Here is a 71872-nt window from a genome sequence, read left to right as displayed (position 1 = left end):
CTGTGTGAGCATTAGACAGATTACATACAGATAGCAAATATGACCACAAGAATGAAACGACACCTAATGTATAAAGTTCTACACCCAGGTCTCTACTTATGTCACAACCATATCACCCAGTTAAAGTATGATTTTACAATAATTACTACCATGGATGTTGAGTATTTCATTCAGATACAAGGTAATTGAACGAGTTCAAAAGAACTGAAAAACTGTATTGGTAAATACTACTTATGTGTACGGAAACTGAAAATCAGATCTAGATTACAATGAAAAAGATAATAATAAAGCTAACCAACTAATGATAATGATTTAAAGGAACTTTGTGTTGATAGAATAATATTGTTACGTATACTAAATAATTGAAAATCAGATCTGGATTAATATGAAAAAGATAATTTAAAAGCTAACAAACTAATGATGATGATCAAACGTTAATAATTACTAGACTGTGTGTTGTGGTGATGCAGATGTGGGGAGCGCCAATCCGGCAATCCCTTCCACATCACCACCATTTCCATAGGCAAACCACAACACTCCCCGGGCGCCAAACTCTCCCACCCCCTGCTCGTCATCCCAGTAACGCCCAAGAGGGCAAATAAGGTGGGGGTCCATCCCATTTCAGCCAATCATAACCTTTTTTTTTTTTTTTAATATCTGGTTAAACCACAACACCCTTGTTAAAAGGGCGGGCCAGTTAAAGCCCACCGCCTACGTGGCAGTGACGTGGCGCTTTAACTAAGTAACTAATCAAACCACAACACTCGGTCTCAAAATATTCAAACCAAAGATAGAAAAATGGCTAAATTAAAGATAATAATAATAATAATAATAACTATAACAGAAAATAAAAAGTGAGCTAATGCTTAATGAACAAAACAGAGCAGTAGTTTCATATCTCAAGTCGCAAACCCTAAGAAACACAGTAAGCAATAACTAAACCAAAACAAATGCAATTCAGCAACAAAATTGTAGGTTTGTATCACTAAACCACACATTCAACCACACTCACCATTATTAATCAGCCTGTTTTCCCCTAAAATCCATCACAAACTATTACTAATAACATAATCAGCCACAAACACAATGATGATTCAAACAATAAGACGAATAGAATACTTACAAAGCGTTGGCTTGTGATCCGGCATACAGAAAAACCCTAGCCGGAAACAAGTCTTGGGAATCACGCAATCAGCATAAACCACGGAAACGTCGTCGTTTGCATTCAGATATATTAGATATGTATGTATGTATGTATGTATGTATAGCTTCCTTTGCGTTTTAGCTATAATAATAATATGTTTCGAAAAAGAAGCCAGATTCGTTATGTGGGCGCGAGAACACGAGATTAGTCCCCGGGGTAATACGTGGCGGTCCCGTGGCAGATCCGTGGCATGGGCTATTTGTGACAATTAATTGTGAAGCATGGGATGATGGATATTATGAGTCGATTGTGTCTCAAAAACCCCCTCAAGAAAATGATATGTGTGCCTAGTCATTGGATTTTAGTAATACCAACAAATCCACATTACACGTTATCACCTTATGCTTTTTGTTGGATGGCTACATTTATGCGAGATAAAGTCATAGGAGACCTATGTTTAGGCAAACCCTGGATTGTTCGACCTTAGTGACTGCCCTCATTCAGGCTATTAGTGTATGGCTGCTTATCAGAGAGATAAATGCGTCTGAGGATTCGATACAAGTGTTAATCGAAGCTGGTACCAAACGTCCTCGTGGCCTTATAAATAACTCGGTGGAGGGTTTGACGATTTGCTGACTGAACTAGCCATCGCTGGCATATTTTTGACACTTGATAATAATAATAATATATAGATATAACATTCTACGGTCGATTTTGTCTTATATTATTATCACTGAACTAGAAGTTTTTTTTTCTTTTTTCCTTTTTACTGATATTAAGATTTCAAGGTGCCGATTATCCTGAGTTGCTTCCTCGAAATTTTTACCTAATTAATCAGGTTAATAAAAAACTAACTTAAGGCATTTTTACTTTTGAACTGTGTTCAGGGCCGCTTAATCTTTGTGGAGGTCTAAAACGAAGTAGGAAATTAAGACCCATTTTCTAAATTTCATTGTATCAAATTTACCAAATAAATTACTAAACAGAAACATTCAACATAAATCAATTTAAAACTTAAAATACAATCTCGTCAAACAAAATGAAGATAATTACATAAAAAATGTTAAGTGTAAAGAAGTGTTAGAACCTAATAAAAAATGGTCAACAATATATTCTTTAATTCCACTAGAATCAAGATTCCTAATCCCAAACTGTGTTTGAGAACAATGGATGAATAATGATTGTCGAAATAGTAATTAAAGCCTAATCAAAATAAAGAACACATTTTGGGACGTTTCATTGTTCAAGGTCGACTAGGCCTCAATAGTCTAAGCGATGTAATGGTTCTTGAACTTCTAGTTTTTCAGACCTACAATATTTTTTTCTTAAAAAAAAAGATTGGGGGCCTTAGAAGGATGGAAGCTTAAAGGCATTGTCTCATTTGGATCACCCTAGAGTCAGACCTGGATGTGTTTTTCATTATCCAATGTTTAAAACATTGCATGGTAGAATAGTGGGGATGCTCACAAAAACAATGTTCCAAGTAAGATTTGAACTTCTGCGATTGGCATTATAGTCCAATTGCACTGGTTAAGGCTTAAGATCTTGTAGTTTTCTGAACATGGCTTAGTTGGGTTTTCTTATATTGTTAGTTTCATTTTCTTTAGTGAGTCAGACATAAAATGTCAAAATTGGTTTAAAATAAACAGATGGCATTTTGTTTTAGAGGGGCTACTCAAATAATAAAGGCATTTTCAAAGGTCGTTAAAAAAAAAAAATAACTAACCCGTCGACCTTTAATCGACACCATTTTATTATGTGACCATTTTATTTATTATGTGGTTGTACACTCGTACCCGATACCTATATACATTCACGAATTATTTCCAATTAATTCCTCATACAGTTCGTACTTGTATGTAACTACTGCCATTGTTCATCAATGGCGTCGTTGGCTGTCCCGTCGCCCAAATCAGCGGCTTTGTGCGCGTTTCAGCGAAGCCGGCGGAACACTAAGCACGGCCAGAACTCGGTTGCTCATTTCCGCTGGGGTTTGAAGTCCAACACTCCTTTTATTGCTGGAACCACCCCTTCTCTAGGGTTTAAGGTACTTATACATATTATATATAGCAGCTAGGGTTTGATTGCACATCACAACCTGTTAGGTTAAATTACTGTTATTTCGTTATCTGTATGTGTAGGTATCAAAGAAGTATGAGAACAATAATAATATTGGTACGGCAATGTCTGCTCACCTTAAAAAGGTTATTATTATTATTATTATTATTATTATGTTCATACAGCTATAACTTATAATCCTCACTTAGGGCTGTAAACAAACCGAACATTTATGTTTGTTATGACCGAATTACGTTCAAATGAACAAACACGATTATAAGCCATGTTCGTGCAATTGTCTTCATCAATGTTCGATAAGGTGTTTGTTAGCGTTCGTTTACATCCGTCTATGCTCACTAATGTTTGTTTGTTTGCTTGCTTATGTTTGTTCATTAAAGATTTTTTATATTTTTTAATGACTTTTGTAATCTTATCATATAGATTTAAGCAAAGTTAAATAAAATATTAAAATAAATATATTTATATAAGTATTATGTCACTAATAATTTCTATGAAAATTAACATATGAATATGAATGTCATAAAAATACCAACACAAACTTAGTATCAGGACCAAGCCGTTGACACTGACCATTTTCGGTTAGCAAAATAAAATAAAACAGTGTTTATAATTATGTTCGTCTGTGTTCGTGACCCGTTCATGAACAAGTTCATTTCATTAATGAACATGGACAAGAAATTTCGGCTGGTTAGGTGTTCTTGAACCATTCGTTTGTCCGATAAAAGCTTAACGGACGAACATGAACATGGCTTTGTCCGGTTTGGTTTGGTTCGGTTCGGTTCAGTTCGTTTACAGCCCTATGCTAACTTGTTGCACACCGGATGTGCTCTAAGTCTCATACTTATTTTAATGTTGCTTTTAGAAGTCAAATTCTTCACCGTCTCCTGAGAAGCCAGTGGAATCAACTTCACCAGAAACCCTAGTTCCTGATGATGCATCAGTTTCTGCATTGATGAATCAAGTTTCAGAGCTTGTTCGGTATTATGAGTCAAGTCTTTTACATACAAGACCATTAACTTCATCAGAAACGATTAATAGTTTGTATTTCAGGCTAGTGGATTCAACTGATATTGTGGAGCTGGAACTAAAGCAACAGAGCTGTGAAGTTGTTATAAGGAAGAAGGATGCTTTACCATTACCACCACCAGCAGCGTCTCCTATGGTTATGATGCAATCTCCGCAGCCCCAGACTGTGATTCAATCACAACCACTACCGCCGCCACCAGCAGCGGCTCCTTCTGCACCAGCAACTCCTGCGAAGCTAAAGTCGCCTCATCCTCCATTAAAAAGCCCCATGGCTGGAACCTTCTATCACTCTCCTGCACCAGCAGCACCCCCCTTTGTGAAGGTTGTCGTTTTAATGTGTATTATATGTGCTATGTTGTCATTTTAATGTAATGTATGTTTTCCAGGTTGGAGACAAGGTTAAGAAAGGTCAGGTTGTGTGCATTATTGAGGCGATGAAGTTGATGAATGAGATTGAGGTAATTCTTTTCACATTTCTGGTTCGATATTCATTTACATTACACTCTGTAACATGTTGGAGTTTGTTTGGAACTTATAACAACGTAGATAACTCTTGACCTCTGTTTTTGTTAGGCTGATCAATCTGGAACGATTGTTGACATTCTTGCTGAGGATGGAAAACCTGTGAGTCTCGATATGGTATGTCTCTCTCACTCACTCACACACGCAAAGTCGAGAAAAATTCGTACACGTTTGGGGTTCAAAGTGGCAAGATGGTGGGTTGGGTAACAGACTAACAGGTCAAAGTAAGCATTTTATGCGATTTTTTATGAATAATCAATGCACTACTTATGATTACAAAACAATGTATATGAATGATTTAGGAGGTTTAATGCATCAATAATGACCTTTAGGTAAGTTTTAACTTGTTTGAGTTGTTCTCCTTTCAACCACACTTTTTGATTTGATTTGGTTGAGATGATACACAAGTAGCACAACCAAATTCAATCCATTCATAAGCAAACAATTTAAAACTGTACTTTTTGTTGTTGTTAATGTGACTAAGAAGTAAGAACATCATTATTGGTTGCAGCCTCTACTTGTTATCGAGCCATGACGTAAGGACCAACAAGCTAGCTGTTACTTTTGTTTCGTGTCAAGTGACACGTTTTTGTATGCCTCATGTAAGAAAGCACAACTAACCATTATTAGTGAGGACAATCTATCAACCATTGATCTTGTAACTAGTTTTTAGGTTATAAATAGGTAGTAGAAATTAGAAAAGATTGTAGTATCTTGGTTATGATGGGTAAACTTGGTATCCTCTGTTAACTCAGTTGTATTCCTTATAACAGAATGGAAACCAATTATCTTTTGGTTGATTATTATGGTATCAAAGCAATTCATGTGGCCCAAACGAGTCAAGTCAGAGTGTCAGACTGAGCCTGAGTTCGGCTCGCAAGAAAATTTTAAAGCTTGAGCTCGCCTCCTTTAATATTTCATAGATATTTAATTGTTTTATTTATATTAAAATATAATCTTTTGTATAAATTTATTATGCAAAATACATATTTATAAAATACATATTCAAGTCAAGGAAATTGTATTTATAAAAATAAAAGACTCGCGAGTCTAAATGAGTTTGGTATTTGAAGGTTGGGTTCAAGCTCATTTATTAAACAGTCCTCGATTTAGGCACGAGTTTGTTTAAGCGTGACTTGAATTGAGCTTTTAACAAACCGATTCTAACTAGCTCACAAGTGGCTTGTTTACGTTACTCTGTCACACCTAAACTATAAACTGCAACCATCTTTACCCCTTATTGACTTAAACTGTGATGGCTAAAGACTACCATCGGGTCTATCCTAACAACCGCCATGCCCTTTAAACTCAGTTCCATTCTCTTTTGATTTCAAGTGCCTCAGCACACATGCCAAATATAAAATGGGTGTGTTAAGTGAAATCTGTTTAAACAACTTAACTAGCTAAAACTGTAACACGTGTGTACCTATTGTGCATTAATAATATAACTTAACGGGTAAACCAAAACTAAACTACATTTCATAAAAAACATGTATATGTAAAACTAACTTGTCGGGCAATGTCACATGCCTACACGTACCTACACTCACTGCTCGTAGGGGAGCGTATGGTATGTGGATCTTTTAAAAGATATGGCTTTGAAATCGAAATTTGTCAAAGTATATGAAATGCGAACGAATTGGAATCTACTAAAAGAAGTGAAGTTTTTACGTATATGATTGTCAAGCGAATCATGAAGGAATTACCTCTACCAATGTTGCCACCGCCATGGCACCTCACCTACCAATTGTCGTCTCAACCACTACCACTTATAAGTTGCCTCTACCCTCACATCACAGCATACAGGTTCCCTTTGTCTACATCGGTAGTTGTATCATAATGTAGCTTCCAATTCTTAGAAATTATACACAGACTGCACATCAACGCGTGACCGGCAACGTTTGATTTTACTTTTCCGGCGACGGCCTTAGTGGTGGTTTAATTGTAGATTTTCGGGGGTCATTGGACGGCATGTGCGTTTTTTCTTCTGAATAATCCTATGTACCTTTCCGGCGACGGACTTATTGTTTATTTGTAGGCTTCCGGTCAGTCACCAACGCCAGCTGTTGCTTGGAGACCCTAAAATAGACGACGCTTACGCTAACATAATGATGGTTTAGGAGGAAGTGAAATATGTTAATGGGTTGGTCAAAAAAAAAAAAAGAAAAAAAGGAAATAGGTTAATCCGCTATCCCTAATAGCGGTTTAGGAGGAAGTGAAATATGTAATCCGTCATTGCAAAAAGCGGCTTACCTGACAAGCTCTAATCCGCCATTCCCAATAGCAGGTTTGGAGGAAACCCATTTCATCCCGTTAACCGGCGTTAGTTTTAACAAGCCAAGTTAACCCACTTAGTTTTTTAACAAACCAAACTAACCCCTTATCCTAATGGTTTTAACTTACATTGAATGTTGAATAATTTTATAAAAGTAGATGTTTTATAAATTGAAATGTAAATAACATGTTTTATAAAAGTAGTAATTATATTAAAATATGAAAGTACATGTTTTTAAGTTACATAGAACTTTGGATTCCCCTTTTACTTTGGATTTATACACGCTTCCAAACCAAGGTTGCAAAGTTATTATTTTGGCACTCACATGGAGATTCTTTCAAATGCAAATTTGACATGCAGAGTAGGAGTGCATGTTTTTAACTTACATTGAACTTTGGACTCCCCTTTTACTTTGGATTTATACATGGTGCCAAACCAATGCTGCATGTGTACAGGCTGTGTTTATTATCACATGGTAGGGTTTTATTTTCTATATGTGTGTAGTGATTATTATGACACAGTAGGCTTTTATTTTCTGCATGTGTACAGACATTTAATTATTTTCATGGTATGCTTTTATTTTCTGCATGTGTGCAGGCTTTTAATTATCACATGGTAACATGGTACGCTTTTATTTTCTGCATGATCACATGCTTTAAATTATCACATGTTAGGTTTTTATTTTCTGCATGATCAATCACATCATATTTGTTTGAATCAATAAATTTGAGAGGGTTAATGGTTGGTATTTTGTGGTTTGTTTGATTCAATCAACTGGTTCAACATCACGTTATGAACAAGACGGTGACAATTAATAAAAAAAAGTTGTTTTTGTGTAATAAAAAAAAATTCTTAAGCCGCCATTAACAATAGCGGCTTAGTTAATAAAAAAAAATTGTAAGTGTAATCCGCTATTCACAATAGCGGCTTAGTGTAATTTTTTTTTGTGTAATCCGCTATTCATAAGAGGTGTGTAGCCAAAAAAAAATTAGTTGTAATCCGCTATTCAGAATGGCGGCATAGGTGGGTCATAACATAACATAATGTTGAAGGGATATATTATATATTAGCAAATATGTATAAGTGTAATAACATAATTAACATATTTAAATAGTATTTAATAAATTATTTGTTTATAAAAGCCAATGAGGTGAATCCCAGTTCATCACCCACTATGATAGTATTTTCTCCTACTTGCTAATTCACCACCCACTATAATAGATTCATCATCCTCTCGGTCGACCAAAAGTGAGTGGAATCCTAGTTCATCCCAAGTTACTACCGTTGTATATGCTAGCAGTCCAACAAACGACATATCCAAGGTGTTATGTCGTGCTCCTACTTACTACCGTTGGATTTGCACGACGTGGATCCTACATTGTGCAAGTGTTTATATATCTAGTTTCATAATACAATATTTCTTTTGTTTGAGTAACTACTTATATGTTTTTGAGGTTGTGTAGGCATCATGTGATCTTCCTCAGCCTGAAGTAAAGCAACAACCGTAACCGGAGTTAACTTTTGACCAATTGAACCCTGATTTGTTAGAAGACCCGGATGCACTGAAGAGTATTTATGAAAACAAAGGGAAAGAAGTTGAACCAGATTACTACCATGACCCGTATTCTGAAGAGCACTCATCGGATGCCGAATGGTCAAACAACGACGGTCATTGGAAGTAAAATAGAATTAAGTTTGTACTCTAATTTTTAGTAAGTAGTTTGTTAAATTATATTTAATAAAGTTTGTAATGTGTTTGTTTGTTTTTTTTTTGTGTTATATTGGCTTGTGTAATGTAATGTATTTTTTTAATCTAAAATTAAAAGTTTACACAAAAAACACACAAAAAAAAAACAAGAGACTGTCATCCCTTGGAACCGGGTTGAGATTCAAGTTCATATTCATTTTTTTGGTTGACTTAGGGTGTGGGTGGAATGAGATATTTTGTTTAAAGTGCTTGAAGTAGTACGGGATGAGAAAATATGATTTTGCTATTTATAAAGGAAATATGTTTTTTTTTTGTGTGTTTTTTGTGTAAACTAATAATTTTAGATTAAAAAAATACATTACATTACACACGCCAAAAAAAAACAAACAAACACATTACAAACTTTATTAAATATAATTTAACAAACTACTTACTAAAAATTAGAGTACAAACTTAATTCTATTTTACTTCCAATGACCGTCGTTGTTTGACCATTCGGCATCCGATGAGTGCTCTTCAGGATACGGGTCATGGTAGTAATCTGGTTCAACTTCTTTCCCTTCGTTTTCATAAATACTCTTCAGTGCATCCGGGTCTTCTAACAAATCAGGGTTCAATTGGTCAAAAGTTAACTCCGGTGACGGTTGTTGCTTTACTTCAGGCTGAGGAAGATCACATGATGCCTACACAACCTCAAAAACATATAAGTAGTTACTCAAACAAAAGAAATATTGTATTATGAAACTAGATATATAAACACTTGCACAATGTAGGATTCACGTCGTGCAAATCCAACGGTAGTAAGTATGAGCACGACATAGGTAACATTACACCTTTGATATGTCGTTTGTTGGACTGCTAGCATATACAACGGTAGTAACTTGGGATGAACTAGGATTCCCCTCACTTTTGGTCGACCGAGAGGATGATGAATCTATTATAGTGGGTGGTGAATTAGCAAGTAGGAGAAAATACTATCATAGTGGGTGATGAACTGGGATTCACCTCATTGGCTTTTATAAACAAATAATTTATTAAATACTATTTAAATATGTTAATTATGTTATTACACTTAAACATAGTTGCTAATATATGATATATCCCTTCAACATTATGTTATGTTATGACCCACCTATGCCGCCATTCTGAATAGCGGATTACAGCTAATTTTTTTTTTTGGTTTACACACCTAAGCCGCTATTATGAATAGCGGATTACACAAAAAAAAATTACACTAAGCCGCTATTGTGAATAGCGGATTACACTTACAATTTTTTTTATTAACTAAGCCGCTATTGTTAATGGTGGCTTAAGAATTTTTTTTATTACACAAAAACAACTCTTTTTTTATTAATTGTCACCGTCTTGTTCATCACGTGATGTTGAACCAGTTGATTGAATCAAACAAACCACAAAATTAGGACTGTTCAAAGGGTAAGAACCTATCCTTTTACCTAATACCCTACCCGGACTTTTTACCCTTTTAGGAAGAAATGTGGACCCGAGACCCTACCCTCTAAACAATAAAAGGATCTGGTATAAATAAGGGTTTCAAGGGTCCAACCCTTTAAAGCAGTAACCGCAGCTCATCTTCTGCATTTACTAGTTGCATATATCATATACGACTTTAATATATAAATCCTAGAACTATTATACTTTCATTTAATAACACAGTAAATTCTAACTTCGAAAGTTTATCAACCATTTGAACCGATGCAAATAATATTTACATTCACAAATTTCATGTAGAGAACAATTCAATGATTTTCATATATACATTATATGTTTCCAATCAGTAGTATGGCCTTTTATTTTTATTTTTCTTAGTAGTTGGAAAATTTATGATGAATCATAAATAAAATACAAACCTCTCATACATTTCAGATTAATCACGAATCAGATGTATATAGAAACTAGTAAACGGGTAAAGGGTCTGAAAAAGGGTCGGACCCTTGAAACCCTTTTACCCTTTAAGGAGAAATTTAAATACCCTTTACCCGACCCTTATTATATATTCGGGTCTAATTAAAGGTTTTACGAGTCGGGTAAAAGGGTTTCAAGGGTCTGACATTTATCTTGCTCACCCCTACACAAAATACCAGCCATTAACCCTCTGAAATTTATTGATTCAAACAAATATGATGTGATTGATCATGTAGAAAATAAAAACCTACCATGTGATAATTTAAAGCCTGTGATCATGCAAAAATAAAAGCCTACCATGTTACCATGTGATAATTAAAAGCCTGCACACATGCAGAAAATAAAAGCATACCATGTGATAATTAAATGCCTGTACACATGCAGAAAATAAAAGCATACCATGTGATAATTAAATGCATGTACACATGCAGAAAATAAAAGCCTACTATGTCATAATAATCACTGCACACATATAGAAAATAAAACCCTACCATGTGATAATAAACACAGCCTGTACACATGCAGCATTGGTTTGGCACCATGTATAAATCCAAAGTAAAAGGGGAGTCCAAAGTTCAATGTAAATTAAAAACATGCACTCCTACTCTTCATGTCAAATTTGCATTTGAAAGAATCTCCATGTGAGTGCCAAAATAATAACTTTGCAACCTTGGTTTGGAAGCGTGTATAAATCCAAAGTAAAAGGGGAATCCAAAGTTCTATGTAACTTAAAAACATGTACTTTCATATTTTTAATATAATTACTACTTTTATAAAACATGTTATTTACATTTCAATTTATAAAACATCTACTTTTATAAAATTATTCAACATTCAATGTAAGTTAAAAAACATTAGGATAAGGGGTTAGTTTGGTTTGTTAAAAAACTAATTGGGTTAACTTGGTTTGTTAAAACTAACGCCGGTTAACGGGATGAAATGGGTTTTCTCCTAACCTGCTATTGGGACTGGCGGATTAGAGCTTGTCAGGTAAGCCGCTTTTTGCAATGACGGATTACATATTTCACTTCCTCCTAAACCGCTATTAGGGATAGCGGATTAACCTATTTCCTTTTTTTTACCAACCCAGTAACCTAATTTTATTTCTAAAATACCGGCTAAGGTAAACTTCCAACCTTTAATCGATGTTTCGGCCTTTAGTGCTTGATAACAACCGATCTGTGGTTGTGTGATCTTTTTCAGGCAACGACAACCATCGGGTTTAAACTACAGCACAATCGGTGGCGTTGCAGGGTTCGTGGCGGTAGAATAATAAGGCTCTGATAGGTTGTGGAGTCGGAGAGTCAAGAGTGTTGGAAGGCATAAAGATATTGTAATAATTAAGACTTGAAAACATATTGTTTTCTGTTAAATTTGGTTTGCGATGCATAAAGAAATAATGCAGATTGGTAATTATATAAGTTCAACATTTACTTATATTAACAATGATGAACATCTATGTCTTTACAAGTTAAAACAGACCGATTGGTAATTACAACTTCATTTGTGCTTATATGTTTCATGTGATCGTTGTTTTGCTTTTTTCTTTGAATTTTAGGGGTTGCTCATTCAGTTTTGGGATCGTGACCTTGGATTAAAGGCCTAGGGCAATTAAGGTGATTTTAGTGACTTTACAACCTCTTCAATATCAGTGTCTTCCACTATTTAGGACCGACCCTCAGTTGTCTAAAATTATAAATTTCATATCCTATGCGACCTCAGGTGCTGGTATGTTTTTTTAAAACACATAAAAAGTGAAATTTTATGCTTAAATTGCAATAAGTACGGAACTGATAATTCAAAAAAACAACTCAAATAACCAGAGGTCTAGAACCAACATTTTTACAAGTGGCATTTTTTGACACTTAGTTTAACAGGAAACAATGTTTGCTTCATAGTTGCTACTTCATGATACAAAATGCTGTAAGTTAACCCACAAAAGTTTTTACTAAATTTCATATGAAAGTTGGCTATAATATTTTGGGGTTATAATTCAATGTTCAAATATGCGGAAGATACATTTATTCGGGTCGATTAACTTACAAGTAAGCAAAATGGGTACGGGTCAAAAGAGAGTTTGAGCAAAAATGGGTAGTGTCAGAACATTCACTTTATAAACGTTCTGTGTTGTCGATTCAGTTTGTTTGTAATGGCAATAGGCATACAAGTTATTAAACTTATTTCATGCATCCTTTACCTCTATGTGACTCACTCCAGGTAGAGTGAAAAGTACTTTTGAAAACAGGAAAAAGTGTACATTTGTTTGGATATAATGGTTACTATTAGGCCATGAGTCTGCGAAATGTGAATCAACTAAAATTTTCATTTAACCTTATGATTATGGCGAAACTCTTACTTAGACAGGTTTAGCTGATGGTGACAAGAATGAAACGACCAATGACTTCCGACTAGGATGGGCAAGAAACTCTGTTGGTGTTCGAATAGAAGGCAATAACAACCACCTACTTAGGCAATGACCGCGGCAACGATCTATTGTAAATTGCTAAAAGAGGCAGCTCTAGACAACAACTGACTTTTGTACCTGCTTATCAACCAACTTTTAATTTTTTTGTAACAACTGGCATTATAACTTACAATGTATTATGTTTGTGCCTATACATTACACCATTCAATACGTTGCGCTGGGTTTTAAAATCTAGTTCTTCTAATAACACACACACCTATTTATTCCCGTGAGCTTTTCGCCGGTCTCTATCTAAACGTAGCAACGAGGCGGGCTTGAAACAATTATTGACAATCTCACTCTAATACTTGATTATAAAACTTATCCCGCCTAATACTCGTCGGGTATCTATTAAAAGTTGCATGTTGATATTCCATGTTCTATCATTCAAAATTTTGTTGATAAAACTAAAATAAAAATATATATTTACCTGTATCTGTGTAGCAGATGCGATGATTTTAAAACCAAACAGGGGCTTGAATTAGGGGTGCAAACGAAACGAGCCGAGTCCGAGCTCGACTAGGCTCGTTTAACTTACACAGAGCTCGAGCTTAAGCTCGACTCGTTTTGAGCTCTATTTTCAACGCTCGAGCTCAGCTCGTGTGTAGATTTTTAAGCTCGAGCTCGACTCGTTTACTATTTATCAATTATTTTTTATATTTTTTTTCTATTATAATTTTATGTCTAAAAATATTATATAGTATTTAATTATTTTTATTTATTTTTTTATAACATTATATATATTAATTAATAATTATTAAATATATATTTTAAAAAATATTTATATAAATAATCCCACACTTATAAGAATAAGAATATATTATTCTGACCGTCTTCTCAGCGTAAATCCCTTAGTTCCAGTCACGTAATGGAGTCGAGAGCTTCTTTGCATCCTTTAATTGAACCAACCCACCAAACCCTTGCACCAAAACCTTCACCACCAACAGTTAACCGGCTATGGAGGCCTGCAGCACAAAGAAACATGAAGAACCAATGGTCCAAACTCAACTCCCTTAGACAAGAATGGGCCTCTTCATCTTCAACCGCCAGATCAGACGCCACTTCACTCGTCAACGCGTTTCTTTCTCAGAGGCATTTTATCAAACACCTTGTCTGCATCTTCTGTTGATATAATATTATGACACCGTAGTCGATTTTTATATCTTTATCATGCAAATTCATAAACTTTAACCCTAATTGGGCTTTTGTTACTGGCTACTTCACTTGTCAATGCGAGTCTTTCTCAGAGGCATTTTATCAAACACCTTGTGGGCAACTTCTGTTAATACACGTTTATGACACCAAAGTGAATAGGGGTGTGAGTTAATGACACGATGCGAATCTGACACGGAATTCGTGGGTTGGGGTTTGGTATAAACGGGGTTGGGTCAGTTTTGGGATGAACCCGTCAACCTGTTTAGCTAAACGGGTCAGGTTCGGGCCAGCTCGATGGGTTCACGGGTTGATCTGCTTAACCCTTTTATTTATTATAATGTATTTTCCGTAATATGTTAATGGAAAGAAAATCGGTATAAGATTTTATAATTGAAATGTAATCGTCTCATATTTGTATTTTTGTTGTAAAAATGTCTATATAAATTATTAATATTTGAATTTAAAAAAAAAAAAGTTTTGGGGCCAACCAGGTTGTGTTTGTGTCAACCTGTGAGTATGCAGGATTGCGAGTCGTGTTTCTAGGTTTGGGTCGTCTTCGGGTTGGACCTGCCAACCAGTGAACACGACTCGTTTAACACTCATAAACGTGAATTCTTATAGTTTTATGTGCAAATTCAAAAACTGTACATCTTTTTATGATATTGATTACCCTAATTGGGCTTTTGCCTTTCCATTACGGTTTTTATGTATCTGAACTTAGGCTGGTTTTATGCTTCAGGTTCATGAAAGATATGGAATTGGGTGTTTTGAGTGACATGCCTGATATTCAGAAGAAAGCTTGCGGGAAGTTATTAAAGCAACAGGTGATTGATTGAATTTTAACCTGTTAGTTTCAGCTATGTTTATTGTTATGTGTGTGTAGGCCAATTATTAAAGATTGCTGCTTTGGTTTTGATTCCAAATTATCAAGTTTCATAATTTACGAGTATTAGTAACATATAGTTTGTGTTTAATATTGTAGGTTGTTCATCGTGATAATCTTTTGTCTTCATACAAGGAAATGGTACGCCTACTTTCATAAACAGTGGCTATATTAGAGTACAGTTTTGCTTCTGTAAGGAAGATTAAAGAGTATTATGCTGTTATAATTTGCAGGTGGCTATAGTAGTCAACATGGTCAATACGAGTACATCCCTAAGATGTTTTCTTAACCGGGAAACCAATAGCCCACTCGTACAATTCTCTAACAGTTCCAGTGACACAAATGACAACGGCGATGGTGGAGGGATACCCGTCTTTATTTTTTCGTCTATATCTTATTTTGGTAATTTAAAATCTTATGTAATTACATCTCTACTTATATTCTTATTAAACGTCTGTATTTTTCTTAACAATATTTATTTAATGTTGCTAGAGAAATTAGGTTGGGAACTGGTTCAGATGTTCAAATTGGAACTAAATTTAAAGGTAACATCTTGAATTTCTTTGAACCATAAAAAGATAAGTTTAATATGCAGTTTATTACAATATGGGTTATATGATATGATGTGCAGCGCTTACTTGTGATAGAATTTCTCTCACTTAGAAGTAAAGAAGATTCAGTCATTGAAAGATTGTGTTGGTCAGATGAAATTTATCAAGGGGAGTTTGATGATTTAAGTAGATGCAAATTGGATATCAGAGAAGCTTCTGAATCTGTCCCTACAAAGTTGAATGGTTTCATATCTGAAAATAATAATATTAAGCAACCCAATTGCCAGCTAGACTCTGATGTCTTACAGGTACATAACTCAAAAGCTCAAGTAGTTACACAATGTTATATAACCCTATAACCTACAAACAATACCTCCGAATTTAGTAAGATGAATCTTGCAATAATAAATTATTCTGTTTTTGATAATTGGATGTCAATACCGATTCAGTCTGAAGAAGTGTTTAGGGATATTATGCAATAGCTCTCTTTCAAATTTGCAAGAGCATGCGTTTTGATGTTTTCTAATTTAACCTGAAATACATTTGCACCATTTGATTTTGATCATATGAATTTGTTGTCTTGCAGATTTATTTAACAGCCTGGCTGACAGATGTAAATATAGACAAGCAGAGGTACTGAGAAATAATATATATATATATTTATATATGAAGCCTGAAACTATATGTTTGTAGATGAAACATCAATTTGATAGGATTAAATGATCTTTGGTCCAATAGTAATGAAAATTGGTCTTGTTTTGATGAACATGTGATCAGGATGGAAGATATATTTTCTGAAGTTGGAGAAGAAATGCATGTCAAGTTTGCTTCCTGAACTGCAATATGGAATGTTGAAGACGTTATCTTACAAAAGGTTTACTGAAACTTGTGTTTTTAGTACTTGTTAGTGCATATTGCTTTTGCAGCTGTATGTATAGTTTGGATTATAAATTGTACAAACATTTTATAGCATTAAAATGAGCTGAATGGGATTAAAACTTGCTTTGCTTTTAAATTGTTTTAATTTTAGAAATGGAAAATCTTTCTTGAATATACCATGACTGTCTTATTTTGACTTGGTAAGTAACCTCAACTTTTAAATGCAAACAAAATCCTCCCCAAAAGAGCCTATTTAAATTCGTACATGGGTTCGAATTTCTAAAGAAACAATTCATAATATGATTGGTTTTCCCTGGATGTTCTTGGCTCTCAATCCATGCGCCATTATAACTTCAATACATAATATGATTATGCCAATGAAAAACATCTCGCGTCTCGTCTTTCTCCCATTATATCCTTAACAAAACATTACAATTAAGTGTTTATGCAATTCCCTATAAACACACTTAGGGGATCTCTGATAGATATATTGCAGCAGGCAGGCAGATAACAATATCCCATCAAAATACATATTAGAACTACTCATGGAGATATTTAAGTCAACATTTTTATCTACTTACTTATAAATAGAATCTTGCTAACTAATTGGCTACCTTTTCAGTTTCCACATTTACCCCCCAAACAAAATTCCAACTTCACCTTCTATTTCTCAATCTAAACCCAAAACATCATCATCACCACCTTCATCATTAATTTCCAACCTATATTATAATTACCGTCTTACCCGCCTGCCTTTCTCACAAAAGGCGGGTGGTCCCATGGTGCACGTTAGCAGCAGTCTTACGTGCAACAAAAATGATGCGCGACTGGAATAATTGGAGATTCTTTATAGCGATAGACATTGTACCCTCTCAGGAAGAGTCTTGGGCAATTGGACTGCAATAACATATCTTTGAGGGAAAGTTTTTGGTGCATTCGTGACTGTTTCAGACGATGAAGCTTCACCCTCGGTTTGCCCCCTTCCATGATATCTAGCAAATCGGTTGATGATTGAAAATCTCTCTAAATCTTGACATTCCACTCTCAAATCCAAGAGCGATGCTCTCTCATCCAGCCTGTTATATTAACGTGATCAATAAACCGAACTTCATATGATTATAACATAACCTAAGTTGACCCACTCATTGAGCCAATTATATCTTATAATCTCTGTGTAAGCTGGGTGTATGAACATATACGTTTGGTATAACAGACTTGTAACCAAAAAAATGCTTTATATTAAACCTGATACCAGCAAAGCGTCTAAAAGACTCAAAACAGTTAAAATTTGTGTTTTAACTTTTAAAATCCCAATATGGATTAATTTAGTTTAATGAATTTTTACTTAACAACCATTCTGCCCCTTTGCATAATTTTTATTTGGATTTTGGATTTTGATGACATCGACAACAAGCAAGATGGGCATATATGAAAAATTAAAGTTTTAGAAAAAGAAAAAATGGGTAAAAGCAGAAAATTTTGGCTAAAATAGGTAAACAAAAAAACTTGAAGTTAAAGACGGGCATATATGAAATTTTAAAATTTTAGAAAAATAAGGGTAAGATGGTCATTTAGAAAATTGTTTTTAATGAATTGGGTATATTTAATATTTCAACTGCTTTGTAAGGGCATGTATGATACTTTTAGTTTTGCATGGGTGCATATGATATTTTCCAAGTTTATAGAGGCATAAATGAAATCGCCCCTTTATAGACCGTTATGTCATATGTTTAATATCTGTTTTACACGCCAATAAAAGTTACCTTGAAAATTCAATTTCTCGCAATTTTGCTTTACTCATGCAGTCTTCAACAGCTTTTGAACGCTGTTTATCATCAATTACCTCAGATTCTCTGCTTTTATCACTGCATTAAAAAGAAGTAATTATATATATGACACAATGACAACAGTTTATAAAATCAAACGCGTAGTTATTCTTACAGAGTTGGTTCGCTATGAGAAACACAAGATACAAGATTGCATGCATCTCCCAGTGCCAATCTTGAAGCATAAAAAGCCACACTTTCATAGTTTGAAGCAGCATCTGTTGAAAGTAGAGTGAACGGGGGAGGAGGAAACAGTTGCTGCATTAACTGTGTTGACAGGATAATACGTCTCTTTGTTCTCGGTACATCTTCAATTATTATCCCATCGTCAAACACCTGTCACGACCGTAATTCTTATTAGAAACCACTGAAAACAATATTAAAAAAAAAGTGAGAAATCCCGCCTTTTCCATCAACCGTTTGGTTGCCTGACACCATTCCAACGAAGCAGCGCTGCATATTGAAAAAATAAACACCATGTTAACAAAACAGTTTTGAAACGTAAGGTACAATCTTAACTGTTTTTCAGTGTTCAAACACATACCAGATGCCTTGAACATTTTTAGAACTTCCAGATACTTCCTTGATCAAAGAACGAATATCATCTCTAGACCACTTGCGTTTCTTTGGTCTCACGGTAACCACATTTTGAACATTGATGGCTGTATTCAGTGGCGGGGTGGTCAACTGTTGGTCAACCACCACAGATGATGGAACCAAGGGGGTCTTCCAGAAACCACCACTTTGATTATTAGCAGCTGCAACGATTGCTTGCGGCTCCTTCGCATCATGTGTTGTCTCCAAACTACCAGAAACTTTAAACGGCTTCTCAACAGTCCTTACAGCATCAGATCTTTGTGATACCATTTGACCACCTTTAAACGTTCCATATTGGTCGAACCACGATGGAGCCATTTGAGGACTTATGTGAGAGTTCACAAGTTTAGCAGATGTGGACCCAATCTGGTTCTGATCAGATGCCAGTGCGTCTTTTGAAGGTGGATTAGCAGGTAGAGAAGCTAAACCCCGGTCAACATTATCTGTTGGCCCGGTCACTTGCTGACCATGCAATAAGTTATCTGAATCTTTTAATCTCTTCAGTACCCTGCTATTTGGATCATTATCTGCATGCTTATAAGCCTTCATTTGGTTCATTAACGAAATTTGTTGATGGAAATTATTTGGTTTAAGAGATCGCCCAAACGCTTCTAGATCTTTCTGAGATGCAGTGCTAACGGAATCATTGCCTGCCGTCGGACCATTCATCATTTGACCTTGGTCAACCTTTTCAGTTGACTGCTCTCCCTGTGAACTCAAAGAAATTTTATTCCCCTTATTTTCTGTTTCTTGTTCCTCTAGACTCTGCTTACCTAAAGAAGTTGACTCCACAATATTTAGTTGACTTTTCTGAGCTTGAGTTGCTGCAAAAAGTGGTTGACTTTGGAGATTTGACCATGCATTAGGCAGCATTTTTGGAAAGGCGCCTTGTTGAGGAACACCAGGATTAGCACGAGGGTGAGAAACAGGTTGCATTCTTTCATCTGCTTGCCTGATTTGAGTCATATGACCATTGAAAGCTACACCACCAGACGTTGGATGGCTTTGAAGCTGATTTCTTACATTCGAGAAATCAGTACCACCTAAAGCAGCAGATAAGTTTGTCATCATCTTATGTCCTCCAGTTTGACTTTCACTTTGACCTGACATACTCATTCTATTATTCTTATAGGCTTCCTGGAAAGGAGGAAACGGAGACGGCTCAGCATGACCCTTGCCCCTTGAATTAGCAGAAGGCTGAGATTGACTCATATGTTTGACCGCCTGCATAGTCATCGGTAACCGCTGTGAAGGTGGCCCCAGCTGTAAGCCAATACCCTGAGAGTTGGATGACTGACTTCTTTGATGACCACCAAAAGATCCATCCAAATTTTCAGGTTCAGGGTTCTCAGATGACAAATTACGTTCCGAGGAATTTAAACGTCTTGCAATTCCACCATCCTTTGATTGGTCCACCTTGTGAAGAAGCTCCAGCATATTTTGACTTTGACTAAAGTCAATAACGAAAATCAACAAGTTGAAAAATACGCGTTCATACTTTCTTTTACATAAAAGATATGAAATAAACATCAGAATTAAAATAATACCTAGGTTGAGATGCCTTATCTGATGCGGATAAACCTGCAGATTTGTCATGGGGAGAAAAGATATTAGACACGTGACCAGGAATCATCCCCTTGAAACGCATATCATCAGATCCTTTTAGCCAGGCACCTTCAAACTCAGGCGCAAATCCCTGAAAAAGAGAACGGGTCAAACGGATTGAAAGTCACATTAACTAATTATTAAAAGTAACCAACCTGTCTTCCATGATCTTGACCTCCTAACCCTCGAGAATGCTGCAAAGGCACTGACTTTGTATCGGTACCTTGTCTTGTTCCATAAGGCACTCCAACATCTTCATCCAGGTTTCCCATTGGATGATACTGAAACTTCCGTGGGCCTGAGCCTGGGCCCAACATCTTCCGACCAGCCTGATTCGATAAACTCTGTTTTGTTCCAGCCAATGATCTTGAGTCACCAACATCAGATGAAAAGTGTTCCCGTTGACCAACTGTATTAGGTCGGTGAGACGAACTGGACCTGTAACTGTCATTAGAGTTCTCCTTTCTACTGCTATTTAGATCCTCTTTATCTGAGCTATTAAATGATGATTCAGACATCTGTGGGCCCTTGTTACGATGCTGTGAAATCTCTGAATTCTCACTCCCTTTAGATTTCACCGAGGAATCAACATGTTTCCAGTAATTAATATTATGGTTGCTTGGAGGGAATTGGTTAGATTGATTACCACCCTGCTGCAAGTTGCTTAAATTCGGCATACCAGCAGCGTTTACTTTCTTCCAATCATTATTCCGAGATTGCTGTAACGAATTATCATTATCATTCATGTTGAATCCAGTGTTCACAAATGGTGGAACGGGCTCATTTGCATTGAATTGATTTCTTTTGTTATTTGGTTGGCTTATTCCATGTTGTTGAGGTGTCCGATGACCTGGCACAGAACTTTCATATACACGGTTTGCTTCAATGTCTGGCTTTTGCAGACCTCCACGGTGTAACCAATTGCTTGAATCGGTTTGTGTTTGATGATTGCCAGGTGGCGGTACAGGGTTCTGAAAATTTAGGTTAGGCCATTCTTCTTGTACACCGCCACCACCACCACTGATCCCGTCACCACTAGTAGTTTCCGCCACTGCAGATTGCATAAGAGCACTCCAACCACCACTCTGCATAGAAGGCAAACCACTTGCAAATTCATTATCATCCAACAAACTAGACATTCCTCCAGTCATGTCTGCTTTCCATATGTTATCGTCCGAACCAAACAAGAATTTCTGCTCCTCGGGATCTAAAGAAGCTGCATCCGTTGCTGAGTTATCCTGCGCCGTCTCTACAGAGGATTCCTGCACAGATGAACTTTGTAGGCCGATTTGTTGCGGAATGTGTTCCATCTTCATCCCACTGTTTGACCCTTGACCAAATGTGTTCCCAAACAGACCTTTACTGGAGACGATATTCTGTTCTGGAATTACATTATAACTGTTACCAGGAAACTGATTTAAAGACCCTCTTGAGTTAGAAATCGGAACCCCGTAAAGCGACGGCTCAACCTGCTGCTGAACAAAGCCCACGGACCGCTGTGGCTGACCCTGCTCAGCACGGTGCAACCAGTTTGGGTTAGCTGCTACAGGCTCAGTCCAACCATAACCAGACGAATCAGAATTTGGAGTGCCGTTAACAAGCCCATGTGAAAGGCTACCAGATGCCTGTTTTCTAGCAAATTGAGAAGCTTGATTAATCGAGTTTTGCTGCCTTTGAAGTTCTTGCATTTTTCTGAGCATAAGTTGCTGTTGAAGTTGCTGTATGTCACCGAATCCTGGCTGCTGTTGTTGTAGTAAACTGGGATATTGACTATTAGTCTGATGCTGACCACCGAAAAGGTCAAAACTGTTATGCGCTTCAGAACCCTCTGGCCGAAACGAATTCTTTGGAGGTTGTTCCGTAACAGGTTCTTGTTGGGCCTCAAAGAATGGAAAGCCCCTTTGGTTCACATTATTTTGACCGTATTCTGTATCAACTCCCATAAAATTTGCTTCGTCTGGTCTCGTTTGAAAATTTTGGCGTCCATACATGTAGCCATTTGAGCTTGGTGGTTCATGGTGAGACTGAGACAGATTTCTCGCAAACTCGGGCCTTGCATTTGCATGTGTATTATTAAAACTATGTGGGTCCGGAACACGTTGACCAGCATGTCCTCTCTCAGTCTCTGCTTATGCACAAAAAGTGAGAATAAAACATGTCAAAGCTAGTTATTAATACAAAATCATAATACAAATAAAGACCCAATTGTGTTACCTGATTGCTGTGAATTTGACACACCAAACTGTTTCTGATAACCACCCCACAGATTGTCATTTATAGACAAATTTCCATCCTGTGATCGCAGGCCCTGGGGCAAGTTCTCTTGGGCGAAAAAATTGTGAACCCTATCCCCAACTCCGTTGCCAGGCATTAATGATATAGGCCTCACAAATTGAGGCTAAAACTAAAGAGTTCTCACTTTCTTGTAGATTTACCTTCAAAAAATGTATGTTGCTTCTGCATATATATAGTAATCCGGTATCACACTTCCATTAAGCTAACACACCTTGTGAAAATCCTGATTATGAAAAATAATCAGGATATAAAGCGGTTGCCAATAGAATTGCACTTTCTTTTAATCCATCACTCTTATATAATCAATGAACGCCATTGCAAAACAAATATTAACTAATCAAGCATTATTCATAAGCTGTTAATTTGTTTGCCTTGTAATAAATAGTTAAATACAACTCGTGACTTCTCATTCTTGTTTAATCCTTTCTTTACTAACACGGGTGTTATTTATTTAATGTTTTCTAATATAAACTAACTTCACTATTCTTTTTAGAGTTGATATAAGAAATATGAACAGTAAACAATCATGTAAGATCCTAATTCCTAAGAGCAATAGCCATTGGATATATCTATTGGTGTCTTTGGCAGAAGTGAATCAATATAGAAGTTGTGAAAAAAAAAACACGAATTGAATCCTTTCTTTAATAAGCATTTATAATACAATTACATGATGACACCTAAGATTATCTAAAAACACCATAGTTCAGGTCAAGCCTTAAACGTTAATTTTCAAGTGTTAGAGCAAATATAATTAATCATTACAGGTACTATAATGCATAACCATACATGTGAGCAAATGGTCTATCCTTATTTAGTATTCGATTCATGAATAAGGTTGAGATTAAATATACCAATTTCAGTAATAGCAAACCATTTATCATGTCAAATATCACAGTAAGATTATGAATAGCATGAATAACTACAGAAGTACAAAACATAAAAAGTAAATCTTATAATGGCTTATAAGTAAAAACTGTACTTACACTAATCACAAGAGATTGCCCTGTCTCATTAGTCACTTGTAATGTTTAAACATCTGTAATCAATAAATCTTTTTATCTGTCTAGCTATTAACTACTAATAAGTTTTGCATAAAATTGCACAGAAACCCACAAAGGTAGCAAAACTAAGGTAAGAACTAAGAAATCCAGGATAAAATATAACCATATAACATGATTTACACAAGTGTGTTTGCCATTTGCCAAAGCAACAGTAAAAAAATCTACACAGAAATCTATATAAACAGCACAAATAAGGAAAATATCTAGGGTAATATACATAGAGCCAAAGCAACAGAAAAAAAAATCAACAGAGAAATCCAAACAACAGCAAATTAAGGCATGTCCTTAATGGCTCAAATTCCTCATCCTCAACTTTTCATAATTCAAAAATACTGCTTCACTAAATCAATATTTAGCAAAAACACCAAACTGAAATTTACATTCAAACTGTAAAACTCTTTAACTAATTTAGATTAAATTGGAAACATTTTGTTACCAAATTACCACGAATACAGATGCAGAAGCACAGCTGACTATTTGCTACCATTAAAATCTGCAGTTATGAATCATCTTTTGTAGACCCTAGATGACTCCTACCAACATTATAGCAGAAGCTAATTAAACATCAGTAAAAGTTAATACAAAACTCCAAAACTGAAAACAATACTTTAACACATTTAAACAAAAAGAGAAAAGCTTAGCTTTTGATTCAAAACCAGTAGATTACAAGAACACCCCAAAAACCAACAATCAAATCATCACAGTTGCCACCACAACCAGCCACTTAAAAACCACCATAAAACATACACACAATGCATCAACAGAAACCAACAACCACCCTTCAAACCACTAAATTCCTTACCAGAACACAAAATCCACACAAACCATCATCAAGATCAAATTTTTACACCTAAATTCCACACAAATCAATAATCCATCCAATCAGAAAGCTGAAAACAAACACAGCTGTAAACGCAATTCCTTCGAAAACTCAAAACCCCTAATCTTTCCATAACTAAGCATCAGTAAATGTTAACAGAAAACTCAAAACCAACAGAACCCCTAAATTATACACACCACACAAACACACACACACACACATTGCATCAACAGAGCCCCTAAATTTCATACCAAACCACAAAATCCACACAAACCATCATCAAGATCACATTTTTACACCAAAACTCCACACAAATCAGCAATCCATCCAATCAAAAAGGCGAAATTAAGCCCAAGTGCAAAAGGGTATCCTTCAAAAAGCGAAATGAAAGGCGTTTGCTTTATGGGTCAAGAAAAAATTAGGGTTTTGAGGTGTAGGAACTTACTTGAGAGCATTGGACGTCGGAATCGGAGGTTTAATTAAATTGGGAATTAGGGTTTGAATCGGTGAGATGATGGAGAAGATGAGAGATAAAGTGATCCAGCGAAAATTTTAAACGAAGGGTAGAAGAAAGTTAGGTTCGGAACCGAAGCGGAGGTTCGGGTTTGTACGAACCGGGTGGTTTGGATTGAAACAGACCTAACCCAACATTGGATTTATGTTATGTAAATGTAAACCCAGACGGGATGATGTGCCAAAGAGTCCTAGTTTTTAAATCTGTGTATTTTATTTTATTTTTTGGAACGTCCAGCTAAGTAACGTCGGGTATTTCGTACGCGGTCCACAATGGTTAAAGGTAGCTCGAGCCGGTCACGAGTCCGGACGGATGGAGCCCATAGCGGTCCACCTATTGAGGGATTCCCTGGATAAAACCCGACCCCTACACACGCCAAATGGCACGACAACGAGCAGCCGGTAAAACCGGGTGAGACCAGGACTCGAACCCTGGCAAGCCAGGGTCATCCCTCATATTTCCCATATAAATTGGTGATAGTGAGGTTTGAACCCCCTACCTCTCACTAGTAAAGTGAATAAATCCGTGTATTACATAAGATTTGTTAAATGAAAAAAAAAATAATTAATAAAGCCTATTATTTAAAATAAAGACACAAAATTAAAGTTAAAAAGAAAATAAATATACAGTACAAATAATAACAAGTCTATAATCTTAAATTTACATTTATATAGAAAACATAGAAACGGATTAAATATTGCTATGAATTCAATACTGCTATAACTTCGAAGTAGCACTAAAAATGGATTCAAACGGATTCACAACAATAATAAAACAAAAAAAACAAAAGTACATAGAATGATTTAGTGCATGTCATATGAAAGTAGCTACCACGAAAGTTGTTATTGTATATGATCCTATTTCTTTCATTGAAATTGATTACGTGATAAATTTTATGAAATCAAAAAGACCGGAATTGATGGTTTCCAAACAACTCAGATTTATAATTTTTCAAAAATATATGAATTGTAGAATTCCAAATTTTTCACGTATAATTAATCATGGTTTTAATGTTTAAAAGCTTTTTAATGTGATTATGTTTAGAAAATTAAATAAAGATTCAAAATTAAATAATCATATTAATTGGAAATTTAAATTAAATAGCACAATTAAAATTTTGTATTTATGAAGTTGGAAGCTTTGCATAATTCAAACTGAATTTACAAGTCTTTGTTATTAAAAAAATGTTAAATTATTTACTAAAAAGTAAGGTATACATTGAACATAATTATATTTTAGTTATTAAATTGTTGTAAATGATTATTAATGTGTGTATAATATCTTGAAATATATTGAAAATGTTGTAAATTATGGGTCAAACCAATTTTATCCATGACCCATAGATAGCATGGATTAAGGAGAAGAGAGATTAGAAGATTAAAAGAGAATTTTGTGTTATGATTGAATATGGTTAGGACAATTAAACATCATTATTTTTGTTTATTAGTATAGTAAGATAAGATAAAATAAGATAAGATAATATAAGATGTATATATATAAAGTGATGTTGTTTTATAAAATTTCACAAGAAAAAGTTAATTTGTTTCAAATCTCATTAAGGTTCCGTTTAGTATATGGTAATAGAATGGATGATTGAATGTAATGGACAAAGAATAAAATCGATCGTCATTGTTCCATCGTCTGGGCGCTGAAGGTGTTGGTCCTGGTGGAGGTGGTGGTCGTGGTGGTGTAATAGGTGAATCTATCTACCTATATTATTAAAGCAACACATTCTTTTCACATGTCATTCAAGTAGGCCCTCCACATAGGTGCCAAGTGTATAAATTTCCATTTAATGAATGATATAATAAAAAATATGTTGTTGGTGGGAATTGAACTCACTACTTTAATTTTAAAATGTTTGTTGCTTACCAACTTGACTAGGATGAATTGATGTTAACCTTCTCTTTTTCTTAATTGTTATAGATTCACAACCTTCCATTTTGATTTCTTTTAAAATACAAATACAAAATATTCTTACTAATCTATGTATAGAAAAAAATTATTTATATCTTATAAATCCATAAGGTATGTTATTATGTATATTATTAAATTTAACTTTTTGTTTACTTTTTAACCACCCGTGTATCACACGGGCTATATCCTAGTGATAGAATATAATGAGAAAAAGAAAAGAACCGTGAGAGTGGGGGTATGATTTTGGGGTGCTTATGAGATTCTTTTTGTTATAAATGATTTCATTCAACTGATAAACCAAACATCCTTTTTTTTCATTCCCTCATAATGGTTTATTTCATTCTGTCTGATTCCTAAATACCAAACATTACCTAATACTAGTGGTAGATTACCCGTGTGTTGTGCTGGTGTGTTAAAATTTTCAACGCTGGTTTTCGACGACATGTACACCGGCATTCAACCTATGATATATGTAAGAAATAATGGGCAACTCATGGCGCACTTATGTAATCTAACAAAGCTTAGTAACAGTGTGTGTAACGGTGCAAGGGCACGAGACATTAGTTTTAGATATGACATCATATTTGTTGTGTCCAAGAAACACTCGATAGCATGTAGTAGACCAGTGATCTTTTGGACAACAAACGTGGTTATCTCCTGCAAAAAAATGCAATAGCCAAACTAGATAACCTGTGAACAGTCAACCCAAATGTACTATTTTGGAAATAAAAATATGGTTGACACCAATGCCATGGCGGTCAACATGTTTACGAAAGTATCTTGAAACCTTCATGACTACATGTATAATATTTTGGATGTGTTAATACAAGATATTGCAGGGCTCAATTTGTGTTCTAATGTGTTGAAGGATCATCTATGGGGACACTTGAATATCGCGATAGTTGCCGTCTATGATTCTATAAACGTTGTTACCGATTTTGACTAGTGAGTTATAAATTTGTAATAGATCATGTAAGTGTTGATGCTAAGAAAGATGCATAACATTATTAAAATATAACATGTATCAAAGACACACAAAGTGAAGTCAATGTAACGAGGACAACTAACATAACTAGGAATGTCAAACTCTAGGTGTTTCCTTAAGCCATAAATACTCTTACGCTTAATTAATTTTTCTACAATGGTATTTTAGTCGATATATACGAAAATTAACTAGAAAAGTTGAATGGTGTTAATGAGGTGGACTTGATTGCAACGAAAGATCATACACTAAAATAACAAGTTTTAAACTATTGAACTGCAATGGTTACTTTTGGCAAACCACAGAGACAAATACCACAATTTACTATATCAATATGATGGGATTCAAATACAGGTTTTAACTTTTTTTAATTATGAAAGTGATAAAAGTACAAACGGTTTTAAACATATCTAAAATCTTCCACCAAAGATCCATTTGCAGTAACTTAAGTAAATGAAAACGACCATATGGTGTTTAGAGATTACAATATTTGTAGCACACCTTTTTTGAGTTGTAGTAGTGGATGAAGCAACCAAATGATTCTCTCTACACGTACAACCATCGAGCATATACTTTTTTAAGCATTGTTATCCAATGAACCCAATTTGTTAAAATGATTTCAATACAAAGAAAGTGATCAATGAGTTTGTCTAGATCTTGTCTTGTTCTCTTTTTTTAATGTGATCATTATATATTTCCAGTATTGCTTAGTCCTAGAAGACGTAACACAACCATACAAGAAAGATCTACAAACTCTGTGTAGCCATTTGCTAAATAAAAAAAAAATCAAAACGGAATTCTTAAGGGAGGCGGTAAGAGATTTTCGACAAAGAAAACTAACAAGAACACCCTCACTCAACACTCATGTTCATCCACCTCTTCACCAAACAAAAAAAAAGGTGAAACCAACTCTTTATGTTCACTCGTTTACCAATAGTTTTTTTTCTTGATTTTTCCCGTTCAAAATCATGATATTTTTGAGCAAGTATGTTGTGGCTTTAGCCTAAAAATTGGCACAATGACACCCTTTTTGTTATTATTAAAGGCTGGTCAAAAATCACACTCCACATGGAATCAAACAAGGTTATAAAAAGCTACGTACAACAGAAAATAGTGCCTTCTTTTCCCAAGTTTTAAGACTTTGAAACCGTGAAAAAAAAGGGGAGGAAACCAGAAAATCAATCAAACAAGATGCATATAGAAAAAGACCTTTGCAAAACCCATTAAAGCATATTCAATAGAAACAAATATCGTCTTATATTGGGTAAGGTCGAGTCAATAAAAACCAAATACTATTAGAATATCATCAAAGAATGGGATCTATCATACGTGCTTTAGGTGATTTTTTGTTAAAACAAAATATTTTATAGCTACTTATTCTTATAGATTAATAACAAGCTATGGATGTAACACCGCGAAAATACCCCATCTAATTTTGGACTAAAAATGCCAAATCTGGAAATATAGGGACTGAAAATGAAAATTTTGATTTTCGTGCATCCTCGCGCAGCGCGAAGATGAAGGCTAAGCAACTTCGTGTGTCACGAAGATGCTGGCACACGATTCAAAGCTTATCCGGTTACGTGTTGACACATGTTGCTCTAGGATTGACATGCAAAATTGCGGCGCCGCTCATGCACCTTCGCGCGGCGCGAACCGCCATGACTTGCATCTTTGCGCGGCGCGAAGATGCACAAGTCAAGGCTATAAATAGGCAGCTATGGGTTCAGCCCCATTCGTCCCATTTTCACACTATTTCTCACATAGTTAGCATTGGTAAGCGTGCTAGAGAGTTCCGAGGTGCCGAGGGCTGTTTTCGCAAAGGAACGAGGTGTCGTTATGCTGTTTAACGAGCTGTTGATTCCGTAAAGCAAAGCACGAGCTGAACTGTTGCTATTTTCTTAGTTCTTACTCACCGACTAGCCGACTAAGGTAGGGTTATGGTTAAGTTACTTTATTATATAGTTATTAGAACACTAGCTATAGTTATAGTCGTTAAACTGTTAATATTTCCAAGTAATGTTTTACAAAACAAAGATGTTACTTCTACGTGAAGTAATGTTATCAAAACTATTATTTTGACGGGCATGTAGTAACTGGAAGGGGGATATCATTAGTAGACTCTTCTTGCATAAGGAAAGTAATTCGTACACATCCCAATCAACCGCGGGACCCGTTTACTTACCTGGAGAAGTTTGCCAACGTGATATCCTTTATTAGGCCAAAGCATGCTATTTCAAACGTCATATGTAAATACAAAGTATTTTCATAAAACGACTATAACACTATGAAGATTAGGTCAGACCTAAGAGTCTGCTGATCAGACTTTGAGTCTGCTGAACTGAATCAGACTTCAAGTCTGCTAAACAGACCTCGAGTCTGCTGAACTGAATCAGACTTCAAGTCTGCTAAACAGACCTCGAGTCTGCTGAACTGAATCAGACTTCAAGTCTGCTGAACAGATCTCGAGTCTGCTGAACTGAATCAGACTTCAAGTCTGCTGATCAGGCCTTAAGTCTGCTGAATAAGATAAGATATACCATCTAGGTACTTATGCATGCCTATTACAAATATAGGTTAAGAGCATACTGAGGGAAGAACTCTGATATCACCAACTGATAATACAAGGTGAACACGTTAACCTTTTATGGCCTGAACTGATTTTACTCTTGTAATAGACAGGTTGTTTATTGCAAAGAGTCTGCTAAATGTTTGCATGAGATTATTGTCTCTAAAATCGTTACAATACAAAATAGATAATAAAAAGCAACTCAGACTGAATACACATGTGTCTGGATCCATACATAACTGATGATTGGCATACAAAACCAAGTCAGTCATAACCAATTCTCCAACAGGGTCACATAGCCTAGGGGAAGGTTGTCTCCGAACAGAGGATATGTACTCGGGGAACCTTTGAATTGTGTGTGTAGGGAAGTGGTACAAATCCCGGGAATGACAGGCATTCCTGCTGAGTTTGTGAAACAGAAAACTATATTTGTATTTAACGACTGTTATAAAACTGTTTTATCGAGTCAACATTTCATCAGCATATAGTTGGCGTGTTTGTTCAACCCATACAGGTAATTAAGTGATGATGGTAGTTGATACAAGGATTGGAGTCATTAGAAGATCGCTCGAGATGGCTCTATTTTGAATATTTATAAATCCTTGTAATAATAATACAACATTGTTTTATAAACTGAAACTTGGGTATTTAATTCCCGAGTAATTTTGGTAATGCAAATTATTATTTTAATATATAAAGACTTCCGCTAAAATGAACCCGCTACTCTGATATATTTACAAAACCGGATACCAACCTGGGGCGTCGCACCCAGGCCCTGGATTAGGGTGTGACAATGGATTAGAACCACGCGCATTGCACTAGATAGGGATGTGCACAGTTGCAACACATGTGATTTAGAATGTAACCTAACTGATCTTTTAATGCCCAATATGTAGCTTTGAGCAAAGTGCTCGTTAAATTAAAATGAAATAAATAAACATAACAAAAAAAATCAACTCAGATCTATTGATCATCATAGTCATTACAAAACAAAAGAGGCTCCTATACACAATTCCTCTTTGCCATTGTCAACAAAGTACTACTCAGCGTCACCACGGTTGTAACCGAGGTTGCCACACCAAGTAGACCACCATCAACGCCAACAAAGAGAGAAAGAAACCGAATCTTGTCGCACCACGATCAGAGATCACAATCTTGTTTGCAACCCAAACTCAAACTGAATTGTTGACTTATAAAAGTCAAACTATTAAAAATATAAATACTTTTTTATCATCAATTTCATAATCCATTAATGTTTCTATCACTTATGGGCTTGTTCTCTGTTAGCATTTGGGCTTCAACGGGAACTCGACTTCATGGGCTTTGGTCTGCAAATGAACTATGAATTGGTGAACTTGGTTTGTTTCTTCTTTGATTGGGGTTACACAACCAATAAGGAAAGACGCATTGTCACCTTCAATCTTGGATCCAATTTGTCTCTGTAACATTTCCAAATTTTCATGCCAAAATGTCAACTTTTAAAAGTTAAAGGGCCAAAGTATAAATATAAGATACGATCGTTCGAAACTATTAAAGAAAATTCAGTTAAACGACCGCTTAAATGGAAAAATGATTTTTTTTGAAGTCATGAGATATTTAACCAAGCGTTTATATTGTCGTCTATATTTTTAGATAAAATAAATAATATATATGTATAATATGTATTTTGGAATAATTATTTTAAAAATATCATGTTTTCTATAAATATGTGAAAGATACATGCAAGCCTCTAAATTAATTGAGGAGGTGAGATGACACGTGTCAAATTCTAGTATAATCTTTCACAATATTTTAACACCTCATATATTATGATGCTTAATTATAGAACACATGTAATACTCTTAAGTGTTTGGTGGAAGAATAATGACACATGTCAAATTTTAGTGTCACATTAACTAATATTTTAACACCTTAAGATTTATTAATTTACACATTAAGTATTAGGTTAAATGCCTGTGTATACACGGGTTGGATAAACTATATTAATAAAAAAACAAAACAATGTGAAATAGTTGTACTAATTTGGTATTAGATGAATGAATAAGAATATGTATTACAACGTTAAATAAAATAAAATTTACATAAAATAAAAAAAGAAAAAGAAAATTAGATTGTAATTTTTCAATAATTTCTAAAAATTTCTTCATATACAACATTTGTAGTTACCCTCTTCATTGAATGTTAGAAGATTGACTTCATCTTTAGTATTAATCTATAAAAATGCGACATGACTCTCTAAAAACTTTCCTTGTATATAATATTATTATGTTTAAAAATTATTTAATTAATTTTTCTTACTAATAATACACGATTGTTACTAAAAAATAAATCATTTAGTACCAGTATTAATTTTATATAAGGATTTATATTTTTAAAAAGAATAGTGTTTAAAAATATAGATTGATACAACTCATACACATACTTAAATAAACAATACACAAAGTTTAAATACATATATTATCTTATAAAACAATATAAATTAATACTTGTGTTTAACATTCAAAAAAAAAAACACACACACACACACACACACACACATATATATATAATCAGAACACTGGATACTAAGAGCTTAAAACAATACTAATCCACAAAACAGAAAAAGTACTTTAAAACGTAAAAAAAACATTATCTTAAATATAAAAACCTGCTTCACTTTTCTAAAACAACAAAACATCTCAAACACTATGAAACCAATACAGGTTATGGATAACAGCGGCCGTAAAATATTTTGGTCATATTCATAGCATTTTTCCTTAAAGGTGTATATCTAGATTTGATGCAAATGAGCATGTTGCATTGTCAACAATGAAAATTACTGTTGTTGGATGGTTGTCCGAAACTTATAACATTTAAACATTTGTTTTTTCATGTGAAATAAACAAAAGTTAATAAAACACATAAGAGAGTAAGATTATATAAAAATTAGTTTCTAAGTCTTTGACCATACTATTATTATTATTATTATTATTTTGTTTTTCGGAATATAATAGAAGTTATAATTATAGTTGGAAAGTGAAAGATTTTGAAAATCATTAATGGTTTTCAAAAATTAAAATGTTAAATGTAGTTTATAGTTTAAATTAAAAATAAGTTAAGTGTCAAATTTAAGGCATTCACTTATTAATATGAAATTATTAAAACTTTTTTTTATAAATCATTAAATTATAAAAAACAATGGAATGTTATATTAATATTTTAAAACAAATATTATAAAAGGAAATCAATAAAAAAAACATTTCTTTTTGTTAAAATTAAATATGTGGTAGGGATAAAGAGATAAGTTATGGAACATTTTAAATGATTTATATTAATAAAATAATTAAGAATTAAAAATGAAAAGATAGAGATGCCACTTGTCAATTTATGAGGCCAATTAGAGGATATGTGGTTGAATTATATTTTTGTTTATTATAATAATAGATTCTTCATACTATAAATAGAGGAACTGAGAATTCATTTTGATTAATCAAAACTTGAATCCCTTTCCACACTCAAATAAACCCGAGCCTCTTACCAAGCGATGCTTCGCTAGTAAGTAGCCCGGCCCATGTATTTAGAAAAGTGTGACGTATCTAGTCGAGTGTAATAAGTTAAAGGCATTAACTTTTATTTGGTTATGAAGCTTATTTGAAGTTAAGCATCTGACACTCACATAGGTTTTCAAAAGAGTCACCATATAAAGAGAACAGGTGATGCGTTTAATATTTTTATAACGTGAATACGTTAAACCTTTACAATCAAAATATTTAAACTCTATAAGATAAATAGGGCGTTTGTCTTAAAGAGTCATTCAAACATTTAAAGCGTTTACATGAGATTACGTTATCTCTAAATACGTTATAACACAAAATAGAGAATGAAAACAAACTCAGTCTGATTACACATGTGTCTGAATCCAAACATAACTGACTAGAAGTCATGCTGTCAGTTAGTCATAACCAGTTCCCCAATGGGCTATGTGGCTCGGGGAATCCTTGAATTATGTATGTGTGGCAGTGACACAATCCCGATATTAATAGACGTTCCCGCTGAGCTGCTCGAGAAAACTATAATTGTATTTATTGAAAAGTTTTATTAAACTCGTTTAGAGTTTGTCAATGTTTCACTAGCAACCCCCCCCCCCCCAACCACACACACACACATTTTAGGTAATAATTTAAGCTGCATGTACAAGGATTAGGAGTCATCCAAGCAGATGATAGGCAAGCAGTATTCAGATGGCTTAATTTTGTTATTAAAATCCTTGTAATACTAAATAGATCTTTTGTAACTAAATACTCATGTATTTAATACCTGAAAGTTACAATGTGAATAAATATTATATTATAACCAAGTATTCCGCTAAAATAAGCCTGCAACTTTGATATGTTTACAAAACAAATACTAACCAGGTATCACACTTCTAGGCTTTAAATCGGGATGTGATAGTGTCTCCAACGGCTCCTCTCTCCGACGGCTCTTTCCTCTGAAGATTCTAACTTCCGATGCATGTCCATATGAAGAACTATAAAAAATGTTGTCATTAATATTGTTTCTTGTTCTTAGGGTTTTACCCTATTTGTTACCTTCATCTTATAATTTGTATGAAATTTCTTTGAGTTTGATTATTCGTAATGAATGAAGCCTTTATGATTACATATTTCTAACACAACCTTCCACAATACTTCTTTGAATGCTATATGATTTGGATTCAGGACAGCGCAAAAGGGCTAAGATAAGTTCATTAGACTACAACTATGGATGAGCTCGGTACCGTACCGATGCCGGCCGGTACCGATACATAAAATACCGATTCTGAAAATCATGAAATCTTGGTATTGGTACCGGTATCGAAATATTCGGTTCGGTACCAGTACCGGGACAATACCGGTATTGAAGGTAAAAATTCGGGAAATACCGGTACCGTACCGATCCCGAAACTCAAAACTTTGGTACCGGTACCGGTTCGGTGCTGGTACCCATCGGTACCAGTACCGAATTTGCTCATCCCTAACTACAAATGAATAAGTCCAAAAGTCCATCACACGCATTCTAGTAACATGGGTGAAATCTGAGTTTTTGAGTCACACATGACTGTCTTCGAGGATCGCTAAAAAAATTTAGGCCAAAGGCGAGTATAAATTCGGGCCTTAAGACTTACATATAAGTTTGATAACTCAAAACAAAAAGTAAGTGATTCGATAACTGTAATTTCAATACACAAACATAAATATTGTAGTAAAATAATCTAATTTTAGTACCTAATCAAAATGTGATGCTCTCCTAGCATTTTTTGAAGCAAAACTCTTGATCAATTCTTGATAATTTATGCTTTCCAACACATCACTCTCAATAGTTATCATCGTAAAGCCGTTAAGTCTTTGTTGGGACACTGTGGATCGTAAGTAAGTCTTCAACAACTTCAATTTTGAAAAGCTTCTTTCAGCCGAAGCCACCATTATCGGAATAGTCAACAACACTCGATACACATTTACCGCATTAGGAAAAAGACCGTGTTGCGTCACATTGTTTAAAGCATCTAAAGGGGTGACAATATCACTAGATAAAAATGTCTCAAACAACTTCAATTCCAAATAAAGTTCCTCGACATCAATATTGGACTCTTCTCCATGCTTCAATGTTTATTGAAGAGTATAACAACATGACTTAAGCTTTTGTTTTATCAAGTGTCTTTAAATTTTTAGGAAACAAAAAAACCAAATAGTTTTTCGTTCTTGTTTCAAGAGAAGCAATCGCCTGGTACAAAATACACAAAAAGTAATTAACTTTAAAGTCCTTCTCAGATGAAAATAAAACTCCTTGCACACAAGACTCGTCAAATTGTTTTTTTCTAAAAATCGGACGTCTTTGAGACAATACCGAATCAACACCCACTTCAATGGCAATTTTTTATCTTCATCAATTTCCTAAGAGAACCCCACTTCTCTATATTTATTGAAAAATTAAATCAATTTCTTCGCTTCTTTAATAGCAACATCAAGAATCATATCCTTTGATTGCAATCTTTTGTTCACGGCATTCACCGTTTATAATAGCACAAGGTTAAGACTATGACAACCAAAGAATTCTCTAGGATTTATATCTAAGAATCTCTTCTAAACTCCTTGATGTTTTCCTTTCATGTTTGATCCACTATCATAGCCTTGACCACACATATTATTGACATCAAGACCAAGAGACTTTAATTCCTCAAGTGTAACATCAAAAAGTCCTTTACTGATGGTATCATGAACAACTAGAAAACCTAGAAAAGATTCCTCAACGATAATCGTATTAGAGTTTAATATGACATTGACATACCTCACAATTATAAAGATTTTTTCTTGGTGACTTATATTAGGGGTGCAATCAAGGAAGATAGAATAATACTTTGCTTGCTTTATCTTCTCTGTGATTTCTGATCTAACCCGATGTGCTAGTAAACCTATTAACTCATTTTGGATATTGTGCCCAACATAATGTACGTTGAGTTCATCACTCATATTCTCATAATACATCGTAGATGTCCTTTTATAATTGGGTCAAACTCTTCCAACATCTCAATCAATCCCAAAATGTTTCCATTACTTTTTTTATACAACATCTCGAAGGATTCCCGAAATGCCCAACCATTTTTAGCAAGAAACTTGGCAAGTGCAATAATACTAAAAGTAATTTCTCTCCAATAATCTCATTCTTTCTTGAATTGTTCGTGTGCTACTTCGTCAATTGTTTCATTACATTTCAACATTTGCACATTTCAAACCATTATTTCATATTGTTCAAATGTTTAATGCTAAGCACATGTTCTTTAAATTTAGTGGAAGAGTGTTTCCAATTCGAAAAACCATTGTTATCGAACCCACCTTTCGGATGCCCTTTTCTAAAAAGTTTACAACAAAAACAAAATAGTTTGTCAACCTCTTTCGAATACACTAGCCATACTTTATCACAAGTCTCCCCATTAGATTGATGTCTAGTATACATGCTTGAATAAATTTTTTTCCAACCAAATTCACCGGACCCTTATAAATAGCCAAATCTCGTTCTGGACCTTTCTCAACCAAAAATATTGATTATGTAAGGATTAAGGTCATCCCAATTTCTAGGATCAAAAATATCTTTATTTGTATTTACATTAGCTCCACCCGCATTAACACCATCCATATTAGCATCAACATTATCTTCTTCCACATCATCATTATTCGTATGAACATCCACATCAATATCATCTTCATCCACATTGACATTACCATTAGCATTAGCTTTGACATTAAACACATTATCTGTATCAACATAAACACGTTATTGTTCTTTATTAATATTGTAACTTTGAGGTTGTTTTGAAAAAAAAAACTTAAATATATCCCTAGCTTGAGACTCTTAATTCTTCCACGCGTTTCCTCTTTTTAAGTTGTTGGCTACCAGATAGGTATTTGTATTTAGGATGCCTTTTTTTGAATATATATATATAAGTTAAATACTTAAATGTGTTACTCTTGGTTTGTAAATTACTAAATTGTAATTGTAAACATAATGTATTATTGTTAGCACATAAACATCAATAGTTCAATAAACAATCAAAACAACAAAATATGAAATTATGAAACCTATAAATAAAAATCATTCAATCAAACAATTAATCCTAAATGGTTAAATTTATAAAACTGTAAAAATAAATAACCTCAAGATCATAGGATGTTGTACTTCAAAGGAGGAAGCCAGGAAGCAAATGCTGGTCAGAAGCCAACGGTAGCAGCGTTGTGGTGTTGTGTGGCGGTTTTGCCGATGCACTGGTTTAAGGTTTTCAAACTTGATGAGATATGGTGTACCGTACACGTCTCCTTAACTCCCATTTGCCGCCTCCTATCATATGCAAAATTGTAAATGGGCCTACAAGTAGCAATTGGAAATTTGGGCTATGTATTATCGACAAAACTATAAATGGGCTTAAACAAAACTGAAGATGTTAATATGTTTTAAGTTCCAAATACAAATATATATATATATAATATTTTTTTAATTTTCAGGCCAACCGGGTAGTCGGGCATGTGTCCGTCGACCTCTCTACCATGGGTCATGGCTAGTGAAGAGGTAGGTCCCAGCAGAGACCAGTTGGTCCCGCAAGACTCACCTTGAACAGGGACGTCTGCGCAAAGGCCATCTGCTCCCGCAGGACCCACCATGCTCATAGGATCTTACGCGCAGTACACAAGCTGAACACGCAGGGAAAGCCTCCCAATGGTGAAGTACCCCGCCTGTTCCCGCAGTTGCGGATACAAGCCATCAGGGAAGGCTACCCGCAGACAGCAGGGCTACACGCACAAGACACTAGCTACTTCAGTAGTCACATGAAGGAATGAGCAAGGCGGGAACAATCCCGCCTAAATGAGCCAGTCTGATTCTGAAAGATCTTTTGTACCATACCTACCAAGGTATGGATAGGACAGACGATCTGACCAGAACAGCCCATGAGCCAATCACAGGGTGACAGCTCATCGACAACAGGGCGAGGAGGAGCACCCTCTAGTACTGTTTGTCACTATTAGCCGCTGCCTACTCACCAACCCTTACTGAGGAGCATGCGCGGCCTACAGTTGGTGGAATAGTGTTACTGTTGGCCGTAACCTATTCACCAACCAGCATGGCCTGCGTACAATCCACAGTAAGTGGGACGTGCATAATCTACAGTTGGTGGAATAGTGCAGCCGACTTTGTTACTGTTGGCCGTAACCTACCCACCAACCAGTATGGCCTGTGCATAGTCCACTGTTGGTTGAACAGGAATACTATTCAGCCGGCTGTACCTTCTTGAAAACCTACCTTCGGCTATAAATACTCCAATATCTTGGAATGGTAAGATCATCTGCTATCCAGTTATCTAGCAATCTCTTAATATACACTTATATTCAGAGCAACCTAGTCTGATTCTCACACCGGAGGGTGGTCACAAGGAGGAACTCCCCCCTTCTCAGTGACGAGCTTACGGTGTTTGTTTTGCAGGTCTCCTGAAGAACAGCCTTCTCAGCTAGACCTCATCCGTGGGAAACATTACTTAATCCCCAGATTATCTATAATCTGTACCGGGTCACTTAGTGTTTCTTCATTGGCGCCATCCGTGGGACAAAAGCTAGAACTACTTTAGTTTTTTCACAATTTCTGAAGAAATGGTTAACGTTACTCCGGTTCAAAGGCCAGTAACCGACCAAGAAACCCCGGTAACAACCCCAGCAACTGGGGGGAACACCGGCGGTTATACAATCCTTACGAACACTACCCCGACTACCCAAGCCGGGGCAAGTGGAGTAAATATTCCATTGGGGTTCTCCGATACCCAACTGGAAAAACGAACGAAGGTTCCTCGCCAAACACTAGATCAAGTGAAGGCGTGGGCCGAAGCACGGCAAAGAGAATTCCAAGCCGAATTGGACGAACGCTTGCGTTCAGTTCAACAGGCTGACGAATTCGCCAGTACTCGCCAACACCTCAATATGAGCAGTGACTGCGAGTACTCAGACGACGAGTTGGAATCCGACACCGGCGCGAACCCTCGCCATAAGGCGAAAGGGAAGCGTAAGGAAACGGACGTCCAACCAAAAAGGAATTTTGGGGAAGCCTTTAAACCAATCGTGGAAAGAAACCCGCGTGACTTTTCCAAAACCTTTAGACCAACTGCTACAAATGCAGGGAAGTCAAAGTTCGCAAGGGACATTGCGGAAGCAATCGCCCCGAGAAGTGCCAAACAAATGTCCAACATTGGCACTTACGATGGTCTATCCGACCCATAGAGTCACACATATCTGGTTCCAAATGAATTTGAATTTTGAGCAAAATTTATCAATCCCATATAAAAGATTAAAATTCTCCATTTCCAATGTTTCCAAAAACCTCCGGAACTTCAAAAATCATAAGAAAAATGTATAATGACACTGAAAGTAAACATTTTCAGGCAAAATAAGCAATCAACTCATTGACCATATAAATGGCAGACAGGGGCGGAACTACAGGAGGGTCAAGAGGGTTCGTTGACCCTCCGGCCATTTATGTTTTTTCCAGCCATTCAGTAATTATGACTCTCAAGATTGTTTGTTGAAGAGTAGTTGCGGCTTAAATTAATGAAGAACAAATGGAAAAAATATTCTTGAATTTTGTTTCGATTGTACCATAGTTTTGAGAGGATGAAACCATTTATGGCATGAAGTAGATGAGGTAAAAAAAGGGTATTCTTGTAATTAAAATATTCATAAAAAAATCTAAGGTCTGTTGGCGGTCTAATGTAAAAGCAGCAGTCAAATGTCAACACTCGTCTCTTTTCAAATGTTTAACTTGTTTTAGATAATACTTAATAATAATCTAACTAATATATTAAAGCAACACAATTTTGTCCACATGTCCTTCACCTAAGTTGTCTACATAGGCTTTCATGTCATCAACCTTCAATAAATTTATTTTCCACATATTCATAATAAAATTTTAATCAATGATATTGACTTTTATATTTTTGTAACTTATTAATGTAATTATGATATGAATTATTCTAATTATTTTTAGAATTATAAAACTTATTAAATTTACTAGGTTTAAATTGTTTATCGTTTCTTCTTTAAAAGGCACATGCTTCGTTCAAAAATCATAACGTTCCCCATTGTTTGTAATCAAATTCTTCGACTTATCTATAACCGGTCCTTCATGATTTGTCAGTTTCATAATCCAAACAACATCAAAAAATGTTCATCGTTCGCAATTATCAGGTATGATTTATATTTTAGTGTTTAATCGATTTTTGTGAAGAACAACATCTAATCTAATCTCACTAATATATTAAAGCAACATAATTTTGTCCACATGTCCTTCACCTAAGTTGTCCACATAAGCTTCCATGTCATCAACCTTCCATAAATCTATTTCCCACATATTCACAATAAAATTTTAATCAATGATATTGACTTTTATATTTTTGTAATTATTAATGTAACTAGTTTTAGAGCCCGTGTCACACACGTGATTATTCAAATTATAAAATTACAAGTAAAGCAAATAATTACATAACGTATTTGAAAAAATATATTACATCTATGTCTGAATTTATAATATTTGTACAGAAATTAATTTTATTTATATCACAAAAATGATTTTTTTAAATGAACTTAATAAAAAAATGCACGTACAAATTCTAACTTTCATCTGTTTTACATTTTTAAGCCAACACTTTGAACCCGTAACAAATTTGATGATAAATCTATTTGTATTCTCAAACTTTTAAAAATACTCAGATTTCTCATTTTTTACCTGTAACAAATTTTGATCCTAATTGTAGTTAACTTGTACTAAACAATTTATTTACTAACTTTTGACCCATAAAAATCAAAATTAAGTTCCACAAAAACCCGGAACAATCCTAGATAAAAATACTAAGAAATAAAATATGATAAACCTTGTTATGTCTGAAAGTGATTGGTATATACTATCTTTACGTTTTAACATAAATATATAGTTTACTAAATTAACCGAAAAATAAATGAATAGATTTAAAGCATAGATTTATAATTTATAAGTTTATATGACAATTTATAATAATAATAATAATAAATTGATTGATTTAAAAAAAAAGAATCGACTTTTAAGCATATATTTATAATTTAATGATTAAAAAATAACTTTTTAAAATGAAAGCATATTCGAGTTTTATTTTTCTTTACAATCTCCTACAATATACATACTACAAGATATTAATGATAACATTTAAAATTATATGATTTTTCAATCTTTGACAAACATGGTTTATTGTTGATTTTTGAATTCATCAAGTATTTTGAAATATATAGTAAGAGAATATTTTAATATTTATTTTTATAAAAATATAAATAGAATATAAAAGGAAAGTGAATAATTATTGATATATTACATATTTATTAGGATTAATTAAGTTAGTTTTGGAGGGAAAATAATGGTGAGAATTAACCAAAACATGACAAGTGTACACAATTATTTTACTTTATTAGAATAGGTAGATTATGATATTAATTATTCTAATTATTGTTAGAATTATAAAACTTATTAAATTTACTAGGTTTAAATTGTTCATTGTTTCTTCTTTAAAAGGCACATGTTTCGTTCAAAATTCATAACGCTCCCCATCGGTTGTAACCAGATTCTTCGCCTCATCTATAACCGGTCCTTCATGATTTGTCGATTTCATAATCCAAACAACATCAAATATGTACATCGTTTGCAATTATCAGGTATGATTTATATTTTAGTGTTTGATCGATTTTTGTAAAGAACAACATCAACTTGATTCATTGTTATTGGATTTAGAGTTTAATTGCATGATTTTTTATACTAACGATTAACAGATTTGATATTTAATCTATTCCTATTAATCTATTTATGTTTTAATCTGTTTAGGTTTAAAGGTATGATTTTTTTAAATTATCGGTTAATCAATATGATTTTTAATATGTTTGTTACTTAAAATTATGTTTATGTATTGTGATTTTTTGTTTCTAATACGCCTTTTTCCAAGTTTCACTAATATTAATTTATTTTTATGACCTATCAATTTAAAATTTGAAAATCTTATTATATATGATAGGAATCTAACTGTTATAATAATTAAAATATTAGTTTATTATATTTAACACATTCCTTTATTTGGTATAATATTAGTTAAACAATAGTAATTGATTTAGCGAGCATCTAATCTAATCTAACTAATATATTAAAGCAACATAATTTTGTCCACATGTCCTTCACCTAGGTTGTCCACATAGGCTTCCATGTCATCAATGCTCCATAAATCTAATTTCCACATATTCACAATAAAATTTTAATAAATGATATTGACTTTTATATTTTTGTAACTTATTAATGTAATTATGATATTAATTATTCTAACTATTGTTAGAATTAAAAAACTTATTAAATTTACTAGATTTAAATTGTTCATCGTTTTTTCTTTAAAATGCACATGCTTCGTTCAAAAACCATAATGCTCCCCATCGTTTGTAACCAGATTCTTCACCTCATTAATAACTGACATTTTTTGTTTCAAAAAAGGTTTGAACGAAAACTCTACACTGGTGAAAATATAAGTTTAAACCTGATATGTATTTGTAAGCTTAGTTTTCAAATAATATTACAAAATATGTTACTAATGTGTTTTTTTATTTTTTCAGGTATAATGATTCATTAATGTTATGTTATTCCTTATTTACTGAATTATTTATTTATAAAGTATTTTCTTTTTATGTTATAGACATTGTTTAACATCTTTTGTAATATATGGTGGTAAAAAACTTATGTCAAATATTTGTGTTGATTGAATATGTTTTTTACATTTTATATTGTTTCTTGATATGTTTTCCATCCGTGTGTAACACGGGTTATTATCCTAGTATTAATATTATTCAATAATTTAACGTTTAGGCAATTTATTTCATCAAAACTTTTACTTTTTTATTTACTTTTACACATTTGTTTGTATAATTAGTTTCACAAATGTATTGATTTTTAATTAGATCACTCTTATTATACACTAATGATTATATATGTTGACCCTCCTGTTAAAATTTTTGGGTCTGCCACTGATGGCAGGAAAATATATGAGTAGTAGCCCATGACTAAACAACCAACAGAAGCCACCGGACCATTGTCGCTGTGAGACCACTTCCTAAGCCTAGAGTTTCGTAACAGAAACCGACAGCAATAGGTCAACCACCTCGCCCACTTGTGACTAAACAACCAATAACAAAACCGCCAATTAAAAGGAACAGTAAGAGGTCGTCGGACCACCACCACTACATAGGGTTTTGAAACAGAAGCCGGCAACAACGTTGGTCAACCACCTTTCCCACTCTCTTTCGGCACCACAAAAAGCAAACGTGAGCCAGGTTGCTAATAAAATCAAGTGGCAAACATGTGTAAAGCCATAGACACGCGGAAGAGCCAAACATCAAAGAAAATGTACAACAGACAATGCAAGACATATGTAGGTGTCGATACGGATCCAAATACACGATTTAATTCTACGTTTTCACTGTAAACGTGTAGAAAGGTGTTTTACGATGCTAATCGACGAACGAAAACAACCGACAACGAACACGAGATGTAAATAATAACATATTGAAGCTCAATTAGAAATTTAGGCTGAGTTTTGCTACAATCAGTCATAAAGCGTGTTCGCTATCTCATACCCCTAAATGAGGAAGACATGTATAGTCTGATCTAGCCATTCGCTCTAACTACCACACATTCACCTATTTAGCCATCCATATGCCCAATACTAGGCGAATGACATATCTTGTGCACACACTAAGCAAATGGCAACTGACTAAGCATATAAGTCTTCATTTGCCAACATACTAGGCGCATGAGATTAGATCTATTCTCTAAACAACATATATGGCCTAATACAAAGACTAAGCGATGAGCCGGTTCAACTCTCAGCACTTGTCAAATTTAGTGTACTAACAGCATACAACCTTTTAAAGCATAAGTTTAACAAACAGTGAAAAGCAGAGCGATAACAAAACTACGACCCGTAAAAGGAACATTAAGAAACTTTAGTTTCACATATTTATTTATTTTTGTCCATCAACTTTGGTAATGAAACTTTTGCCACAAACCCTTTACCATTAAGAATGGAACCGATACGAACCGATTTCTCGTCGCGATTCCGCCGCAACGCACGGTAGCTTTCGAACATGTAATGCATTTAACTTGCTCGTAGCGCGCGGATAAAATTAGTCGTTAAAAATAGATTTAGCACTTGGATTTTTGCATGTTTTACATTTCAATTATATATGTCCAAATTGCTTCTATATTAGAACAATTAACGGTTTTCGTTTTTTTAAGTATATATCACAAATTTCATTTTTCATGGAAACTAAAAAAATGATATAAATCATCCTTTAGGTTCATATGTTATCAAACTTTACGTTATTTCCATGAACTTTATGTCAATGTAGTCAATTTATGTCTCGATATACATTTTATATCAACTTGTATCTTAATATTAATGGTTATTATACATATATTAAATATATATAAACGAAACATTTAAAAACTATTTGTTGCTCTTCATCTCCTTTTAAGCCACCAGATGTCGAGATTGCTTTATTTGTAAATGAAAGTTTTTCATGCATTTGACTCGAATTCACGGGTATGGGTCTCACCAAACCCATATAGCCCTTAAACGGGTTATAACATCTTATTAAATTAAAATCAATCTCACCAGATATTTGATATGAAAATCATATAAAATAGGGATATACTAAAAATTAATATCCGAGCTGACGGGTTCGTAGATGTGGTGAGACGGTTTCATGGCGGCTTGAATCACCTAAATCAGAGTTCGTTTGATATGGTTTTGGGCTATTCGAGTGATTTTGAATATAAACCTCAGATGATTTTATTAAAAAGGCTGACTTTTGGTGTACAGGTTTGCATGAAACTTGGTAGGATGATAGATCGGGTCATGATTATTGATAAAGTAATGAATTTGTTAGTAAATGGGTTAGTTGGTTCGGTTAAGGTAAAATGAGTAGTGTTCGGTTCATGTCGGTTTGCCATGAAACTCTGTAGGATGGTAAATCGAACCTTAAAGTGTAAAAAAACGGTAAACTTGATTATTAACGAGTTGTTTGGAATGATTCGGGATGAACAGGTGGCGTTCAGACCATGTATGGAGCAACAGGGTGAGGTTGTTAGGACCCATAACCCGTTAAAAAGGATAAAACGAGCCTTAGGTGGTTGAAAGAAAACGTTTATAACGAAATAGTAAGAAAACTTGATCTAAATTGCATTTTAAGAATTCGATTCGATTCGTTTGACTATTCGATTCGATTCGTTTGGCCTATTAGGTTCGATTCGCTTGGCTTATCCGATTCGATTCGTTTGGCTATTCGATTCGGTTTGCTTGGTCTATTCGATTCGATTCGTTTGGCCTATTCAATTCGATTCGTTTAGCCTATTCGATTCAATTCGTTTGGCCTATTCGATTCAATTCGTTTGGCCTTAAGGTAGATTAGCTTGACAACTTTAGTAATAAGACATAGATAGAAAGTAGTTAATTAACACTTATATATGTTATACAGTTAGCCGTGCTTAGCTGAAAAGATGTGTTATAATCAATTCCAAAAGAAAAGGTACCCAGGTAAGTCTCTAGCCCTTTTTCTCTGTTATGTTTTCGGGGCTGTGTGTGTACTCCTATGTGGTTAGTCAATACACTTACCTTAAGTGATAAGTGTATGCTATATGAATGTTTTATGAATGATATAGTAATGTGGAATGTATGAAGGAAAGGTTAGGAGTATATATATGTGTGTGTGTGTGTATGTAAAGGAAAGGTATGCATGGTTGTATGGAGTGAAGGGAACAAACCCTAATTAGAGGGGTACAAACCGGTTTAATACTCAAAACCGGTTTGGGTAAAAACCGGTTCGGTTTTGTCAACAAAAGTCAAAATCGGTTTATGTTCGGTTTCGGTTCATGTTGAAAACGGTTTCTTACAATGTTACGATCGATTTCGGTTCAGGATTTGATTTTGAGCGTTTTTGCCCGGTTCTGGCCGTTTCAGTTCGGTTAACCGGTTTGGAACCGGTTTTGGTGGAGAAAATTACAAACCGGTTCTGAACCTACGGTTTTCAATCGATTCCAAACCGGTTTCTACAAAATCGGTTTCAAACCGGTTCTGTTTCGATTCAGTTTTCGAGTCGGTTCGGTTAACCGGTTTATTTGCCCACCTCTAACCCTAATAATATCTGCGAATTTAGAGACCAGACCCTAATAATATCTGTGAGGTTATGTAACATACTAGAAAATCCCATAATTATTTTGGACTAAAATTGTCAACTTTGAAAGTTGAAGGATTAAAAATATTCACAAGACAAATAATGAGAAAAATAAGATTAAGAAAAATAATAAAGATGTCTCATGTTATGGAAATGAGAAAATTCCATCCCACATGGAAAGAAGAAAAGAATTGAAATCTTATTAAAAGAGAGTTTCCATAGTAATATTCTTATATGGCTAACCACTCTCCATGGTCCTAGCGGAGGGCGCAAAGCACCCAACGCGCACGCACACGGACACGGACACGGACTCGGGCGATGGGCGTAATGTGGCGTTTTGATGGCGCACGCTCGCATCGCCGCGAGCCGCATAAAGGCCATTTTAGTATTTTTAGAAAATTGAAGTATGACCAAGAAGTGACAAGTTATCAAAGACAAGGAACTAAAAATAAAAAATCTGATTCAGGAACCCATCGCGCTACGCGGTGAGCCCAGGAATAAGACCATCGCGCTACGCAATGGTGTGTTATGACTCACCACACACGTGTCACAACGGGGAGACACGTGGCAGACGCTAGGGCTGAGTCAGCATAACATGTGTCATTCCCTGACATCGTGCTACGCGATGCCCCAATAGAAGGGACCATCGCGCTACGCGATGGTTCCCAAAATCAGCTATAAAAGGGGAGGGGTACGACATTCCCATCTCACACCTCACACTATTTTCACACACACAACCTTGGTTTACGTGCCGACCTCGTAGTACATTCCAAGCCCCGAAGTTCCGATGGCTTGAGCCTCAATATGTGATCTAGAATAGAAGTGTTGCCCGTACAAGCTTAGGCAACTAACTCCAAATACCCTCGTAAGGTTGGGGTTCTGCCTAAATGTTATTTTATTATTATATTATATGGCTTAGACCATAGTCAGGGGTATAGCCCAAACCTTGATCATAATTATGTTTACAAAAGCTTTATACATGCAAAGGTTATAGATAAAATAATGTTTCTTTATGATTAAGAAATATAAGATTTTACATACAATAAGATATAGTCAGAAATAGTTTCTTCATAATTAAGAAAAATTATATGCAAGAGATATAATTTTCTTCACAATTAAGAAACATAAAATTTTACATACCAAGGTTATAGTCATTCAATGTTTCTTCTTGAAGAAGAAACCTATCAATAAATGTTTCTTCATGAAGACTCAGCACATGATTTGTAAACAAATGAAAAGACTATTGGTCTAAATATTTTATTCAAACAAATGATCAATCAAGGTTTAAAGCTATCAAAACCAGACTAAAGGTCTGTAGCTGGATCAAGAGATGATCCGAATATTTATATAAATCTATTTTATTATAGGTCAATCATTCATAAAAATTTTCAAAAAAGATCACCGCATCATTCAGGCAGACAATCACAAATGAATACGTTAAACCTTTACAAACATCAAACATATTTATACTTTATAAGATAGACATGTTGTTTGTCTTATAGAGTCAGTCAAACATTTACATGAGATTACGTGAGCTCTAAAACATTGTGATACAAATTAGGGAATAAAAACAACTCAGACCGAATACACATGTGTCTGGATCCAAACATAACCGTTCAGCCTAAACAGTCAAAGGCTACGTGGCCGCGGGCTAATGGTCATATCTAGTCCTCCGGAATAGGCTACGTGGCTTGGAGACTTGTGTGTGTATGGCAGTGTTACAAATACCGGGTATAGCAATATATCTGCTGAGATATGTTAAGAAATCTATATTTGTATTATAATTGTTATTTAAATACTTTTAAAGTCAACGATTCACCAGCGTATCGCTGACGTATTTTTCCCCCATATTACATGAAAACAAGCATAGTACATATAGCAAGGCATAAGAATCATTTATGGAGTTAGATGCTTGCAGGTGGAGATGGCTCAGTTTTAAATAATTAAAATTTTGTGAACACAAATAAATAAGATTTGTAAACCAAATACTTGGATATTTATTATCCAAGATATTTTAAATAAATTAATATTTTATTATAATCAAAGACTTCGGCTAAATAACTCGCAACTCTGATGTATTTACAAAACAGGTACCCACTACGAGTGTCACACCTAAGCCGTAAGTCGGGGTGTGACAGGTTATTGGGCGAAATGCTCTTTAAAACGTAGAGATAATTATGTATGTATTACGTAAGCTAAAACAAGAAAATATGAAAGAATGAAAGTATAAAAGTAAGAATGTATGTATGTATGTATGTATGTATGTATGCATGAAATAACGGTAAGCAGGTTAAGTATGTAATGTGTATCTTCGGACACGTATATGCAAGTATGAGAATGTAATGTATGTTGCCTAGTTAACTAGAACTCACTCAGCGTAACTGACTTTTAGTATGCATGCAGACAAATAGGTTGAAGCAGCTAGCTTGAGGGAGACCCATGGCATGGACTGAAGAGGCTGACATCTATGAAGAAACGACATGATGTTTTTATTTATGAGGTTTATTGATGGTTGGGTAAAAGTTAGTTAGTTTTATATATTAATTAGTTATATTTAGGTTAATAAATGGATGAACATTGATACTTCAAGCATTGCTATCTGTTTTCATGACATTGGAAGTTAAGGAGCTTAAACGAGCTAATTCAGAGCCATCCAGATAAAGATTAAGCAAGCCTCGAGAAGATAGAAGCATTGGGAAACATATATTGAAGGTTAAGAAGGATTTGGGAAAGGATTGGATGAGAAACCTAAAGCCGAAGTGAAAACTAAACAAGATGGGTCACCAGGAAAGTGTCTTTTAGTAAAACTGGCATATCTCGGCCTAGAAAATGAGTTACGGAATCCATAATATATGAATTTTAGGTTTCTCGATTAGAAGAATCTGAATATGAAGTCAGTTTGCACCTTCGCGCAGCGCAAAGATGCAGGAGAGGCAACTTCGCGATACGCGAAGTTGCCTAAAACCGGAAAAATCTAGGTTTTGCCTTATATAAACCCATTAACCCCACCATTCAGTATATCACGACTTCCAGAGGCAAAAGAGGCTGCTTAGGGCAATTTTCAACAATTCCAAGGCTTCCAGCTCATCTTGGGTTTGTATGTTTATCAAAGATAAGTATTTTGTATAATATGTCGATGTTCGGCTAAACTCTAGTGTTTGTTCTAGGCTAGGGTTTTGTGTAATTCTCCTTAAGACCAGATTCATGTGCCTAATGTTTATGAACTTGATTTAGTTTATTGGTTTTATCTTGTTCAATTGATTGCTTGGTTGTTTAAACAATTTGTGTTTGAGATTATTGATTAATACATCACTTATTTGGTTTTGTTCATCAATATTTAGGGTTAGGCTCTTGTGTCATTGAACTATTAATCATCAACTATTGTCACTTAATTAGTTTTCATAAAGCATAAATTGGTAATTGTGTAGATCGAGTTCAATTGTGTCAACAATTCGGTTATGGTATCGTTTGTCATCACAATTAAACTACTAGGTCTAGTAATTACTGCGCAATCAAGACAAGTGAATCTGGAATTAAGTTGATTATCACATTACCCGAACCTAGAATGAATACCTTTTCTTAATATTGTTTACAAAATCTTTTTAAGTAATCATTTAGTTTTAATTAAATCTTTTTCTAAAAACCGCTTGACATCGTATGTCCGCCTTAGTTTAATAATTAATTCAATAGTATTAAATTAGCACTTTCCTTGAGTTCCTGTGGAGACTACCTTATTTACCCGTACTTATTATAGGTATTTAAGTCTTTAATTTATTGTTTTTGAGTAGACCGCGACAGCCTACGTCATTTATGTTAAGACCATTTGAATGTTTAAGACGAGGATTGATGTTTTGTAATATATTGTTTGAAGTTTTAATATTCCGCGAAAAGTTTTAATTCACTCAGATATTTAGAACTGTGCTTGTGAGTAAATCCAACACCCATTGTAGGGCACTGGGATTGGGGCCTTACATTAATAATCCCTATTGAATGGTATTTGCCGATAATAATCCTTATTCATTTTATCACCACTGCGGTCCCAAATTTAAAAAAGTTGGCCCCCAATGGTCTTCTGTTAAAAAAGGACTTAACAAACGTTATACTTTTCTCCGAATTTCAAACTAATGTTTTAGGGATTTTGTTCGGAAGGAGGATACATGTCGTTTGATGTAAAACTTAGCTCAAAACGGTGATCTAAACGATTTGATTTTGTTAATTGTAAGTTAAAACACCCGAATTGAAGCATTGTTTCGTTGTATTGGTGCACTGTTTCAAACAAAGTTTTTTGTTGTATTGGTGCACCGTTTCAAACTAAGTTTTACATTAATCGACCCGTATCCTATTTCCAATCAAAAGCTCTAAAACATTGGTTTGAAATTAGGAGAAAAGTATAACGCCGTTAAATCTTTTTTAACAGATGACCATTGGGGGCCAACTTTTTTAAATTTGAGACTGCTAGTGACGATAAATTGAATAGGGATTATTATCTGCCAACATCATTCAATATGGGTTATTAAAATCCAATAAACCTAAAATAAACACCTTATCATTTTAATTAATAAATTATTTTAACATTTGATGACACAAATAATAAGGAAAACATTTTTAAAAAAATAAAAAGAATAAAAAGAAAAACTCCAATCTATTTAGTACATATTAAATAGTATTGAAATCCACGCAACACTAGTTATATATTTTATCCATAAGTTACTTCTAATAATAGTTTTGAAATCCGTGTAACCCACAAGTTTTATAAATTACATAAATGGTACTCCACACACATATTTACATACGATACTCCTATCTTTCATTTAGTTACAAAGTTAGCTCACACACCTATTTACATATTGTACCATGCAACTTTCATTTAGTCACCTGATTAACCCCACAACTTTTTACTATAGTTACATTCAAGTTCCATTAATTACACAATTAACTCCTTGATCTTTTAATACAATAACCCTCAAATTCCATTAAGTTACACAAACTACCCACAATTTTTTAATATGCTACGAACTGATACCGTAACGAACCAGAACAACACAGACCGAGCTTTCGTAGCGTTCCTGCCGCATCGTGTGAGTTTTAAGTAGCTAGTTATATTGAAAAGGAGTGGCTAACTAAATTTACTTTAAACTACCTAATAAACAATTTCCTTAGAAAATATAAAACTTATAAGATATTCTTTTACATAGTTACTCTTAATTTAGAAAAATGCCACCTTAATAATCGAATAATAATAAATTCCCGAACAAAACAACAATAGTGGCATACAGTTGTATGACATTAATCAGGCCGTGAACAAAAAACTAATGGAAAGCTTCAAACGCGTTCGTTTCGTAGAGTAACCGTTTCAGTCAGTGGTGCCGCAGTCACATACAGCAGCCGTGATGATGGTTCGCCAACAGCATCACTTTCACATAAACAGAATATCAAGAGGAAACATCCACTTAAATCATCATCATCATCATTGTTATTATTATTAGTTAAAAAAAATGATAACAAAATATCTAAACTAATTAAATAATTTTCCACATTAGAAAAAACCTACATATTATATATATATTCTTCCTTTAAAATTGACCTAAAAGTAAAACAACAATAATCATAATCGTAACGTAGTCACAATAAGCGTGTACGGTAGCTTCTTCAATTCAGTCGGCAACAATGGTGGGCGAAGACGAAGAGAAGAGGCATCAGATGATGCAAAACCTATTCGGCGATCAATCGGAAGAAGAAGAAGAAGATGAAGATGAGGAACAAGAAGAAGACGTTGAATCCGAGCACGAGTCAAATCGCCAGCCTGATTACGCATCCGTACCATTCATTCACTCTCTCTAATGTTAATTGCTGCTGTGGATCGTAATTTGGTTAGTTTTAGGGTTTGAATTGGTATTTTAGGGTTTGGAATTGGCACTGCACTGTTGAGTAATGTTATGTTATTAGCCAATTGATGTGATTTATTAGTTATGCATTTTGTGAAAGGATGTAAATTGGCATGTTAGAGCACAAGGTTATACTTGTTTACTTGATCACTTGACTTTGCTCTTCTTTGTTAATTGTGTGTTTGATGAATTATTATTTGTATAGTAACTCATGTATAAATAATTAAAAAACATAAAGTTATTTGCGCCCATGTGAAATATCGTCAGAGTATCGGTACCGATAATATCGGAATATTGACCGATGTTTGACCGAATATTCTTGTTATCAGTGTTTTAAGTCTTAATTAGTTCCTACTTGCTACAATTGTTGATGTTTTGCAAGTTGCAAAAGGTTACGTTGTTAATGAGTATACTGAATTGTTAGTGCTAAATTGGTATATATATAAATTCTGTATGATATTAAAATTAACGATATCTCAAACATTGGTCATTAACCAATATTCGATATTTTTCTGCATTAAGTATTAAGTGCTTAGTAATTCACCTAAATGTGGAAATTGGATATCTTTTACGATCACAGCACGGAGAGATAATCTGATTCGCAATTATAGTTTATAGCGCCAAACTTTTTGTTGCTTTATGATGTACAATATTAATTTTTTTTACCGAACTTGTTATGGTAAAAAAAGGTTGTTAATCAAATTGTTATACACAATGTATAATAACCTTTTACATTGCATTCCGGTAGAGTGCTAAGCACGCAATGCTAGACAGTTGATTATATCGAGCTTTGTTTTAGTCAGTGAGAAGATATATTCTCTATTGCTGTTTCTGTATTCTGATTGAAGTTGTAATTATTTGTATACATTTATCGTTAGATAATATCAAGGTTTTTCAGTTTGTGATATTATAAAATATTTATAGCTATATATGTACTTGTATAGTTGTATAGAAGAAATCAAAGATTAACTTTATTTTTATGGATTTGGCAAATTAGTTGTCCACGGATACATATATGCTCTTTGTCTTGAAAGTTAAATTGGGGACTCGTGTATGTGTTATTTACAGAAGAAATATACTTGGATTTTGTATACTTAATGCTATAGAAATATCTGTTGCATTTATTACATAATGGCATAGGACTCATTGCAGAATTATTATCAGTACATGTGTTTTTATTCATGTATATTCTTTTTTGACATAGCTAAACTTTTTATATTCATGTTTTTAGATTATATATTCCTTTTTAGATAACAATATATTGTTCAATTATAGAAATTTTGTTTGGACTATGAAATACTTATTACTTGATAATAAAAAAGAATCTTGAAAAGCTTGGAAACTAGTTGCAAATGGCGATTCTGTATAATGGATAGAGCAGGTCAAGATTGCTGGCATGTTTAAATGACAAAAAACCTGATTGAATATACTGAATTGTTTTGACAATCAATCTATAGTTGGTTATTTGAGTATATTTGAACATTTTATTTGTCTTTTAGGATTAGGATGTTGTAAAAGCAAAACATACGGAGATTTGGTTATTTTTTTTAACTTTCCACCAAGTTTTCTGTTGGAAGAGACATAAATTAAAGGGAAACTTGTGTGACCTTTAATTTCTTTTTAATATTTGAGTGGCGTTAGTGAAAACTTTCATATACTTGGATGGCCTATGTATATATTATCCCAAGTTCTAATTGTTAATAAATGTGACTCGGTGACTCATAATTACGTGTACCGGATATATGGTATTAGGTGGGAACATGACAGCGGTTGAGAATTAACTTCAACCAAGTAAATCTGGCAACGTGTTACCTATGCAAGACCGTTTTTAGTATGAAAATAAGTTAGAACTATACATGGAGGTAGACACATGAATCTCATTGTCGAAATCATTATTCAGTTAGAAAAAGGGACTCTGTTGTTTTCTTCTGTTATTTTATTGTGAGTTTGTGTCGGTTTCATCACGCGAAGCATGTTTATGGTTGCATTTGACATGGTGGGTGCCAAATGTGTCGTAGCTGTACAGCCTCTTTATATATGTGTTTCTTGATCAGTCTAAGTCATTTTTTGTGATTCACTTGATTAAAATGAAACTTCTACAGGATGACGGTGTGAAGCCTGAAGGTGAAGAAGTGGTAGAGGGTCAAGCTGAAGCAGAGGCTGGTAGTGAAACAGATGGTGAGTTACATGAAATGGATCAAGAACACATGGAGAGTGAAGGTGAAAGAGATCAAAGCTCTCAAGAAGTTGATCTTGAAAATCAAAGAGACGAAAGTGAAGGCAAAGATTCTGCAAGTGACCAAATTGGACAACAAGGTGTGACAAGTAGGCGCCGAGAGGTTGTTGAGAGTGAATCTGAAAGATCTGAGGAAAATCAATATATGGATAATGCAGAGGAAGAAATTGATCAACCTAGAACTCCAAGGTATCATTCTATAAATGCAATTTCATCTTTTAAAGAATTTTTTATTATTTAATGCATCAATTTGTTTGCTTTCTGTTTGAAATCAGGTCACCTGACGAAGATAAAGATGAAGCTCTCATATCAGAAACAGCTCCCGAGCTTCGTGATGTATTTGGTGAATCAGATGATGAAGAACCAGCGGAATATGAAGCTGTTCAGAATAATCTAGATGAAGATGCAAATGTGAGTAATGGTTATTAAAGTACAGTTACTGTATCATTATTATTTCTAAAACAACTTACATCTGTTTTTCTTAATAGAGATCACCTATGGAGGATGAAGGCTATGAGAAGGACCTTAGACCCGAGGATATGTTAGCTGATGAAGAGGGTCGGTATGATTCTGAAGAGGATAATGTTATTAAAGCTAAGGAGAAACCAGTGGCCCCCCCTCTGGAGCTAGGGATACCGTTACGACCCCCTCCTTCACATCCTGAAAAGGTATAAATATTACTCGCGTTGATGTGTCACACTTACATGAGAACCAAAGTAAGCTTCTTTTACCTTTGCTTGCAGATGAACATGATCAAAGTTTCTAATATTATGGGAATTGATCCTAAACCGTTTGATCCAAAGACATTTGTTGAAGAAGATGCGTTTGTTGCTGATGAATCTGGGCATAGCAAACGCATTCGTTTGGATAATAATATTGTTCGGTACAGGGCTGTTAGAAATCCTGATGGAACAACATCTGTAAGTTGATTTTAGATAAGCAAAACAACTTCACTCTATCGATGATGTCTCATGTTTGTTTTAAATCTTTTTTCTTGTTTTGAATAATCATTTTGTAGTATGAAAGCAATGCACGTTTTGTGAGATGGTCAGATGGCAGCTTACAGTTGCAAATTGGAAATGAAGTTCTTGATATTTCAGTGCAAGATGCACAACATGATCAAGCTCATCTTTTTCTTAGACATGAAAAGGTCTGTAAAACATGTTTCTTTCTTCATGGTAGCCTTTTATATACAATATTTTTGCTAAAATGTTGTATAAATTTTATGAAAAAAATACAGGGGATACTTCAGTCACAGGGGAGGGTGTTGAAAAAGATGAGATTCATGCCTTCATCTTTAACTTCTAATTCTCATAGATTGCTGACTGCACTTGTTGACTCAAGACATAAAAAGGTGTTCAGGGTCAAAAAAACTGTCACTGACATTGATCCTGAGAGGGAGAAGGAGCAAAAGGAGAAGGTCAGTTGAATCATGAAACGTATATAATTTTCATGAAATCTTTGGTTAGTAACTTCCAATAATCAAGTTACTGGTTTTTAAGGCTGAAAGTCAAACAATTAGGGCTAATGAACTTCTTAGCAAGAAAAAGGAAAAGGTGAGCCGGAAGTATACACAAACTGTGCGTAGGGAGCGCCAACTGTCACCTGGTTTCTTAGAGGATGCACTTGATGAGGTATAATTTTAATTATGTTACAGTCATTTATCTATTTAAGCCTTAAAACATGTTATTTATACTAAAATTTAGGGGTGTTCAAGAAATCCGAAATCTCAAAAAAAAAAAAAAAAAAACCGAAATCCGAACCGAAATCGAAACCCGAGTAATCTGATCCGAATATCCGAATAAGTAATTCGGATTCGGATAGGGATTTAAAAAAAATCGGATAGTTCGGATTATTCAGATTATTCGGATATTCGAATAATCCGAATAAATAACATGTGTTTTAATTATTTTGAAGTTTGGCTTTATTCGTGACTGTTTTATTTTTAGAATTATGATGGATCATGGATTTAATTAGACTTTTGTTTGAAGTTTGACATTTCTTTGTGTACGTTTTATTTTAATTTTCCGGTTTTGTATTTTTATTTAACTGGACGCTTGCTTGAATGTTTGGTATACGCTTATTTCGGCTTATTTGGATTATCTGAATCCATCCGAAATCAATTCGGATAGGCACACCCCTAATTCGGATCGGATTTCAGATAGGGTCCTAAAAATTTCAAATCCGAATTGAATAAACCAAATAATCCGTTATCTGATCCGATGAGCACCCCTACTAAAATTCATACTTGATGATTATCAGGATGATGAACAAGATTATTATGATAGCCGGCGTTCTGGGTCACGGCGCCGCTTTGACGAAGATCTGGAAATGGAAGCTCGAGCCGAAAAACGTATTATGAACTCAAAGAAGGTATATAGGTTAAAAACTAAAAAAGAAGCTTTCTTTTAATTACTGTTTTATTAAATGTCTTTTGTAAATAGTCTCAAGGATACAAAGATTCTTCTAGAGGCAAATCATCCCTGCATTCCATGAAACAATCTAGACGCCCGATTGACGATTACGAAAGTGAAAGAGAAGAATCTGAGTATGAAACCGAGGGTGAGGAAGATGAGCGGTCTCCACCACGTAGGCGGGCTGACGTGGCAGATCGTTACGATGATGATGAGGAAGATCAGTATGAGGAGGCTTTGGCTGATGAAGCATCGGAAGAAGAAACAGTATGTGTTTTCTTTATTCCTTTCATATCATGGCTATATAACAATCTATATTTTTATTCTCCGCCATTTTTTTTAACTTTCTTAACTTATACCAACTTAGGAGTTGAAGCATAAGGCTTCAGGAAGCAGTTTCAAGCGCCATGATATGGAATCAGACGAAGAATCTCCACCAAGAAAGGCTGCTGCAACTCATCGCCGAAAGGCATTTGTTTATGATAGTGATGAAGAATAAAATATACGCGAGTTGGTAAGTAATGCCATTTATCCAACAAATGTTATAAAACTGAAATTGGTGTGATATGTTCTTGTTTCTTTTTTGCTGTCTTATTTCTGTTTTTTTCACAAACATTCTAAATATGCAGATGTGGATTCTTCATAGAACCGTAAACTTATTGAACAACGCAATATATTGAAGACAACAATGGATCAACAACGCAACTAACTGCGCGTATCTTTCTTCTGTTTCTGCTCATAGCTGTCGTGTGTTTCTCATTTGTTTTGACTGAATATCAACATATTTTAAATGTTAAATTACAAAGCTGTTTTATGAAGTTTTTCAGTGGCATCATATGGACAAGTTGTTATGTACTTTCTTTCTATATATGATATTTTTGGGTTATTTGTCACTTGCTTGGTCATTATCGCATCTTTTTATTTTTGTTCTTGACTTGAATCCTTTACCTGTGAGAATTAGTAAGACACTTATAAGAAATGATCACCGTGTTAGGTCTTCAAGTAATGCATTTTGCTTAATTTGACCCCTCGGATATTGATGCTTGCTTTTGTTACAATCTACAAACTCAAAACGTGTCGTACGGCATGGATGGTGACCAACATAGATTGGTCAATTAATAAGCTGTTGCAGAAGTAAAAAGGGTGGCCAACATAGACTGGTCAATTAATAAGCGGTTGCAGAAGTAAAAAAGGTCTCGCTGACTTTTGGTCAACTGAACATGTGTACTATGTGGTCACCTTATTGTGTCAAGCTTATCGTAGTAGTTTGGCCTGCCATTGGTTCGTGTAGAGGTAAACGAACCAAGCCAGCTCAACTAGTCTCGAGCTTGGCCCTAGCTCGTGTGCAGTACCTTAAACGAGCCAAAGGTTGGCTTGACTTTGGTTGAGTGCGAATTAATACGTAGAAGTACAAGAGAGTTAACTTAAAAACACACTAGCTCATTAAGGCTCGACGAGTCTAAACAATCTTTATATTCAAAGTTTGAGCTCGGGCTAGATAACTAAACAAGCTTTATTTGAGACTTGGCTCATTTCAAACTTTCTATCAATCTAATCTCGAGTAGATCGTGAGTGGCTTAGCTGGTTTGCTTCCCTTAGGCTCATGGAAGATGTTTATCAATCATTCTATCAATACAATGCAAGTCATATGGAGATTCTTAATAGGCATGCCGTCCGCTCATACTGCATACACCATTAGGTGAGGGAACAAATTCAGAGGCCTTGCTTTGGTACCATTTGTAGGATTGGGTTTTCACATGCTTAGCTGATTTTATGCTAAGAACTTGATTAATTTGAAAATCACAAAGTTGTTCACAGCGAATATCAAAAGCTAATAAAGCCAACAGACTAACTCTTACGCAGTAAAGAAGAAGAATTGTGTGATTGATATTGTTGTAGATCTTATAGTCTTACCCATCAAAGTTAATAACCGACTACGTCTATGGGCGGTTATTAACAATCAAAAACCAATTGAGCCGTTCAAACCAAAGCAAATCTTGTGCAACTGTTGCTATTCAATTTGGAGCTTGGAACAGGCTGTGAATGAAGAGCTCTTCACATTTGTTATCAGTTTTTGTTTCTATCTGTAATACTTATAATGAATACATACCACCAACTAGAGCTGTTCAAAAAGCTCGAATAAAACTAGTTATAAAAGTTGATTTCAAACATCCTACGCTAATTTGGATCATTTTTGTAACCGAGCTAAAATCGACCCAAGCTCGGCTCAATTCATGGCTCGGCTCGTTGGCCCGATCTTAAGCTCGTTTAACTTCAAAATCGAGCTAGAGCCTAGCTAAGTTGCCTCGTTTAATTTCGAGCCCGAGCTCGAAACTACCCCGGCTCGACTCGTGAACAGCCCTACCACCAACTGACTTCTAATATAAAAACATGTTCCAATCATCAAACTAAATCGTTTTAACCGGTCCATGACAACCAATTTGATTTGCTTTTCTCAAAACCGTCGTTAAAACCATTTCTACAGTCTTAAAACCAGTTAAACAAGACCATGAACACCCCTACAGTCGACCAAATATAAAGCTAAACACCAAAAAGATAATGTTTTCAGTGTTTCGGTTCAGCATGTTAACGTTTCTCAAAAGTAAAAGATCAACCGGGCCCCCTAAAGTCTCGACATCCAAAAAACCAGCCAAAAATCAAAAGTCAAAAAACCAACGCCGAAATAATAATGACTGGAAGAGACAATAACCACATGTTCGAAAGCCAAACAAGTCTGTCCAAATCAAATTGTGCAGGTGTTATTTTAACTCTTATCTACATTTAGTAGTGCAGAAAGAAAAATGGAATCTAACAAGCAAGTTACATATTCTATCTTATTTACATAATTTCTTACTCCCAGTCTGCATCAAAAAACCCAGCATCTCTCATCTCAGAGTAGTAAGCATTATCTAAAAGCAAGTCTTCTTCCTGAAAAATATAACAATAATAAGACGGCATGACGATAACTAATCAAAAAACTGCTTTTATAAAAAGGGTAGCAGACGCCTATGAAATTATAAAAATAAACACACGATCGATCACCTGGAAAAAATCTGCCAGGAAAGTGATGTACAGAAACGGAAGGTAGAGTGTGTGGTAGCAGATGCCTATGAAACTATACAACCTGTAAATACGAATTGGAAATGAATTATCAGACGGGAACTACTTGTAAAAATGCGAGTAATCTTAATTTATTACCAAATTCCAAAGCCGACGCTACTAACACCTAACGCACACGCGAACAGTCCAGTTCCATGAACCATAAACATGATGACAGCATAGTTATAGAAGGCTGGTCTGGCTGCGAAAGCAAAAGACGATGGTGTAGTTAGAATACTGAAGGTCAGTTACTAACAAATAAAAGAAAATGCAACTTAAAATTTTGGTTAATATTTGAGTGAGTTGACTCACGGGGTAACTTGTCTCTCCACTTTGAGTAATGCACAAATAAAATATAGCCATAAGTACACGTCAGCAATAGTTCATCGAATGTCCACATGCCCCATTTTCCACCATGAGTAGTTTCACCATCCATGAAAAGTGGCACACCAAATCCGAACACAAATATGGCCTGTTAACAAATGTAAATAAAAAGGAAGCATCAATAACTTCATTATTTTCATTTACAAAAGGGATAGTGTACAAAGTCAACAAATTTCAAGTAATATAATAGATATTATGGCAACACAAAATATTTAAGAAAAATCACTTATTGAAATTGAACCGGATATGGTAAGATGGTTAAAACAAAACTGCACACTAACTCCAATTTATTAGATTAATCAATAAACTTCTAAAAAAATACATATAAATGACCTTTAGAAGTATATCTACTCCAACAATCAGCCCTGAAATCATGAAAGTATGAGCTAAAGTTTCCAACCCAGTTGCATAGTTTTCCTGAAGTAAGAAGGCGATCAAACTGATTTCTAGACATAGCGATCCAGATTCTGTCAGCAATGATAATAGGTTCCATGAAACCTCTTTCCCAGGGGCGCACTGCCATGCCTGAATAAACAAAAACTCAGGAGTCAATACCACTCAAAAGTCAAAAATAGAAAACAATACATCTTGAAAACCATATATTTAGCAGGAAGAACCAGTTTTTCTTTTCTAATATAAATAAACAACATCAAGAAATTAAAGACTAATTGCTAGGATTACTGGAACATGAAAACTGAAGCACAAACGATTAATTGCAATATATGAATAATAATCATCTTAAGATTACACCAACATCTTAGGGCTAAACTTTTTATGCTCTTCTATACTTATGCTATACAATCACTTTCATAAATGACTATTTTTTTATCCATCATTGCAAGTTTTCAATAAAAAATATAAGTTTTTTCTTTAAGAAACATTTAGCTTGATCAATTAGTTACAGAAATTATAGTAGAAACTTAACTCTCAACCAGCCAACTAACTGACAGCAGAGGGCATGGCCTGGTTCGGTTTTTGGCTATAACCAAAATTTCGGTTTGAGTTTCTAAAAACCGTTTACTTATGATTTTTTTCGGTTTTTCCAGTTTTGCCATTTGGACTTGAAAATTTTTAGGCCAAAAACAAATAGTTAACCAAAAATAATGAATTTAGGCCTAAAGTTATTTTTCAGTTTTAGTTAATAATTTACTTGATCATTATACATTTGGGCTAAAATATTTGGCTATGCAGTCAATATCGGTGCTATAGTGGTTATCAGACCTCCAGCAGAATATCAATCAGAATATTAGTACCGATAATATAGGTGATCTTGACCAATATTTGACCGATATATATTACGAAATCATGAATATTTTCCTTATTTCAGTTTTTTAAATCTTAATTGTCAAATTTTAGCATCTAATGCTAGCGTTTTAAGTCTTAACCTGTTCCTACTCGCTACAATTGTTAGTGTTTTGTAAGTTGCAAAAGGTTAATTTGTTAACGGTGGGAGAATATACTGAATTGTTAGCGTTGCAATGCTATATATATAAATTATATTAAAATTAATGATATCCCAATATCTGAAATATCCGTCCTTTGACTGATATCCGATATTTTTCCACATTAACTACATATACATTTGGGTTAAATTATTATGAATTACTTCAAATCCATAAAAAGTGAAAATCCATAAGTTCGGTACACAACCGAACAGTCAGTTGTTTATATCGGTTGGGTATTTTGGGTTCATGCACTCAATAATAAGTCTACAACTATCAAAGGTAGGTACCTGAAGAGAGCACCAGGCGAGATTGAGAATGGCGGAGAGCCAAAGCAGGAGATAATAAGCAATCATGACATGCGAACGCCGATGAGTGAGCTTCTTCACGTTCTTGTTGAGGTAAAACCCTATGTACACTATAAACAACGCCGCCGGAATCGACAGAGCGGCTGTGTACAACACTCCATGGCAATTGTAATCCGACGATTGGTTAACTGATTGTAATCCGACATCGGTTATTGAAGATACCGGAGAGAACGTGTGATTGTGATTATTCGCCATGTTAGATTAAGCTGAGTATGGTGATCGGAGGAGACATGGAGATTGAATTGAAACCCTAGGTTTTGTCAATTTGGGAACGGAGACTAGAAATGGAAACAATCAATCCACCACAGACTGCACGGCGTCGTTTTCATGCATTATTATTATTAATTGGATCGGGTCATTTTAATTCGGATAGGGACCTCCATGTGAGTGGTGTCACGTCCAATGTTTTCTTACCCGGATTGCATATGGACGCTTTATAGCTTATAAGTTCGATCGGATGACATCATAAATAATACAAATCTATATCTATAATATATATAAAGCATAATGCATAAAATTAAGACATTTTAATAAAGCTGGCATATCGTGTATACCCGTACACAATAAGACACGAACAGGAAATGTGTATGCCTGTACACGACACGAAAACTTATCGTGTACCTGTATCCCAAACACGAACACGAACCTGTTAATACCTGATATACACGATACGAGCTTAAATCGATCCTACAAGAGTCAAATTATTCGTATTAATGGTTATGGTGGTGGTGGTGGTAGTCGTGACAGTGGTGGCGGTTTTCGTTTCATGACAGTGGTGGCGGTCAAGCCGCGACAGTGGCTTATCGTGTGGTGGTGATGGTCAGGCGGCGGTGGTGACAATGGTTATGGTGGTTACGACGACAATAGTGGCAGCGACGGTGGTAGCGTTGGTGGTAAGGTGGTGGTGATGGCGGCAGAGGTGGTGGTGGCGACGGTGGTGATCAGATGGTGGTGGTGGCGATGGTAGTGGTGATGGTGAGAAAGTAGGGTGAATGAGGGAGGAATGGAATAGAAAAAAAAGGAAATGGGTAAGAAAGAATGGTTTTGATGGAATATGATTTCATATGTAATGGATGATTCTATTCCATTGAGCAACTAAACACCACTTTTTCATTCCCGTACAATAAATCATCTCATTCCTCTTGTTATTTATACATACCAAACGCCACCTGTAACTCGTGTGAAAAAAAATATTTGGTGTAGTACAAATGTTATGGCGTCTTCATATTCATATATACATTAGTGGATCCTAAATCAGTACTAAATAAATTACTTATACAAGATAATTTTACATTGCTAATGCTTAAACATAAATAATTCACAACTCACAGCCTTTATAAAATACTTATTAATAATCTTTATATAATATATCTTTTGCTTTTGTTATTTATTAGACATCTAGAAATGATATAATACAAAATTTACCGAATTTAAAAACATTAAATAAACCTTAAATTTTCATGTGTTTAAGAAATGACAAAAGAATAAAAAGACTCGTCCCGTAATACCATCTTTAAAAAAACTAAAAATCTTGAGAGGGAAAGTAAGACATCAGAAAAAGAGTAGCTTATCACGCGCGCATTCTAAGCTATATAAACTTGTTGTCGGGGTTAGGGTTTCTTTTGGAATTTTTACTTGCTAGTTGCTTAAACATTATATCTTTTATATTGTACGCATGGAAAAAAAAAACTCATATTTCGTGTTTTTGTTCATTAAATTTGAAAAAACAAATACACATGAAAAACATAAATCATTTATTAGCCTATTGTGAAAATAATAAAGTTAATATATACATGATATTCACCAAAGGATTTGTAGTGTAACGGTACCAAAATGCTAGAACAGCTAGATAAAGTACATTCCTCCATAAGTGGTGGGAGTTTATATCTAATCGTGGGCTTGCGGCAAAGCAGTCTAAATTTAGAGTATGTTATCTTTAAAAAAAATTATACATGCCATGCACACTCTTATACCATTCTAGTTGTTAAGGTATAAATTTAATATTGAAAACAAATTATATATATTATGAGCATTAGAACTGATAATATAAATCCCAACAATTAGCACCACTAAAGACTAGGGGTGTTCAAAACCGGATATCCGAAGTTCGGATATCCGGATCTTTCGGATAGTAAATTTCACTATCCGAATCCGAAATTTCGGATATCCGATCGGATAGTGATTCGGATATCCGAAAGAAAATCTTGTAAAAGAAAAAGAAAAAAAAATTGTTAAAATCTAACATGATGGTTTTCCAATCCAATTATCCAACAAACTAAACATGCAAATAACATCCTGGTTCAAAATACAAGCCATTGAGATGGAGAATGGAGAAACAAATGTTGAAGCTAGACGTGCACAAAAAAACCGGTTCCGGACCTAACTGGTGGAACCGAACCGGAACCGGTTCCAGTTCCAACCCGGTTGGAACAATACCCGGTTTGGGTATTTTTGTACCCGAAAATCGTACCCGGTTCTCCTATTTGTATGTCAGTACCAGTTCCAACCCGGTTCCTACCCGGTTCTTAATTGGAACCGGTTTGGTTCGTATCCGGAATAACCGGTTCCGACGGGTTTTTTTGAAGGGTCAAACAAAAGTCAAACTAGCCGTTGGAACCGGTTCCAACGGTAATATAGCCGTTGGAACCGGTTTTTTTAGACACCAATTAGCCGTTGGAACCGGTTCCAACGGTAATATAGCCGTTGGAACCGGTTTTTGAGACAATAGATCCGTTGGAACCGGTTCCAACGGTAATATAGCCGTTGGAACCGGTTTTTGGGCCAAACCTATATATAACTTGTTTCCATTACTTGTTTCACCACTAAACTCAAAAACAAACTATAATACTACTCCTTTAGCAAACCCGTTCCTTTACCCGACCATCCAACTAAATATTATTATGGCACCCATCAAAAAAACTAACAACAAGGCTAAGAAGAGTGTTTTTGTTGCCCCCGTTCCTGTTACGGAGGACCCAAGGGTTGTTACGGTAGTCAACCATAACCGCAACCAAGACATACGGAAGAATTGGGATTTGATTGTGGATGACGAAGGTTATCAAAAGGCTCGTTGCAAACTATGTGGTTCAATATTAAAGCACGATTCCAACTCTACTTTGAGAAAGCACATCGAGAAGCCATATTGCAAGGCGTTGAAAGGGATTGGCGCGACCGATCAAATTGACTTGGGTAAAGATGGTACACTATTTCGTTACAACACGACTCAAGTTCAAGATAGAATGGCAAAGTTCGTTATTCAACGAGGTTTGCCGTTTAACCACTTTGATGACCCGGAGTTGACGTCGTTGATTCGCGAAACTCTACAACCGAGATACACACATGTAAGTCGTACTACCTTAAGACGTCATTGTATCAGGTTGTGGGAGTGTGCTAAAAAGAGTTAATCGAGTCTTTTCATTCTTTAGAAGCCATGGTTAGTTTAACTACCGATGTTTGGTCGGCACCACACGGGTTGCCCGAATCATACATATGTGTCACCGCTCATTGGGTTGATCCGGTGACATGGCAATTGATGAAACGCACCATCGCTTTTGAAAACTTCCCGTTCCCACATACCGCCGAAAAATTGTTTGAATTACTTGATGAAGTTATAACGACTTACAACTTGAGAAATAAAATATTTTCGATTTCGTTTGACAACGCTTCAAACAATACTAAGGCGGCTGAAAAATTTATCATTAAATATTCACCACCTTGTTTCGGGGATTTTTTTCATGTCCGATGTGTTGCACATATCATCAACTTGGTTGTCCAAATAGGTCTTGACAATGAACACATTTGTGATGATTTAAAATACTTTAAACTTATGTTACAAGATGTCTTCAAAAGTGGTAAAAGAAGACATCTTGAATATAAGAACTATTGCAAGTCGGTTGAAAGAAAGTATTTGGGGCCGAATTGGGACGTTCCAACCCGTTGGAACTCAACTTGTCATATGTTAAAGTGTGCTTTTGCCCAACGCCAAACTTTACAAGCTTTTCATAACAATCTTGTTGAAGAACGCGAGGCCGATATGTTTCCGGAAAGTGTTTGGGTCCAAGTCGGTTATTTGTTGGAGTATCTTGATGTGTTCAAAAAGTCAACAACAAAATTATCGGGAGTCTATAACCCTACTAGTTGTTGGGTTTTGCAAGAATTGTACTATATGTCTTGTGTTTTTAAAAGCTTTGCGGAGAAGAACAAACTCTTCGAAAATATTGTTGCGGTGATGAAAGAAAAGTTCATAAAATATTTTGAAATCATACCGCCGGTCTTTACTTGTGCCGCCGCATTAAACCCCTATTGGAATGTTAATGGGGTTGAAACAACGATTGAGGAAATATTCGACAACTTAGGTATGCACGAGATTGACCCGAAGTTGTCGACGGAAGCGAAGGACAAGTTCAACAAAAACCTTCAAGACCTTTATGACCATTATTTTCAAATGTATGGTCCAAGCACGAGATCGTCTTTTGTGAAAAAAACAACTGGTAGGCCGTGCAATGACCCACTTATAAACTTGATGAATGGGATTCGTGAATCGGCATCTAAGAGGCAAAGAGGAAACACACCAAGTAGCGAACTTGGTCGATATAGTGGAGCAAACTATGTTGAGGGCGCAACGGTCGACGAAATTCGCAATATTGATTTGTTGGCTTGGTGGAAAGGTAAACAAAACGAATTTCCCATTCTATCCGCCATGGCTCGTGATTTGCTTGCCGTACAAGCCTCAACGGACGACTCTCCCACTTCCGTTTTTTTAGCTTCCAATCTTCTTTTCTCTCGACAATACTTATTCGTATGTTTTCGTAATGTCGAGTTGGACGCTGCTTTAAGAAACTTCGAGCAATATTTGCAACGTGATTCGGATATCCGATCGGATAGTGATTCGGATATCCGAAAGAAAATCTTGTAAAAGAAAAAGAAAAAAAAATTGTTAAAATCTAACATGATGGTTTTCCAATCCAATTATCCAACAAACTAAACATGCAAATAACATCCTGGTTCAAAATACAAGCCATTGAGATGGAGAATGGAGAAACAAATGTTGAAGCCATGGTGGATTTGGTGCATACAGAAGAGTTAAAAGTGGCGGACGGAGATGGTGACTGATGACGGAAGAGTGTCGGGGGACAGGGGTGGAGCACTGAAGGAGGTGCGGATGGATTGGAAGAGATATCCAAGATGAAGACTGGACACAAAGAACGGCTGAAAGAATGAGTGATGTATGTTTGTTTTTCAAATTAGGGGTTAAATCTAACTTACATATTAAAAATAAAAATATATTAAATTTATATTTCGGATAGTTCGGATATCCGAACTATCCGAAAAATCCCAAAAATACTATCCAAATCCAAATTTTCGGATATATGGGGTTCAGATATCCGAAAGTTCAGATAGTTCGGATACGGATTCGAATTCGGATACTTTTAAACACCCCTACTGAAGACAATTGTAACCAAAAACAAATAGCCGCTGACCAAAAGCTCCAACTCATGGTCTGTTGCAACTTGCAAAATTAATGTTACAACTAAAGTTCTTTTTAACTAACTACTGAAAGCCACAAAACATCACTTATGACAAAAGACTCGATGCCAATGAGCTATCAGTTCGTTGCAATAATGTTAGCCGGTGACATCAGCAAGTATCATAGTATATAATGTAAAACGTAATGTGATGTATGTGTGCGAATTATTTGACTTGTGATTTGTCTCTTATCAATTTCAATTCATTCTACTTTTATATAATATCTCATGAGTTTTTTTAATATTCTATAAAAACTTACATCCAATTGATTTATATTATGCTTGAACCAACTGAAAAAGGCACGATTCGCACCCAGAAATATGGAGTCCTGGCTCAAGCGAGTAAAGAGATTGGTATTTCTGATCACCATATATACAGACTGTAACTAAGACTCCATCAGTTCTTCAATCGAGTATTCTTGATCAAAACCAAGATAACAATCTGAAACAAGCAGCAGCTTCATTCCCTAGTAGAAATAAAAAAACAATCAACTACTCGAGATACAAGCAAATAAATAGTATATGTATAATGAATAATCTTTGTTAACTATGAGGTGATAATTTTGACCCGTTTAGTGGTCAGGAATTTAAGTGTCTTAAAAAGAAGGTGCAAAATAGAAAAGAAACTAAATTACCTGAAAACTAGTTGTGGTTGACGGTAACTTCATGCGGGTAACCAAACGATCCGTGAAGGAAATCCTTTTAAGAGCATGTAATTCTGAGGTGGCAGTGTTACCAAGAACCAACCACCATGCTTCGTCTTTTAACTAAAAAAATTAAAACAAAAACACGATCAAAGATGAACGATTTTCAGACTGATCAAAAGAATCACATAGTAAACGTTTATACCTTTGGAAAACGAGGAGTAAAAGCTCTTGAAGTTTTTCTACGGTTGAGTTTCTCCAACCGAATACTGAGACTGGGAACATTATCATTGCCATCATCCCCTCCTTGTATCTTGAGTTTAACTTGAATACGAGGAAAATGTTGTAAATCCTGAAGATTGAGCATAATCAACAAATTTGATACATTTACTTGTGAATATAAAATATGAAGGGATTCGATGATGAAATTTCAAATGGTTCTGCTTACCTGTTGTAGTCTTGAAGCAATATTTCCAAACCTAGATTGCATATTTGTGTTTGTGAGATTTAGCAGTTGTTGGATACTAGATATTCCTCCTTTTTGCAATGAAGTTACAAGGTCTTCAGTCATACATGGCAGCATCCACAGGGGAGAATCCCTCTCAAACCACATACCCTGATACCAATCACAAAACAGTTATAGTTATAAATAATTATTAATCCATTAAATATGAAGAAATTTGAGAACATACCTGCATGACCATCTGAAGAAGATGCATACAAGTAACGGAACTCGAGAGCCATCCACTATTTGCACAAACGTCTATCATTGCTTGAATGATACGTATACTCTGATCCAACACTGACTTTAAATCTGTATAGTAGTCGCTGATCGGAAGTTCAACTTGAGAGAAATGCGCCTGCACAATATTTAATAATTTGTTAAATTATATTTAAAATATATCAAATTATAACTTTGAAAAGTTTTAAAAACTATGCTGGCCTGAAAAAGCAAATTTGTTTTAACATGTGGATCGTCAAGGCGATTCTTGTCCACTGCTAATGGAACTTTAGCAGACAAAGCTTCATTGTAATTTTCCTGTAATAGAAACAGGATTATTAATTATACAGAAAATTATTATAAACTATGATGTGTAAAAAACTTGAATTACCTCATTATGACGGACAGGAAGTTCATCATATTCAGAAGCAGCAGATAGCACATTAAGAAAAACCTGAAAAGAGATTATATGATATAAGATCACCACTAGCCAATAATGAATATTAAAATTGCTTTACTTACTTCGAGAGATGTATCTGGGCCTATATTTGAAGCAAACATGGAAATTGTCATGTATTTCAGATAATACTGAGAAGCTACTGAGCCTAACATTAAAGACTCCACATTATCTTCATCCATCTTAATACATCCACCATCTTCCAAATCTTCAAATGTATCTTGCACAAGACTACAATTAAAATTGCATATTTAGTACCAATGAATCAAACCGGGATGTTTAATCAACGTTTGAACCATTGATGTTACCTGGATAAGTAAGAACTTAGACTTTGAGGATCACTATCTTCCAATCCATAATAAGCAGGATTAACCATCTGCCACATGTGTAATAATGTCAAAAGGCAAGTGATATTGTTACTTTTAATAAGTTAACATTAAATAAATCTTACCAGCCTGCGGAACAGATATGTCCAGGTCAGATAATGTACTGCATCCTGCTTATGAGAAATTGTCCCAGAAACTATCTCTGCATTGATGTGATCATGAAGTTGGTCCCTAAGACTGCTTTCAACTGGAAATGGTTCATAAAGAAACTGCAGGAAAAACAATTAAATCAGTGATAAAAAATTGCAATATTTTACATTATTAGTGTTCCACTTGCATTTAATTCACCTTCTTATAGAAGCTTTTTTTAGGTTCATGCACAAGAATAACAGCTTTCCCATGTTGATCATACTGAGGACGACCCGCACGACCCATCATTTGCAAGATGTCTGTGATTGGAAAATCAATATAACGCTTCGCTTTCCCATCATAATACTCTGTTCCCTGAAGCGTGTGATAAAAACCCAACATCAATAACCAACCAAATCAACAAACTAGTGTATGCTGCTCGACGTGTGATTAATTACTAACCTTAATTATAACCAAATGAGCTGGAAGATTAACCCCCCAAGCTAAAGTACTTGTGCAAACCAATACCTGAAAAAACAGTAATTGCTCATAAGATTGTCAAATAAATGAAATCATTTTTATAATATTAATGATGAGAGTAAATGGTCATTGCCTGAATCTTGTTGTTTGCAAAAAGTTCCTCGACTAAAGATCTATCTTTATCATTCAATC

General features: G+C 34.9%; 6 protein-coding genes across 6 annotated transcripts in view; 3 read left to right on the top strand and 3 right to left on the bottom strand.

Moving 5' to 3' along the window:
- The first annotated feature begins 3026 nt into the window (after positions 1-3026).
- Positions 3027-5589, top strand: LOC143560795 (biotin carboxyl carrier protein of acetyl-CoA carboxylase, chloroplastic-like). The gene is made up of 7 exons (XM_077049012.1): positions 3027-3191; positions 3286-3348; positions 4086-4201; positions 4274-4571; positions 4636-4707; positions 4823-4888; positions 5283-5589. The coding sequence occupies exons 1-7, from the start codon at positions 3027-3029 to the stop codon at positions 5304-5306; spliced, it is 804 nt and encodes a 267-aa protein (XP_076905127.1). The 3' UTR covers positions 5307-5589.
- Positions 5590-14933: 9344 nt separating this feature from the next.
- Positions 14934-16572, top strand: LOC143560794 (uncharacterized). Its single transcript, XM_077049011.1, has 7 exons — positions 14934-15120; positions 15279-15320; positions 15413-15581; positions 15672-15724; positions 15811-16038; positions 16317-16363; positions 16508-16572. Exons 1-7 carry the CDS (start codon positions 14953-14955, stop codon positions 16563-16565), a joined length of 765 nt encoding a protein of 254 aa, XP_076905126.1. The 5' UTR covers positions 14934-14952; the 3' UTR covers positions 16566-16572.
- Positions 16573-17388: 816 nt separating this feature from the next.
- On the bottom strand, positions 17389-25323 carry LOC143560807 (uncharacterized). The gene is made up of 10 exons (XM_077049024.1): positions 25259-25323; positions 22852-23155; positions 20784-22762; positions 20580-20728; positions 19252-20482; positions 18980-19212; positions 18840-18888; positions 18551-18771; positions 18373-18474; positions 17389-17685 (listed from the first exon to the last, which is right to left on the bottom strand). Exons 2-10 carry the CDS (start codon positions 23006-23008, stop codon positions 17457-17459), a joined length of 4350 nt encoding a protein of 1449 aa, XP_076905139.1. The 5' UTR covers positions 23009-23155; positions 25259-25323; the 3' UTR covers positions 17389-17456.
- Positions 25324-53237: 27914 nt separating this feature from the next.
- Positions 53238-58865, top strand: LOC143560800 (protein LEO1 homolog). Its single transcript, XM_077049017.1, has 12 exons — positions 53238-53387; positions 55558-55880; positions 55967-56102; positions 56180-56359; positions 56435-56611; positions 56710-56841; positions 56932-57111; positions 57194-57325; positions 57954-58064; positions 58136-58372; positions 58473-58619; positions 58735-58865. Exons 1-11 carry the CDS (start codon positions 53238-53240, stop codon positions 58602-58604), a joined length of 1890 nt encoding a protein of 629 aa, XP_076905132.1. The 3' UTR covers positions 58605-58619; positions 58735-58865.
- Positions 58866-60867: 2002 nt separating this feature from the next.
- Positions 60868-63593, bottom strand: LOC143560806 (protein CANDIDATE G-PROTEIN COUPLED RECEPTOR 2-like). Its single transcript, XM_077049023.1, has 6 exons — positions 63321-63593; positions 61922-62113; positions 61517-61676; positions 61304-61406; positions 61148-61229; positions 60868-61033 (listed from the first exon to the last, which is right to left on the bottom strand). Exons 1-6 carry the CDS (start codon positions 63591-63593, stop codon positions 60956-60958), a joined length of 888 nt encoding a protein of 295 aa, XP_076905138.1. The 3' UTR covers positions 60868-60955.
- Positions 63594-69288: 5695 nt separating this feature from the next.
- Positions 69289-71872, bottom strand: part of LOC143560799 (DExH-box ATP-dependent RNA helicase DExH14-like) — a 14060-nt gene continuing 11476 nt past the window's right edge. Inside the window, exons 37-49 of the mRNA XM_077049016.1 lie at positions 71814-71872; positions 71663-71728; positions 71420-71575; positions 71197-71340; positions 71054-71121; positions 70811-70976; positions 70680-70742; positions 70511-70606; positions 70260-70427; positions 70016-70183; positions 69773-69919; positions 69559-69690; positions 69289-69390 (exon numbers count right to left, since the gene is read on the bottom strand). The exon at positions 71814-71872 is cut by the window's right edge and continues 133 nt beyond it. Of these exons, the coding sequence (XP_076905131.1) occupies positions 69310-69390; positions 69559-69690; positions 69773-69919; positions 70016-70183; positions 70260-70427; positions 70511-70606; positions 70680-70742; positions 70811-70976; positions 71054-71121; positions 71197-71340; positions 71420-71575; positions 71663-71728; positions 71814-71872 (1514 nt within the window). The 3' untranslated portion in view covers positions 69289-69309. The remainder of the gene's footprint in view (positions 69391-69558; positions 69691-69772; positions 69920-70015; positions 70184-70259; positions 70428-70510; positions 70607-70679; positions 70743-70810; positions 70977-71053; positions 71122-71196; positions 71341-71419; positions 71576-71662; positions 71729-71813) is intronic.

The sequence above is a fragment of the Bidens hawaiensis genome, unplaced genomic scaffold, assembly GCF_021521415.1.
Source record: "Bidens hawaiensis isolate Kalapana, Puna unplaced genomic scaffold, B.hawaiensis_p1.1 tig00020451_1, whole genome shotgun sequence".
NCBI classification, from domain to species: domain Eukaryota; kingdom Viridiplantae; phylum Streptophyta; class Magnoliopsida; order Asterales; family Asteraceae; genus Bidens; species Bidens hawaiensis.
Note: the sequence above shows the minus strand (reverse complement) of the source record. Positions and strands in the feature narration are given on the sequence as shown.

Coding starts and splice junctions, on each gene's coding strand:
- LOC143560807 (XM_077049024.1), bottom strand. CDS start 23,008: ATGCCTGGCAACGGAGTTGGGGATAGGGTTCACAATTTTTTCGCCCAA. Junction 20,729..20,783: donor ATGGAAGACAGGTTGGTTAC/TTTTAATAATTA, acceptor TCTCTTTTTCAG/GGATTTGCGCCTGAGTTTGA. Junction 20,483..20,579: donor GATAAGGCATCTCAACCTAG/GTATTATTTTAA, acceptor TATTGACTTTAG/TCAAAGTCAAAATATGCTGG.
- LOC143560806 (XM_077049023.1), bottom strand. CDS start 63,593: ATGGCGAATAATCACAATCACACGTTCTCTCCGGTATCTTCAATAACC. Junction 61,407..61,516: donor GTGGAGAGACAAGTTACCCC/GTGAGTCAACTC, acceptor TTGCTTTCGCAG/CCAGACCAGCCTTCTATAAC. Junction 61,230..61,303: donor AGCGTCGGCTTTGGAATTTG/GTAATAAATTAA, acceptor TCGTATTTACAG/GTTGTATAGTTTCATAGGCA.
- LOC143560795 (XM_077049012.1), top strand. CDS start 3,027: ATGGCGTCGTTGGCTGTCCCGTCGCCCAAATCAGCGGCTTTGTGCGCG. Junction 3,192..3,285: donor CCCCTTCTCTAGGGTTTAAG/GTACTTATACAT, acceptor CTGTATGTGTAG/GTATCAAAGAAGTATGAGAA. Junction 4,202..4,273: donor CAAGTTTCAGAGCTTGTTCG/GTATTATGAGTC, acceptor TTTGTATTTCAG/GCTAGTGGATTCAACTGATA.
- LOC143560800 (XM_077049017.1), top strand. CDS start 53,238: ATGGTGGGCGAAGACGAAGAGAAGAGGCATCAGATGATGCAAAACCTA. Junction 55,881..55,966: donor GATCAACCTAGAACTCCAAG/GTATCATTCTAT, acceptor GTTTGAAATCAG/GTCACCTGACGAAGATAAAG. Junction 56,612..56,709: donor ATCCTGATGGAACAACATCT/GTAAGTTGATTT, acceptor ATCATTTTGTAG/TATGAAAGCAATGCACGTTT.
- LOC143560794 (XM_077049011.1), top strand. CDS start 14,953: ATGATATTGATTACCCTAATTGGGCTTTTGCCTTTCCATTACGGTTTT. Junction 15,321..15,412: donor TGTCTTCATACAAGGAAATG/GTACGCCTACTT, acceptor TATAATTTGCAG/GTGGCTATAGTAGTCAACAT. Junction 15,725..15,810: donor AATTGGAACTAAATTTAAAG/GTAACATCTTGA, acceptor TATGATGTGCAG/CGCTTACTTGTGATAGAATT.